Source organism: Manis pentadactyla, chromosome 4 (assembly GCF_030020395.1).
Source record: "Manis pentadactyla isolate mManPen7 chromosome 4, mManPen7.hap1, whole genome shotgun sequence".
NCBI classification, from domain to species: domain Eukaryota; kingdom Metazoa; phylum Chordata; class Mammalia; order Pholidota; family Manidae; genus Manis; species Manis pentadactyla.
Window position 1 is genome coordinate 151923871 of NC_080022.1, and position 72089 is coordinate 151995959.

General features: G+C 40.3%; 1 protein-coding gene and 2 pseudogenes across 1 annotated transcript; 1 reads left to right on the forward strand and 2 right to left on the reverse strand.

Annotated features, from left to right (window-relative positions):
* Positions 1-408: 408 nt before the first annotated feature.
* Positions 409-33350, reverse strand: LOC130683526 (leucine-rich repeat-containing protein 37A2-like). The gene is made up of 15 exons (XM_057501238.1): positions 32962-33350; positions 32078-32520; positions 29661-29732; positions 22766-22837; positions 19796-19867; positions 18914-18994; positions 16040-16111; positions 15398-15472; positions 13345-13463; positions 9683-11262; positions 9219-9320; positions 5244-5290; positions 3866-3914; positions 3678-3784; positions 409-3568 (listed from the first exon to the last, which is right to left on the reverse strand). Exons 1-15 carry the CDS (start codon positions 33337-33339, stop codon positions 3445-3447), a joined length of 3393 nt encoding a protein of 1130 aa, XP_057357221.1. The 5' UTR covers positions 33340-33350; the 3' UTR covers positions 409-3444.
* Positions 33351-35123: 1773 nt separating this feature from the next.
* Positions 35124-38608, reverse strand: LOC130683523 (RAD52 motif-containing protein 1-like; annotated as a pseudogene).
* Positions 38609-39251: 643 nt separating this feature from the next.
* LOC130683255 (potassium channel subfamily K member 13-like) lies at positions 39252-47590 on the forward strand (annotated as a pseudogene).
* Positions 47591-72089: the final 24499 nt, after the last annotated feature.

Genomic DNA, 72089 nt, shown 5'->3' on the forward strand with positions numbered 1-72089 from the left:
ATAAGGGAAGTCCATGAGCTTTGGGAACTGTTGTGGGGCCACAGCAGTGTGCTCACCAAGGCCAGGTGGACTCTGGAGCCCTGCTCTTAACTCCTCACTACACAGCCTCCTGGAGTCCACGAGGAGCCGGGACCTCACAGGGGACATTTGTCAAAAATCTGCCTCCCTCGTTCATTACAGTAGGCGACCCCATTGTGTCTCACTGGTTTGGGCACATACCATTGGTGGCACATGTCTCTCCCTTCTCTGCCTGCGGAAGCTCCCTCTTTGTTGTCAGAGCTCACTGTCGCTGATTCCATGTATGCTGCACTCCTGGACTTCCATCCACCTTTTTGTGGAGGGAGTGAGGCCTGAGAGTAAGAACCAGCACCCACTTGCCACCCCCATTGCGATTCCACAAACACACACTTTTCTCTGATAGGTCATCTTTGTTTATTGAGATATGCTTCAAATGCCATAAAAGTCACCATTTTAAAGTATACATTTCAGTGGTTTTTAGTATATTTACAAGGTTGTGCAACATCACTACTACATGATTCAAGCACACTTTCATCACCCTGTAAGGAAGTCCCTTATCCATTAGCTATGGATTTTCTTATTCCGGACATTTAGTATAAATGGAATCATGCAATACGTGACCTTTTGTGACCAACTTCTTTCATTTAGTGTGTTTTCAAGGTTCATCCATGTGATGGCATATGTCATGGCCAATAATGTTCCATTGCATAGATAATACCACAATTTATCTATTCATCTGTTAACAGGCATTTGTTTTTCTCTCGTTCTTTGGCTATTATGAATAATGTGGCTATGAACATTCAGGTACAGGCTTTTGTGTGGACATGTTTTCAATTCTCTTGGGTACACACATACATACACGAGTCACATGGTAACTGTGTTTAACTTTTTGAGGAACTACCAAACTGTTTTCCACAGGGGCTGCACCATTTTACATTTCCACCAGCCATGTATAAGCATTCCAGTTTCTCCACATATTTGTCAACACTTGCTAGTCTTTTTTTTTTTAATTACAGTCATCCTACTCAGTGTAAAGTAGTATCTCCCTATGGTTTTCTATTTCACTACTATCTAATGACATTGAGCATCTTTTCATGTACTAATTGGCCATTTGTATATCTTTGGAGAAATGTCTCCAAATCCTTTGCCCATTTTTAGACTGGGTTATTTGCCTTTTTTAGTTACTGAGTTGTAAGAGCTCTATGTATCCTGGATACTAGACCCTTATCAGGTATATGCTACGGTCTGCAAATATTTTTCCTATTAGAATAGGAAATGGATTTGTCTGTTCACTTTCTTGATAGTAACCCTTTGAACCATAAAAGATTTTATTTTAATGAAGTCCACCTTGTCTATTTTTTATTGGTTGCTTAGGCATTAGATGTCATATCTAAGAAACCATTGTCTGAGCCAAAGACATGAGGATTTGCACCTGTTCCCAAGAGTTTTAGCTTTAACTCTTTCCTGTAGGTCTTTGACACATTTTGAGTTAACTTTTTTTATATGGTGTGAGGTTGGGGTTCAACTTCATTGTTTTGCGTGGGACTGTTCACTTATTCCGGCACCATTTGTTGAAAAGACTAATTTTTCCCCATTGAAATGTCTTGGTGCCCATATTGAAAATCAGTTGCCCATAAACATAGGGATTGGTAATCTAATTCTTGACTAGCATGTCTGGAAATATTGTTCCCAATTATGATGGTGTATGTAGGAGCAGAGCTCAGCCAGAAGATAATCAGGGAAAAACATGAGTCTTGAAACCTTCATTTCTATAGGCCCACATTAAGAGGAGTTTGATGTGTCTTATGGACCAAGACTAAGCCATCAGGCTCCAGACAGCTTTATTGCCACCCGAACCTGCATTTGTCTGTGACGTACTTCACTGGGTTCATAAGCAGGGGTGAGAGAGCAAATAGGCTCACTTCAGAAGCAGAACTTGGATTCTCAGAAGGCTCAGGAGAGGGAGGAGCAGCCACTAGCCAGTATACATACAAGAAGGGCCAGAAGTATGTTTTCAGCCATGTGTGTATGTACCACCGGCCTTCTCTGGCCAGGAGGTACCACTGAGGGGCCGGAAGAAACAGTCGCATCAGGAGGAGTGAGGAGGTACACACCCCGTAAATGCTTGTATACACACTCATACACCTTGTAAACCGTGCCACAGGGCTCTTCTCTTCCCAGGAACCCAGAAAATCATTTTTCAAAAAGTATATACCTCTGAAGTGAATTATCTGTGGGCAGTAGGAACCTTTGAGGTACAGAAAAAGATGTGTTAGGCTGTAGTGGGTCTGTGGGTTTGGAAGGTGACACACGCTCCTTGAACAGAGTCTAGCCTGGCTGCTCTGTGCCCTCTTCTCAGTTCAACCTTGCCCTGTGCTCTCAGTCCCTTTTAAAATACCACCTCTGTGCAAATCCCACTTGAGTTCAGTTCATGATGGACTCTTTCCCCCATACCATTGCAATAGTATAACACTGATTGAAATTTGTCATCACAGCATAAAATAGTCTCTGATTTGTTTGTTTTTGACAAGGGAAGGTGTCTTTTATTAGCCTTTTACTTATTTTAGTTATTATCTTTCAGGATAACTCCTGAAAAAAGTTTATTTTTCACAAACTTAAAGTGTTTCTCCAGTCATCTCGGGGATAAGTGCATGTCACCAGCATCCAGCACCTCATCTCTTTTCCAGCTAGAATGACACCTTTCAGGTTTCTGACTTTTACCAAGACTGGAACACCCATTAAGCCTACAAAAAAAAAGGATGCTATGATCCCTGCGAGTACAGGCGGGGCTTCTCACCATGTCTGTAATATGGAGGATGCTGAGTGGCACTGGTTGGCTCTTGACACCAATCTCTACCGCCTTCTCTGCAGGTGCTGGAAGCCCAGGAACATTTCACAGATTCCCTTGACAGCAGGGTTCCACCAATAAAATTTACTTGTGTGAAATCCGAAGGGTACAAAGGAGGTGGAAGCCATTCTTTCCTCCTCTGTGGCGGCAGATGTACAGGCTGCATGTTGGCCTCCAAAGGACCCTGTGAGAGGGGCCAGAAGTGGGCGATACTCTGTGGGCCAGAGGTCAGGAGGTTGTAAAGAACTGGTACTTGATGAACCAGGGGAGAGAGAGCCCCAGAAGAAACTTCCTTGACTTAATAATCTACACTCCTCGAGGATGATATGTTTCCCAGTTTCCAGGAACTGATGATATTGGTGAAATGAGGGAGGGACACGTCATTTGTCCTTCTTTGCCCGCATTACCTCTGCAGAAGGAGTGGCTGCAGTGAGGGATTCTGGCCGCAGCCCTACTGTTCATGCCTATGGCACCTGTTATTTGCACGTAAGTATTTAAGAATTTATACTTTAATTCCTTATCAGACGGCCAGGATTGGTTATGAGCTTACACATTTCAAGGAGAGAGAATTACACATTTTATTGTAGGTGGCCCGGGGCAAGCTGGGGCTTCCTCTGTGCCGGTATCTTGCGCTTCGCTCCCTTCCCTTTGTCACCCGACCCTGAAGTCACATTCCTCTCTATTACGACTTCCCTGAGCTCCCTGGGACAAGAAGAATAATGCCAAATCTTTTACTCTTAAAAGGAATAGTAAAACTTTTTGTTATTACCTCATTTTAGGTAAGAATTTTAAATTGTCCCTAATCTTTTACCTTCCATCCCTCTCAAGTAGCTTCTGCGTCAGGTTTTTCTCACGTGAGGGACTGACGGTTCTGTACATATTCCTGAGCCAAAGCCGCCTTCTCCAGGAAAAGGCCTTCTAAAAAAAATAGAAAGGAGGCATTAATTCCATTCATCCCCTGCTTTCTCCAGCACAGTACTTGATCCTCCTCAAATTTACCTGATTCTTACGCTCTTCTGAGGGTTTATCCGGAAGTGGAAAGAAGCCCCTTAGAGGAAAACACACACACAGATAATAATTAGTGATTCATGCTATTTTTCATGTCTCTCACAATGTGTATCTCTGACTTATTAGGACCAAATGGGTACCTCAGTCCATCATCACAAGCAAAATCACTACAGACCTGGGATCATGAAAATCATTCCATGCATGCTGACCTTCAGAACTTCTCCGTATCTGTCCCTTATAGCCCCACAGTGTCCCTGGGGAGACCTTTGTATGTGGCTTGGCATGGAGCGTAGGCAGGATTTCAGCCCCACTCACCTTCTTGGCCACTGGCCAAGTGCCCTTGTGCAGTAAGCGAACGGCTCAAGCACACCAGGCAGAAGCGTTTCACTCTCTCCAGAGGCATTTTACACCAGTATCCTTTGGACTCAGTCTCACATGTGTCACTTGCTGGTGGGTGGGGGAGAAGGTGCTTCCGTTTCCCTACTGCTTTCTCCTACAGGTTGAATCACACCAACTTATTGCTGAGTCCAACTAACTCACTAACTTTCACGTGTCAGACTCTCACTGCCAAGTGAATGGGTTGTGAAATCAGCTTAAAGGTCATGACCAGCACTGAAACACAAAATATTCTTTTGAATACAAATGGAATAGAAAAAAATCAGAGTGCATAATAAGTTTGTTTTAGAAACTACTCATGCCTATATGGTACGTGTAGTGGGTCATGACATAAAATGGAGCTCACAGCCCAAGCACAATGATCAGTGGAGAAGTCCCCAGTGGGAAGGAACCGTCTTCTTCCTGCTACTCGCTCTCAGTATGACCATGGGGCAAGATCATTTCCTTTTCCCCTTCTCCATTTGTTTATTGGAAGAAGTAGAGATAAACTCCTGAACAAGGTTTCTCCCAGTTAAAATTCTGTGAGGTTTGGTTAAAGGCAACAGACACTGGGGACCCGAAAGCCAGTAGGATGCGAAGGGATGATTGACAGGAAGGGCTCATATATTCGACCTTCCATCAGCTTTGAAGGAGACTAGCATCCAGGACCACGTGGCCTTCTCTGCCCTTTCCCCAGAGCCTCTGAGCAGTCCACTGGCCAGGCCTCATGTCCACCCCCAGCAGGAAGGGTAGAACCAAAACCTTTCCCCCTCCAGTCATTTTCCTTCCAGGCCTCGTGACAGCAGATGCGGCGGTGCCAGTCGCATTCTAACTCAGCTTTGGCTGGGGAGCTGCTTCTGAGAGGCATTAGGGTAAGTACTCTTCCTGCCTTTGATGGTTTCCTCACCGTGAAATGACGTGATTGAAACAGATGAGTTCTAAGCTTTCCTCTAGTTCTAAAATTCTACTTTGACACAGCCAGATCAATATTTACCCTGAGCGTTCTTCTTCATCCAGCGCTGCTCTTCTACGGGAGCACATCTGTTTTGAAAGAAAACATGATATGATTATCTAACATGATGACCACTATTTCCAAATCTTTATTCATCTTTTTATTTTAAATCTCATCTACCAGTGGGATGATAACGGTTTTGGGGACAGGAATTCTGTTCTATTTAACTGTCCTTGGAGTCCTCCACAGTACCTAACTTGAGATCGTGCAGGTAGCTTGCAATATATTTCACTGATTGTTTTAGATAACATTCAACAGATAATCCCTAATAAAAACTCTTGGAACTAGGAACAGAAATTATCCGCAAGGATCCTAAACAGCATCACTGTTTTAAATTCAAGAACAAGAGTGGAAAAAAGAAAAGAACAAGAGTAGGGTGCCTATTACTACTGCGACTATTCATTATTGTTGAGGAGGTCCTAATCAATGTGATAGGAAAAGTGAAGTATTGTAAAGGAAGAGACAAACATATTTGCATTTGAAGCGATGAATTACCTAAAAAGCCCAAGAGGATCAACTAAAATTTTACTGGAAATAATATGAGAATTCACTAAGATACAAAATCAAGAGATCAATATACAAACCTCAAAAGCATCCCTATATACCATGGATAACTAATTTTAAAATGGAAGAAAACCCCATTTACATCAGCAAAAATGCATAAAGTACCTCAGGGTAAACTTAACAAAAAACGTCTAAGACCTATGTGATGAAAACATTAAAACTCTTCTGGAGGACTTTAAGAAGACATGAATACATGACCCGAGATACCACATTCCTAAATTGTTGTAAAGATATAAGTTCTCCTCAAATTTACCTACTAATATAAAGCAATCTTATTCAAATCCCATGATAATTTTTAAATTAAAATCTAGCCAGCTAGTATTTTTCTGGAAAATATTAGAAAATATGAAGGAAAAGCTATGAAATGTATGAAGAAGATCAAAGGGCAGGAGCTCACTCTATCAGATGTCAAAATAAGTTATTAAGCACCTGGAATTAAATAGTGTGTTACTAGTACAAGAAAAGTAACTGGATCAACAGAACAGAGTCCAGATACAGACAGTATTTTTGATCAGTGAAGAAGAAATGAAGCATTCAATACAGGATTTTAAAACAATTGGATCTTCATGTGGGAGAAAAAGTTAAATTCTCTGCCTCAACCTCACTGAACAGCAAATAAAACAAATTCTAGATGGAGTAAAAAATGCAACAACACATGTTAACCAGAAGAAAATATCAGACACTGTTTTTATACCGTCAGGTGGCAGAGGCCTTCCTGCAAACCTGCGCCAACCGGGCCCTGCGGAGGGACTGGCGGTGGGGCCGGCATGCCTCCTGCTCTTGCCATTGTCCTTCTCTCCCCTGGATCATTTGTCTTTTCCCCTAGATTTAGAAAACTTTTACATTAAATATACTAATCGTTTCAGTGGCTTTCACTGAACTTCAATGTTTCAAATATTTCTCAGGGTTTTTATCTTCAAGGAGGAAAAACAACAGTGGGCGAAGGAGCACAGACGTTGCAGTTCAGCACCACTGGGTTCTACCTTTGTTTGGAGCCTTAAGTTGATCTCCTTTGTGAAAGAGAGACGGTGATACCATCCTCCCAGGAGTGTGGAAATTAAATCAGAAAATGTATGGCAGACGTAGTCTGAAGTTTGGCATAAATCAGTACTGTTTACGAATGGTGTCGCAGGCAAGGTGATCAAATCTATCAAAGACATCTGCTTGTCATCTCAGGCTTAGAAGGCTCTTCCCCACCACAAGATATAAAAATATTGCTATGGCTTCTATTTTTTTTCTAATACTTTCATGGATCATGGATTCTTCTTTTCTTTTTGTTGAAATATGTTTATTTAAGGTGATAAATAGAGATCTGCTGTTATTTCTCCCTCCTCCCCATATAGTTAGGGAGCTGTTCTATTACCATTTATTTAAATTCTTCCACCGATGAGAATATGAAAAGGTGACATTTCAAAAGTCCTAGGAACACATGGGTCAGTCTATTGCTGGACTCCGTAGGCTACTTCAGATCATTGTTAGGTGGCATTGTTCCTTACTGTGGAACTGACATTGCCTGCTCTTTCCCCCTTGAACACCATTACTGTCTACCACAGGAAAAACATTGCATGGTCTCTGTCCTCAAAAAGCTTATCATCTAAGTGAGGAGAAGAAACAATGAAACCATATATATACTGACATATATATAAATGCAAGGTTAAACTACATGGACATTAAAAGCACTATGGAAGCTTATATGAATTCCAAAACAGCAAAAGGACTTCTGCCAACTGGGGTACAGTGGTCACTGCCTGGGCAACGGCAAATGACTCCCTTCCCAGAGGCCTTGGCAAGCTGACCCCATGCTAGTTACCACTCTCCTAGGCTCAGAGACTCTCCAAGAGAGAACTCACTCAGTGCAATCTCAACTGATTAGTATCACAGGATTGATAAAGAGTCAGAATGCCAGAGTATGACTTGACAGTGAGAAATATATCTGTTCCACACACAGACTAGCTGTGTCTACACAACCAGGGAGAGGCCTCTGTGGCACACTAAAGCAACCTGACCAAGCGACCTGCAGATACAAGTTTCTCTTTAGCAGTTCATCCATCCAGTCAGGTTTTACTCAAGACAGATAGGCCAGGACGCCATTTGGTCCTTAAATATCTCTACTCTGAAGTTTTGACCTCAAGGCTGTGGTCTTGTTTGCTTTCTATTGCCCTAGACTGAATGATTATATTATTGTACAAAAGGCAGAAGTGCACTTTCAAATATTTAGTTCACATAATGTTTCCATGTTTATGAAAAAATATTTCAACATTTGTGTTCTGATCAGTAAAGAAAATAAATTGTTATAACCCTATAAAAATAACTATCTCTGCTCTGCTCCACCGTGTGTTGACCTTGGTGTTTCTCTCTTGAGGAGCTGCCGTTTAAAAAATTGCTTATCATATTAACATTGCAGGGGAGAGGAATGCCTCACCATGGCCTCTAAGAAATGTTAACAAGTCTCACAGAAGGACTAGGACCAGGAGGACTGGAGTATTTAGGCAAGGGTTCATGAAGAAACATGAACTTGAGTTGGCTTTCAGAGACTCAAGGGACTTCTACAAGGCGAAACAAGGGAATTTTAAATGGGCAAAGGAACAGACAAAAGTAGGAACGGGCATGTGACTGGGCATCCTGGGGAGCTTCTCTGGCTGAAAAGAAGGCTGCCGCGACAGTAGAAAAGGTACATATAGGAAATGAGGTTGGGTTCGTCAGGTACAGTCAGGATTACCGGCTAATTAAGTCACTCTGTTGTTGTCAGCCCTGCCTGTTGGGAAAAGTAACAAACCATTCCGTTATTGCACAAAAGGCAGGCAGGCAAGCCAGCTCCAGAAGGACCGTCAATACCAAGTGCTTTAGAAACCCAGACACGGGCTTTTGGCTGCAGTAATCAGACTTTACCTATCTCCACAATGCCTTACGTGATGGGGAAGAAAGTTGCTAAGTAAATCTAATGAATCAACAAGATCACACTTTTATCTTTTAGCCGTGTCCTTTCTTCCAGGGTGACTGATCGCTCATGAGGGTGGAGATTACACATCCCTCATTATTCCAGTCAACAAGGAAAGAAATCAGTGGTAGAAAGGGAATGACTGGTGTCAAATCGACTTAGTTTTGAGTTGAAGATATTTTACCATCATGTCAACTCTGGCCTTCTTAAACCTCTCAAAACAGTCTAATGGCTCATTATCTGGTGTCAGTTCCACAGAGATCGACGGTGAGGGGGGTTCCTTTAAAAGTATCTGGCATATACTTTGCAGGAAGAGAATAAAGTATATGTCGGTCCTGGTTACTAAAAAGGAATATCAAGTAGTAAGAGGTGAGAGAGAGGCTTTGATTTTCAGTTTGTGGACTCTGAATCTAAAGACAGACTATCCTCTGGAAGCCTGAATTAATTGTCCTTACCTTAGTGAGACAGAAAGCTATAATCAACACCAGCACTGCTCCTGTCACTGACAATGCCAAGATGACTTCGATTCGATACCCATGCACCAGAACTTTCGGGACCTGAATAAATAATGGAAAAAGACTTTACAAAAACAAAGAGGTGGAAAGGATAAAAGCTCTTATAACATCTCATTATTTCATTCAAGCAGCGTAAATGTTTTTCAAGAACATACCAAATCTAATGCTAATGATAAATCAGCATTTTCTTGGTTTCCCTTGGGTGTTAGGTCCCGTGCTCGCCTACCCCAGCAGTTGTGGCATCATTCTCTACATGAGCACAGTGGGAGATCCCTGTCTTCCCCAAAGGCCCAGGCCAAGACAAGACACCGACTAGGGGCCGCGGACTTCCTGCCGGGGTGCTTCAATGCCATGTCCCAAACTGACCAACAGGCTGGGGGCCATGTTTTGGGAGTTATCCTCACCTCATGGATCTCCTGCTCTTCCTGTTCACTCTGGGCTTCTGGACTCCCGTGGATGTAGTTTTCTGTTTCCCTCTGGTCTGTATCCCAGTCTGCCCTGGGCTCCTTTGCTTCTTGCTGCTCGCTGAGAAGCTTCATCAGGAGGCCGGTTTGGAAGATGAGCTTGGCACAGGCTGGTTTCAGGTGGGTCTCCGAGCAGCCCATTTTCAAAGTCCAGCAAACACGAGAAATGAGCCTTCTCACATCACTGTCGGTGATGAGGGACCGCAGCTGCTCGTTTAGCTGAGCTTCGGGGTGGTCACCTGGAGATGAGCTCCCTGGGAAAGGGAAGGCTGTGGATGTGGAGGGTAAGTCAGCGCCCACATTGTCGTGTTCCTGTTGTGCTTCCGCGGTCAGTTTGAGAGTTGGATCCAAAAGAGAAAATAAATCTGGAAAATGATTTTTCTGAAAAGTCAGTTCTGACGATGAAAAAGCCTCTTGTGAAGGGGAGTTTATAAGGCTCATTGCAGTGAGTGGAGGCTTGTTCACAACCATCGGGCTATTCTGTGAGCCTTTACTGCTGAACTGTCTACTCATTTTGGCCTTGAGGATTTTGTGGCCCGCCTGCCGCAAAGATTCAGGAAAGAGGTACTTTTCTCTTAAGTGTGAGGTTGGTTCAGAAGCCTTCATATTTCTCATTCCAGCACTTGCAGCTTCTAAAACAAAAATACTGTCAGCTAGGTCTTTCGATTTTGGTTTAATCTCAGGTAGAGATTTTGGAGTATTGGAAGCAGGAGGCCTGCCCATCAAGTACTGGACAGAAGGGACGGCTGCCTCCTGTTCCCCTCGGAATGAAGACTCTGGGTTGAAGGAGCTTCCTGCGGTTTCCCTGGGGGGCTGCTCCACGTGAGGCTGCTCCGGCGCCCTTGGGGATGCCGTCGTGAGCCCTTTTTTCTCGGCCGTGCTCTCCGCAAGGAGCTGGGCCCTCTGCTTCCCGTTGATGCCTGCCTTCCTCATTTGTCTGCGTCGCCTCTCCCGAATGCCCTTTGGGCCCTTGATGACCACCTTCAAAGGCCCCGGCCTCCTCCCTACTCTCTGAATCTCTGGTGGGCTGTTTTCTTGTAATAGGGCAGTTTCCAATGTTTTGGTGGAGATTTGGGGGTTAAATCTGGGACTCAGAAGTTTGGAACATAGAGGCATGGCATCTATGATATCTTCCAGAACAGAGATTATTTTCTGTTTATTTTTGTCAGCTGAAATGCTGGATCCAGGTGGAAGAGAAGTGTTCTCTGCGTTGTTTCGCAAATGCCCCACAGGCTCATCTCCTCCTTGTAAGTTTGAAAGAAGTTTGTAAGTTTTAATGAATTGTAATAATGCTGATTCTGCACCTTCCATCTGTCCAGAGAAATAAGATGATATGTAGCTAAGTGCACTTTCCTTGCTAAAGTCTTCTTGCTCACTTTTGAAGGCTGACAAACTGATGGCATTTTTGTCTGCGGCGGCCTTCTCTGGCTCGATAGTCAGCTCAGGGCTGCTACTCTTCTTCCGGGATTGTAATGCCTTCATGAACGACCCTTCTGGGTCCCCTATAGATGTTCCGTCATCTGTCAGAAAGAAGAGATTGCTGTTCATCTTACTACGCTGATGGACAGTGACTGCAATGGGGTTGGGGGTGGGCAGAGGGAACTTGATAGTATGGGTGAATGTCAGAACCACAATGTTGCTCATGTGAAACCTTCATAAGATTGTATATCAATGATACCTCAGTTTAAAAAAAAGGAGAGACTGCTTTTGATAATGAAAGACTGATGAGACAGCTTTTTGTCGGTCCACAGCCATATATCTCACTCAAACAGATCAGGAATCACAAACATTTGAGGTTCGATTTGGAGAAAAATAAATACAAACTTAAACCTATGGTCGGCAACAACAAAACGAGAGGAATATGTCTTTTGAAAGAGCCATTTCCTGCTAGGAACACTCCATAGTGCAAAATACAGTACTACGTGCAGGATTATTCCATTGGTCCCCAACGGCCAATTGTCCTGTGCTCAAGAAAAGCCAACGCTGGAAGACAAATACTCGCCCTCAGCTAGATTCTCTGCAGATCTAACAGTGACTCCTCACATTCACATACCCCATCCTGTAACGCTTCAGATGGAAGGGGAGTGTGCAGCTTTCTCTCTCCACCTCTGCAGTGTGTTCCTGTTCTTGCTACCATCACAGATGAGCACACCACCACCCACTGCAAACAAGTTCTCTTCTACATATGCCCTTCTCCACCTATGCACCTATTCCTTTGCTTGGTCCCTGCTTCCATATATCCCAGCCCCCATAAGAGAAGGCTCTATACAGGGGGAAAAAACAAAAACTAAAAAACACCATGTCTACCCTGGCTCTTTGCTTAAATTTGAGCAGGGATCTGGGGTGTGGGTTAAGAGAGCTGTCAGGTTGTTATGTCAATGTGGAACATTCAATTAATCAATGGAACAATACTTGAGGTCCTAAAATGCAAAAGGGAGAAAACAAAATTTTTTCAGATGCCTGCTTTGCTTTCATTTAATTTCATTTCTAGTATTTCCAGCTTTACTTGGGGAACCATCCAAAGCTTCTGACTACGTGAAGGCCAAGGGCACCTGCACAAGTTCACTGGCCAGCTGGGTTTATTTTCCAGAATTACAAGTATTTTTGGTGGTGGTGGTGAGGGTCAGAGGAGGAGGTAAGGGTCGTGAGGAAGGAGGAGCATGGGCTTGCAGAGAGCCCCAAACCGAGGCTAGCAGACCTGAGCACTAGGCTACAATATATAACACTTGGACCTCATTTTTCCTCACCTATAGAAGTAGAATGAAAATGCCTGTTTTGCCCACCTTTAGTGGGAGAAGGGAATGATATAACTGGCAAAAAATGTTTTTATTTTAAATAAGCAACATTGTATTTATAGAAGAAGCAAAATATTATTTGTGATGTGCCCCAGATCACTTTATGATGTGCCCCAGAGACCTGTATTCAAGCTATCTGAGCATGAAAGCATATTTTGGAAGTCATCACATTAGTGCCAATAAAACCTTCTACATAGAAAAATACTTAAAAGCACCTGAGTGTTTTTGGGGATAGAAAGGCTTGAGTTCAGAGCAAATTTAGAGTTGGACAGTCTAAGAACAGAAGAGCCTTCCCATCCATTAAGTGGGCTGAGCAGCAGCTTCTGGTTATAGAACCAGAAACTCTCAGGTTCCAAAGAAAACTTTCATAAAATAGCACTACTTGTACTCCTCTATAAAAATTGCAAAAACAAAATAAACAAAAATATATCTATACTTGTCCTACAAGACAAAGGGCACGTGAGACCTAATGCATATAAAATCAGATTGTGAACTGTAATACTTGTGTGAGTAAGTTCTCATTCAGGGCTTAAGCACCAGGCAGAGAGCACAGTACACAGGATGTGGCCACTAATGTTTATTCTTTCCCCTTCCATTCCTTTCTCTTGTTCCTTTGAGTATGTGGATCACTGTCACTGTTAGCTTAATAAGTTAACTGAGAATCTGACTTTTAGCAAAGGAGTAGTTCTTAGAAATGTAGGGAGTTGAACTCTTAATGAATTGATAAAAATAATGCAATTAACACCGTTAGTTTAAAAATTAATAGTTAAAACATTAATAAAACATCATAGGGTAATGGTAACTCACCACAATATGCGATGTTTGTCAGACATTCACTGTCACAATGCAGCTTGACTGTATTATAGAAAACCTCAATATTACTTTTAAATTGGCAGAGGCAGCAGGCCATACGGCTAGGTAAAATCCTATAAATTGAAACACGGAGAATTAAATCAGTGGGAAAGGAGTTACTTGACTAGGTAGAAGAGGCAGGCCCAGGCCTCCCACAGGGCTGTGCAAAAGGAGTTCTTGGAACATATGGCCTGTGAAGTTGGGTAGGGATGAGCTGGCCAACCGCTGTTCTTGAATACTGTAAACAAACAGGAGGACAGAGATGCCTAACAGTAGGGTAAGAATGGAAGTGGGTATCGTAGGCCTAGAATGAAGCTGATAGGGATTAGAACTGGGTGACACTGATCTGTTACAAATAAATGATATAATGGAGACAACTGAGGAAATTTGAATATCAACTCTTCATTAGATAACATTATGCATAGGAATTTCTTCAGTGTGCTATTAGTATTTTAAGTATATAGGGAAATTATTTGGATACCCAGAGAGGAAGGCATGTAGCTGACAAGAGACAGACTGACTGGCAGACGCTGTGGGACATTGATGAAGACGAGGCTAGAGCAGTGGCCAGTAGATCTGACGGTGAGGGGAAGACAGTCATTTCTCAGCTGACCTGACAAAAATGGCGAGAGCAGACTGCTAAATGCAGCGGCCTTTCCCGTACTAATCTTGTGCAAGGCCATCAGTTAGCATAATACCAAATTTCTGTTAGCTTACCATATTGGAGGGGTATGGCACAATTTACAGTGCAGTAAGGTTTCTAATAAATTGTCAGAAAGCCCTACAGAAACATTTTTTAAACTGCAAAGATAAAAAATGAAATTTGACCCTTACCTCACATTATATGTGAAAAGGAACTAATAAAAATGGATCATAGATAGACCTAAATGAATTAACCAACAAGTATTCAACTGATTGAAAGAAAAAAAAAAGAGAAAAAATTCTTTGCGACTTTGGACTGGCAATGGGTTCCCAGACAAAGATTTCTTAGATAAGACACAAAAAAGGCACAAACCTGTAAGAAAAACCAGAGCTAATCAAAATTCAAAGATTAAAGACGTCTGGTCTTCAGAGATACTTTTAATAGACTGAAGACAAGCTATAACCTGAGAGAGGATATTTGCTAAACACATATCTGAGAGAAAGGCCTTTTTCCAGCATATATAAAGCACTCTTAAAACTCAACAGTAAGATAAATATCCAATTAAAAAATAGATTTGAACAGACATGACATTAAAGAAGATGTGTGCACATGTATAGACAACATCATCAGAGATTAGAGATCTATTAGAGAAATGCAAATTAAAACCACAATGAGACACAACCACACACCTCCAAGAAAGGCTAACATTTGTAAAACACTGAATATAAGGATCAGGTGAAGATGTGGAGCAACAGCCAACTCTCATACACTGCCTTCTGGAATGTAAAATGGTGCAGCTACTTTAGAAAACAGCTTAGCAGTTTCTTCAGAAGTTAAATACATACCCAGCACAAAGACCTGCATGTGAACGTTTATCATAGCTTTTTATAGCCAAAACTAGAAACAACTCAAATGTTCGTTAATTGATGACTGTTATGGAACTCTGCTCAGCAGTAAAAAGGAGGGACAGCTGTGACAATACGGATGACTCTCAAAAAGATTATGCTAAGTCAAAAGAGCCAAACACAAAAGGTTACATGCGATATGAGTTCACTGATAAGACCTTCTGGAAAAGGCAAACACTGCAGGGATGAAAATCAGACTGGTGGTGGCCAGGGGCTGGTGGTGGGAGGAGGGGTTTGCCTGCAAACGGCCATGAGGGGCCTTTTTGGAGACAACACGAGTTCTGCATTTCAAATGGTGGTGGTTACATAATTATACATTTGTTAAAATTCATCAAACTGTACACTTAGAAAGCCAATTTTGTTACATGAAAATCATACTTCAATAAGCCTGACTTAATAAAATAATGAAACTTTAAAAAAATCAACTAAGTGAAAATAAATATAAGAAAAATCAACTTACAGTTTTTCTAACTTGGGGCTCATCATGACGATGCTCTCAACTGTTTTAAGTGTCACTTGGGTTTTTCCCATGTCTCTGAAGGAAAAAGCACAAACGTTTATGATACGAACCCAAAGACAAAAGCCCTATACTTAAAAAAATACTTAATGACACATTATTACTTCAGTTTTGGCTTCTCTGTGTAGCCAGCTCGAGTTTACCTGCCACACATGATAATTCCAGAGAGAAATTACTGAAGAAATTTAAATTTATTTGCATCATCAAATTAACGACCTTGGCCCTGAACACTACGATCTTTTTTGTCATCACCCTGCTTCTCATTCTCACCTGTACCTACCACTCTAGATTATTATTATTTTTTTAAATACACCTTATTCCTCTTTGCTTTCTCGGATAAATTATATTTCTACATGCATCTACACATTCCATATCTATGTGCGTTCTTCAGCACCACTCTCTTTGACTGATAGCTTGTCTTGCACATGTACATTCTTTCTTAATCTTTTCTTTGCCCAAAACTCATTTCAATAACCCAGGTAAAATTAAAATTCTTTTTTAGCCAAAATGCAAAATACTTAATCTTCGATTAAAGTAAAAGAGCAGAAATCATCTCATAAACCATGAGATTGTTGCAATACTTACAAATATTTTAATGCTCTCAATTTGAAAAAATAAGAATCTTCAACCGTTGTCAGAGGATTATGACTGAGGTTTCTGAAAAAATGCAATGAAATTAAAATTATCTGCATTTCACGAAACTTGCACATTCATTTTCTTTTTTTTGGTATAGGACTTAAAGGTTAAAAGAAAAAATTCGTTATCTGTCTTTACCTATAAATCACACTTAGAATCTGTAAAGCACTCTTACTTTGGGAACTACCTACATAGGTCTCTAGATGATAAAGGGGAGAAGAGAAAGAGAAAAACACAGAAAAAAGTGGAAAGCAAAAACTTTTCAGATTGAGAATCCCACAAAGTGACTATGCTGGGAGGAAATCCCCTTGCTCTGTAGGAAATGGTATTCCTAGGTCCTCCGTAATTCAAGGTGCTTTTCTTTCAGTTCTGGAAATTAAAACAGTTCCACAGTTTAAACCACGCATTGACAGCAGGACCAGTTCCTTGCTTTTGGATCCAAAGAGAAAGGGGTAAACCTGAGAGGAGATGGTAAAACCCTTGCTCCCGTCACAGCCTTGTCTACACTGCACGCAATCACCTGTTGTTCACTTGTCAGTCTCCTGGATTGTCAGCTCCTTGAGGGCAGGGACCACACTTTACTGTCAGTGTCACTCCTGTGCCTGACATGGTGCCTGATGTTTACTAGGTATTTAATAAAAGTTTTTTGAATAAATAAATAACATTTTGCTTACACATCAATAAAATGAACAAATTCATTTTTGATGCAAATTTTTATTCCAAAATGCTGAGATTTTCTTCTCAATTCTTTAAAACGAACAACAGACCAAAGGGAAAAAAAAAAACAGGAAGGAAAAATCTTCTTGAAAAATAACTTCTACTCAAGAATCATTAGTACATTTTGCAGAATATTATTATCACAACTAATACCTATTGGGCTGTCAGGCACCTGTGATCAGCTTTTCACATTGAATCCTCACAATAACCTTGTGATAGATATTATTATTATTATTACCCCATTTTACAAGTGAGGAAACTGAGGTAAAGAGAGGTTATATAACTTGTCCTAAATCATCAAGCTAGTACTAAGAAGCAGAACTGAAGTCTGAACTCAGTTCTGGTTCCAAAGCCTGGGTTTAACTTGTATGGAAGAAAGGGATTTAAGACAGCTTTTACTTTAACCTCAATTTTGAGAGCACTAAATACAGAAATAGCTTTTCAAACTTGATCTACCCATCTGGGAAACCTCTATGAGAATTACATTTTCTCTTCTTATTCCTTTTCCCTAATCATCTCCCATGCTTAAATATCCAATTAGCCTGTGGTCATTGAGACTTTAGAGATTTAAAACCATGTTGCAGGAGAATCAGTGAAAATGATGGAGTAAGGACATCTGAAAATTTATCCTATAAAAGCAACAACAACAACAAAAAGCTAGCAGAAATGGCCAAACCAGCTTTTTCCAAACTCTGGATATTTAATCAGTGGGCTTACAGCAATGTGGGGAGCATTTATTCAAGAAAAACATTAATTTCTCTACAAACAGTGAGACCTGTGTTGCCTTAACTTCTCCTAGACCTTTGCTCTCTGTCCGGGGGTAGCTTTGAGAAACAGCCCGAGGTCCTTCAGAGCCTCCTTCCCAAAGACTTGTCTCCGTGTTACTGTCTGTGGTGCCCTGGAGGACCTTACCTGAAAGGCTTGCCTTTGACCTGACTGGGAGCTGCCTAGTGCTAAAATCCTCTCCTCAGGGGGGCATTTTTTAAAACAATTACAGGTAAATGGTTTAATGTGGTAGGTGTGTGAGGCAGTGGACAAAAAATAGTCCAACCAGAAAGCTTAAAAGGACAAGCTGAGGGAGGAGATGTTCACAGAGACTTTGAAAGGCTCCAACACATTCCTGGGAAACCGGAGGCTCATGAGACATATTCCTGAGAATCTAGAAGAAAACCATCAGCACTAATCAATGAGGTCAGCAGGGATGTGGAAGACAAAATGAGTAAGCAAAAATTAGCTGTATTTCTGTACACTAGCAGTGAACAATCCAAAAATGAAATTGAGAAAACAATTCCAAGTCTAACAGCATCACAAAGAATAAGTCTTAGGGAAAAATTTAGCCAAAGAAACACAAGATTCATTCACTGAAAACTATGAAACCCAGTGATTTGCCTGTGTCACAGAGAACTCGGCTGTGCCACAGAGCACTCAAGCAAAAGGGAGGAAAAGCCCCATTCCTTATTGGATAGTCAGGAAAGAAAGTATATGGAATGAGGCTACAGCAATGTATTTTCTTTATGACTATTTTGCACACAACAGCTTAACACAAACATCTTTTTCCATTCCTCAAAGGTTCCTACTGCTCACAGATAATTCACATCAGAGGTGAACACAGTTTGAAAGGTATTTTTCTGGGTGATTGGGAGAGAAGATCCCTGTGGCAAGTTTTCAGAACTCCTTTCATTTAAAAGAAGCTGATGGCTGAGGAAGCACCGACACCATTTGCTTCCTGGAGAACTTTGTGCTAAACCTAGTTCTTTCAGCGCTGTGTTCCCAGAGCAGGAAACAGGTTCAGAAGTGGAACTGTGAGGCCCACCCACCATGGACAGCGTCACGTTCGTGGATCCCCGTGACAATGCTGGCGTGGGTGTTACATGCTGGAGTGCGGTTGTTGCCTGTGCGAAAGATCAGGAAAGCGGAGCCTGCCATGTATGACTCAGACACGTCTCCTGGCCCCTCTCTCTGTACCTTCGTTTCCTCATCGCAAAAAAATGGATCTTAGCACAATTTTTCAGAGCTCATACTGAGCTTACCCGCTGCTAACCAGTAACTGTATCATGTTTTTACACATCGTTTTTTTTATACCTATTCATCTTCTAGTTCACTTACAATGTGTGTAAGAACTGCATTCCATGCCAGGCCTGAAATGTTCCAAAGCTCAGTTCTGTAATGAGATTGCAACCAAGATTTCTACAGAAAAAAAAAGATACAAGAAAAAGAAGAAAAAAATTATTTCAGAACATTTATCCCCTGGCAGGGATTCTAATCTGTATATGATGAAGCATAACCTCAATACTTCCTCGTACACTAAAGAAATCTCACTATGGAAGATATTTGTTTTATTTTTAACATTTGTATGAAAAAAAGATTGTCTATCAAGTATACTTGTTTTATAAAAAAGAGAAAGATGGATTAGTAATTGACATCGAGGTTTTTTCCTGGTATCAGTGGTATTATTACAGAAAATATGAATAAAATACATAAAATATATGTGTATAAAGATTTATACTTCCATGTTTACACATGTATTGCTAGATACAAAGGAATAAGTACTCAGAACACACTCGTCTAAGTGATCCTTAATTCTCTAGAAAAGGGTTCCATGACTGCACTGTTGACATCTTGGGCTGGATAATCCTTGCTGTGGGCGCTGTTCTGGGCACCGTAGGCTGTTAAGCAGCATCTCCGGCCTCTGCCCCCCAGAAGCCAGCAGCATAGCTACAGTTCTAACAACCAAAATGTGTCCAGACATGGCCTAGTGTCGCCTGGGCACAAAATTACCCTACATGAGGACCGCTGCTCTAGAATGAGTCACTCTGATCCATATGATAATTCTTACACCAGGGTTTCCTAGACACAAAAAGGATGTGGCCACATAATTTTAGTAGCTCTCCATTTTAAATATTTCAATATTTCAAAATGAATAACAAAGAGGTTTACAATTAAGTTTATAAAAATTCCAAACACAATTAAATTGTATTTGTAACTCACATAAACTGCAGAAAAGGTAGTGATTCGAATGTACGTCTTTCAATAGCCTGTATTTTATTGCAGGATAAATCTCTAGGAAAAGGAAAAAGGAAAAGGAAAAATATTGTCTCAGCTATCAGATATCTAATTAGCAGAGATAACTAGTAGAGGTTAGAATAATCACATTGAATAAGTAGCTCTTATCTAAACTCTACACCTTAGAAATTATTATGTGAACCTTCCAGAGCCCCTATCCCTGCCCTCACCTAAGTCTCACTTTCATTATCTTCATAAATAAAATATACAACCATAGATCTTGAGAGATTGTTGAGATAATCCTTCCTGAGAGCAGAAGGACTGATTAGATCAAGTTTTGTGGTCCCATCAAGTTCCATAGTAGGAGCTCAAAAGTTTTTATCTCCATATATAATTTCCAATATTGAAAGGAATATTCTCACAATTACAAACCTTTCTGGTTTTATTCTGTCTAGGCCATTTCAACACCAGAAAAAATAAAAGATGTCTTTCACATAATTTGAAAGGAAGTTACTCCTCTAATTAATAATTACTTTAAACTAATTCAGAATTATACTTTCTATTATTTTAACAGAAGCTCCCTTTTGGTTTCCATTGCTTTAATATTCCATGAATTTAACTGCTTCAGTTTGGGACAACAAAAAACAACAACATGGTGTTGGATTTTTATTTTAAATCACTCACTCTTGACTATTACAGGTGACTCTCTTATTTCCATTGATTCAGGCTTAATCCCTCACTTTTCACCTAGATGCGTATTAACTCTTCTGAAGGGTATGCCTGTCTCTGGTTCATTCCTTTCTAATCTGTCCTGCACAAAGTCACCACATTAACTCTCCATGAGTGGTTCTCAAATACCAGCATCACTTCGGAATTTATCAAAGATGTAAATTCTCAGCCCTACTCGGGACCAACTGAATCAGTAACTGTGGGGTGGGTGCTTGGGCTGTGAGAAGCCCTCCAAGTGATCTTCCAGCAGGCTGAAGTTTGTCCTAGAGTGCTGCCGAGATAACATGACAGCTTGTTACCCTTGGCTTGGCCTTCGAAGCCCCAGAAGGTCTGGCCCTAACACCCGATGTACTCTATAGGACAAGGTATTTTTCCTGTGTGCTGCCCTTCTGCCACTCTTCTTTTGCAAACTTATTCTTCCCAAGATGTCTGTCTGACGATACCCAAAAGCCCCTCAAGCTGCTGCCCTAACAGTGTTGCTCTTGTAACATCTTTTTTTCCAACTTGAAGTCTTTTTCCCCACTTTTGTGCTCCCTGAACAATTCATACTTCTCACCGCCCACATCCATTTCCTCTTTTTAATATAGTTACTTTTACACCCATTTCCTTTGAGCATAAACTTCCTTCTTACTTACCTGCACTGTCTACCATGTTTAAAACTGATGCATGGACGTAAACTCAAATATTTATAAAATGAATGAAGAGCTGGGGAGTAGAAGAAAAGTGGTCATTTAAAAATAAATGGCTTTTCAAATAGCTCCCTCTTCTGTGCCTCTGCAGCACTTTGTCATTCATTCAGTGCTTATGCATGGTGGTCATAAGACGGTAGGAACCCTGTCTTACCCATCTTTGTGATTGTAATAGGAGGCACAGTGGTTGTCATATTCTTTTTTCGCTTTTTTATCGATTGGCATTTTTTTAAAGTAATGAGAATACTTATGATAATGAAATACTTAGCTTACAAAACATTTTATAACAGAAGTAATGAAGGGCCTAATCCACTGAACAGTTATTTCATTTGTGTTTGGAAGGTTTGGAGCCCACATGGCAGAGGTACCTAAGATCAATACAAAAGTGTCCCTTATGGCTTGGAAGGTTTGAAAACTCAAGGGACTATTTTTATTGTCATGTAAGGCCCTTTACATCCGATTCCCTAAAGCTTCTATTTTGCAAGAAGAATCTGTTTGCAAAAGAGCATCACTAATTAGCGTAATAAGGATGACATATACAGTTCTGAATGCTAAAGACAAAGAATAAACATTGAGCTTTTATAGCAACATAGTATCTGTTTACTTCTAAACAGAAAGAAGTACTATGCAGGCATTACTTACTTGACAATGAGACTGGTGCCAATTAGTTGGCAATTAGAGAAGTTAGGGCCATTTCTGATATGCTTATTTAGTGTCAGTGTAAACATTTCCAACTCTACCAGTTAATCACCAATTCAAACATCTGTTTTTAATATTGCTACAACAATCCCTGCATTGAAATCCTAAACACCAGTCTCTTCTCTTGGTAGCTATGTTCTTGATAATGTTGTTTACGTAATTCATCTGCCTAAGTACTTAATGTTTCAACGTTAATTTAGATTAAATTATAAAAATATTCTGGGTTAATGGCATTCAAGTTAATGTAAGTATTCTATATTTTCTTGTCTTTGAAATGACAATATGAGGTTCACTTTAATTCCTCTCATCTCACTAAACCAACGCTTCCAAATCTTTTCTGTGAAGGCCTTAAAGTAAATATTGTAGGCTTTTCAGGCTACATAGAGTCTCTGTTGCATATTTTTCTTTCTTTCTTTTCTTTTTTCCTTTTACACCCCTTGAAAAATGTAGAAATCACTCTTAAGGGCTGTATAAAAACGGACCATGGGTGGATTTGATCCATAGGCCATAAACTAAATGTTAATATAAGCAGACGGCATAGGAACACTTACATAACAAGGCTCCTATGGGTGTCTATAACCGCTCAGACCTCATTACCACTTTTCCTCTGTAACTCAAGGGTTTTTCTATCTGTATCTTGTCCACACGATCAAAAAATTGAAAACACCTAGGAGGTTTTTAATGCTAGAGAGTGGCTAGCGCCCTCCCTGCACAGACTTACAGAATTATAAATTTTTATTGTTGGGAGAAATTATAGAACTTGTCCAATTTAAACTCTTATTTATGTTATAGATAATATAAATAAAAGCTCATAAATAAATGTGAGTAACTAACTTACAAATACTGGAGGGATAGCAGGCCTTCAAATGAGTCCTTATGTAATTCACTCAACTGATTGTCACCGAGAATTCTGAAAAATGGAAAGGTTACTTCTGAATCAAAATGCAAAATAATGAAAATGATATACTGTACAGGACTAATTTCTACATGTGGGGGAGACCTGGGTAATGATAATGGTACCACCTAAACAACCTAATTCTTATTTAATTTAGGGATAGTGATCTCTGCTCTGTTTTCATTCACATCTTTCCTGTCATGTCCTCCTCTGTGTCCCTCTCTCTCCCTCACACACACACACAACTATCCACTCCTCACACCAAAATGTGTATTTAGTACCTACTCTCTCGATCCCCAAGTCTCGTTCAGAACCCAACTGTGGGTGGCACCATCGTCAGCAGAACTGCCATTTCCTCCCACTCTCTTTGCCTGAACCTTATTACGGGAGCCCCACACAGAACTATGTCAAGGCTGCAAGTGAAGGTGTTCAATCCCCCCCACCACTAAAAATATTGTTTCAGGGAACTAAAAAGTGCATTAAGATACACATAAGAAAAATGTCCCATTTAATACAGCAGCAGACTCACAGACTCTGAGAAGGGACTAGCGGTTACTAAAGGGGAGGGGTGGGGAAGGCTGGGTGCAGAGGGATGGAGAAGGGGATTGAGGGGTACTATACACATGGTGTGTGTGGGGTCACAGGGAAGACAGTGTAGCACACAGAAGACAAGTAATAAACAATGTTTTTCATGTGAAACCTTCATCAGAGTGTATACCAATGATACCTTAATAAAAAAGAGTTAAAATGTCCATGTTAATAATTATGAAACAAATACCCATGTAACTCCATTCATGTCAAGAACACTGCCAGCATCCCAGAAGCCCTCAGTGTGCCCCGTTGCCGTCAAAAACTGATCTCTGACCCACTAGAGGTAACCACTGTCCTGACTTTTTAACTCGTCTCCTTGCTTTTGGAATGTGGTCTTACCTTTGAGGTGTCAGCCATAAACAACATAGTGCAGTCTTGCCTCTTCTTGAACTTAGTATATAAATGGAATCATATTATATATGTATTCTTTTCTACATTGCTTCTTTCATTCAGCCTTACCTTGTAAATTCATTCTATTGTCACATGCAGCTGAGGCCGGTTCGCTTTAATGCCTACTGTTACATGCTCAGCTGCACGTGCCTACTGAGTACTTGACAGTGGCTAGTGTGACTGAGAAGCTGAATTTTAATTTAATTAATTTTAACTATTAAAAAAATTAAATTAGAAACTGATACTTGATGCAGTTATTGGTAAACATTTCAGTATTCTGCAATAACTCGGGCATATGATACTATTTCTCCAACTGTAAATTTTATGAAATCTAAAGAGAGATCAAGTAACTTCTGATAAAAATCTTGCAACTAAACTGAGATTTTACAGAGTTAGTATGGAAAAAAGAATATAAATGTGTAAGTTTCATACCAATTGCAGGTAGAAATTATAATACTTTGGATATTTTAAAGACAGAAAAAATGCAGACTATCTTAACAATGTATATAATGATTACATGTTGAAATAATAATATTTTGGGCATAAGGTTTAAATAAAATGCCTTCACATTACATCTGTTTCCTTTTACTTTTATTTTTTAAGTGGCTACCAGAAAATTTAAGATTACTTATGTGCCTTGCATTACATTTCTAAAGCATAATATTCCATTGTATAACTATGCTAGACTTTATTTATTCACTCTACTGTTGGTGGATATCAAGAGTTTTCTAGCTTTTGTTACTACAAACAGTGCTGCTTTAAACTTTCTTATACTTCTATTTTGATATGCATTTGCCTGAGTTTCTCTAGGGTCCAGGAGGGGTACAAAACTGTTCTAAGAAGTTGTGCTATTTCAAGTTGGCAAATGGGAAAATGCCAAGTCTCTAGTCCTCCAACCACCAGCAAAATCCCTAAGAATGATGGAAAAGACATGATTTAAAAATCCACAACCTTACCTCAAAGTGTGGGAGCAGCTCCACACATGCTTCCCTACCAGAAATGGCCTGGAATTACCCACAGGGTGACGAGCTGAAATGCTGCTGCAGGAGCAGGGGCAGCCCGTGGCCCCAAATCCTTCCTCCTCAGGCCAGAGAGAAAAGGGCATCTTCCTCCAGGTGGGAGCATCGGTGCTCAACGGGCCAGGGGCCCAGAACCTGGGGGAAGGGTGTGTGCCCTGTCTAGCCACCAGAAGCCACCTCCCACCTCCTCTGACTTTCAGGGACTCCTTTAGGAATAACAAGCCCCAGCAGCTCAAGTCACCTCTGTCCGAGAGACAGGAAACACAAGCAGGAGAATCTCAACTCAAAGATGAACTGCACTCAGGAATGACCAAATGACAAAGAAAGCCAGCTCCGTTAGAGGCAGAAAACAAAACCAGATGAGCTGATAGCCAATGAACCAGAGCGAAGAGAGGAAGCACGAGAGGACTTTAGAATGGCATAACTGATATCCTGAGTCAGATAGTGCATCCGTGAAAAAGAATCAACTCAGGATTACATGAATGAAAACTGTCATTATAAATAATAATAAAACCCCTCAATATATGCACCTTTGAAGAATAAATTAGAAAACAGAGATTCTGAAAATGATTTCTCCAGAATGCAGAATGAAGGGAACGGGAATAATCCACAGACAAGCCTGACACCTCAGTTTGCCCAAGAATGTTCACGCCTTTGCTTCACCTAGTCCCACAGGAAAGACAACTTGCTGGGCAGGATGGTTCGCACCCATTTCTTCACACCTGATGAGCAGGAGAGTATACAGCCAGTGCCTCCCAGAGTGGAGTAAGGGAGTGATAAGAGATCCACTACAGAAGAAAGTCTTTAAGATTTCAAAAGCAAATTTCCCTTCCCTGGGAATCACCTTCCTGGGAGGTAATATTAACAGTTTTACATCCTTCAAGCACCTTGGGGATCTGAGAACATGCTATGTGGCCTTGTGAACTATTTCCACCAAGTTCTGCATATAAACATTCTGCTTTCCCTCACAGGGTCTGTTAGTCACATATTGATATTAATTCCACCTCATAGATTAATTCCTTTCTTATAGCTTACAACAATTCAATGACTACCACCTGGAAACTCTGCATCTGAAAGCAAGGGCAATGTCTGTTATACGGTGGTTTACGTTACACAGAATATAGGCACATACATTTAAAAAGATCCTAAGACAAAAAACTTTAATTCCCACAAAGAACTCCTGGAGCCCTGAGAATGCCTCAAAGACCCTGACCTCGCCTGGAAATTCACCACATTACGAGGAACAGCAGCGATGGCCAGAATGTGTGAAGGGGGAATGGTCACCAGGTGATGCTATGACTGTTCTCCCATCTCTGTCAGGTAATGGTTTCCTACTTCCATGGAAATGACCCAAAGAGGGAAAAAACAAATCAATATGTCCAACACTGTTTATCGTAACCCTTTTCATAACAATAGACAGTTGGAAAAAACTCTACCTCCCCCCATATCACATAACAAAACTGTGTGTGTACACCGTTGATGACATGCAAAAAGGTCATAGGAAATGATGGTATATGAAAAAAATCAGGACAAATATGAAACTTGTATACTAATTCTCACTTTAAAAATTATAAATACTGACAAGGTTTCAATAGGGACAGAAAAGAGATGGAGGCGGAAACTCAGCTGTTGATGGCAGTGTCTTCTCTGATTGGCTGATGCCCTTGTCAGACTGTTTGGTTCAAGAGAGAATATCATGGTAAGACGGGGAGTAACTAAAGAGTATGTATTTTAAATTAACGGGATTTGTTTTGGTGAAGTTTTTGGATGACATGATAGTAAATTTTTAAAAATAACCCTAATAAATCCAACCTTAAAGGAAAGTTTAGACTGAGAATGAGTGCCATCAAAAAATTACCCCAAAAAGGAGCTTCACATAGTAACAACCTGGAATAAAACATATTGATCTGGAGAACTCCAAATATTTTTTGACTAAAGCAAAAATATGTAGAACTATGGGGAGTCAGAGTTAAAGGGGGATCTAAATTTTCTTACACAATGAAAACATCAAAACCAGGTATGAACTAACATTAGAGAAACATTCATGTTTAACTTCTGATCACACTTCCTTTCACTAAAGCAATCTTCTGAATTTTGCAATATTCATTCTTGACTCTACATTACTGGTAATTATCCTTCTCCCCAACTCTGTAACTTCTAGGAAATTGACAGGGCACAGAGTGGTTTTTTTTTCCGGCTTAACTATACATACATGCCAACAGTAAGCCATTCTGGAATTGATTTACTCGCCTTCCCCTGCTTGCTTTCTCTCCAAAGCACTTATCATTACTTGAAATTATACCTATCTATTATAGTCAATATATTTATTTTTATATTACATATTTGTAAATCCCTTCAGAACTGGGATATTTGGTCTTTTTGTTCTTGGGCTTGTATCCCTGGTCATAAAACAGTTCCTGGCACATAGTAGATGCTCTGTAAATATTTGTTAAATGAATTCAAAGTGACAGGTATTGATTTTCAGATATACTACCTTTATTTAAAACAAATCATCCCTTTATCATCATGTGCATAAATACAACTTTACAGGAAAAAGAAATGTCTTTCTTTTCATCTGCATTTGTGACTCAATCTTTTGAGACAAGAACCTCCTGAGAATTTCATAAGAGCTGTGAACGCTTTTCCTAGAAAACTTCACTTTCTTGAAAATATGCAAAAGCGTGCATGCAATTTCCATTTGTTTATCATCCCTTTAGGGCACAGGTCTGTGAACAGAATGGCTTGGATGCAGGGTATGAACCTGAGTGGGAAATCATGTCTGTCTCTATTTTCAAAAACCTCTAAATTGGCATTTCCTTCCATCATGAATGTAGGCAGCAAACCACAACAGAGTAGCAGTATAGCTCATCTGACCCCCAGTAGAAATCAGATATGTTCATATCATGTCTTTGCTGCAGATTTCTCAAAATTCCTTTATTCTCATCACTACCTTCACCTTACAATAAATGACACTACATATAAGAATTACCATTATAATAAATACCACTACATATTGTTATTTAATGTAAGAAAAGCAGATTTATTACTATATCACTAGTAACTATTCTATAACAGTATTTCAATGTAATTGATTTTCTTTGTTTTCAAATGTATTTTAATCTATTATACATTTAAAAACATCTCTTCTTAGGTAGGCTTCTGTCGATCACCAAATAGATTCACGGAAAATAAAAGGTTAAGAAATCCTGACCTGGGGACCATTAACTCCAAGTTAGGAACCTCCGCCTTACCAAGTATAAATCTCAAACTGACTTGAAATTCTTCTAACCTTACCAGACTCATGTTATATTGTATAAACTCTACAACACGTGCGATTTAAAAATTAATGCTTAAATTTCAGTTTATTCTTTGAAAATATATAATACATATTTATATGGCTCAAACTTCCAAAAGTATAATGTACACAATCCAAAACATTTTTCCTACCCCTACCCCTCGGCCTACCCTCACGCTCGACTCTACTCCCCAGTGGGAACTGCTGTTATTTATCTCTTGTGTCAAGTTACTTTCATTTTTCTTAGAAGTCTGGGAAATAAAATCTCCATGTCATATTCTATCATGGGAAATGTATACATTTAAAAAAACAACTGTCTGGTTCTAGCATTTTTTTCCTTACAAATAAGATATCCAACTAAGGGGGGTCTATTTTAGGGTGGTCATAATCCCTATTTTTAGATTACTATGACTGTTATGTCTTTTAATATTAATTCACAGGTTATTTGACTTGTCCAAGTTGAATGAATGATTAATGATACAATAGTCTTGAAAAATGCCAGTTAATTACTTTGAATATAAATATTTTTTCCAAAATCGCTTGTGTCTAAACTGACTTTTCTACAAATCAATAAAAAAATTACAGACAACAAAAAAAATGGGCAAAGAACAGACAATCCTGAGAATAAAAATGTTGGGTAGGCATATAATGATATTTTAATTCCCAAGTAATCAGAAAAATTCAAATTTCAGATGGGGAGCCTCTTATTCACCCATCACACACCAGCCAAAAAATACCCAGTGGCAGAGGGTGTAGGAAAATGAAGCTGTCATGGCCTGTTGATTAGAGTATAAACTGCACAACCGTTTTGAGGACAATTCAGATTTTCTACCTACACAGTGTTAATCCCAACAATTCCACTTCTAGATATCTCTTTTACAGAAATACTTGCTCATGTTGACAAAGATGCGAGTACAAGGATATTCATTGGAGCGATGCATGTGACAAGAAAACAACAGAATCTAAGCATCCAGCAACACAGGAAGTATTAACTGTGATAAATCTATACCATAAAATATTATGCAAGAGTTTAAATAAATGGGGTAGCTTTCTATGTAGTGGGAAGAAATCTAAATTGTATCAAAAGTGAAAGCATTCAGTCATGGGTTGTTACCCTTCATGTAGAAAAGGTAAGAAAATCATACAACAAACCTATTTTGCTATCTGTAAATACTTATGTAGACAAATGCATGGAAAAAGACCTGGAAGGATGTATGCTAAATTCAGAGTAGTGGTCACCTCAGGGGTGGGGGATTAGGGCACATGGAAGGTTTTCACTCTTTGCGTAATTTCATTTTTATATATCAAGAACATAATCATGTGTTCCTTGCATACTGGAAAGTAAGTTTAAGCTGACTCTTAAAGAGAACCCACCAAATTTAATATCTGAAACAAACATAGAATTGCAATCAGTAGAGGTCGATTTGAGATACGGAGAGGGAAATACCTTTTCTCAGAACTTCTGACCTCAAAACTCTTGACCAAGAAACATGTTACAATACAGTTAGTTTTTTGTGTTCATATTTGGAGAGAATATACTCACAGTTTCTCAACCCAAGTGTATGACTTCCATGTATTTTCTTCAACGTAAGAAATAGAGTTTCCTTGGAAATTTCTGTGAAGAAACACAGTGCATATTCTTCAATAGGTAGGAAAAGAAGGAACAGAATAAGCAAAAGAATCATGGCAACCAGGGGAATATTCAAATGCAGAAAATACCAGCTTTCTCGTGTCCACAGCTATCAGCTTCCCAGTTTGCACAGCTAATAAAGATATAACACGGGGCACAAACAATAGGGCATCTCCTCAGAAACTGAACTTCCTATCCGTCCAACTTCTTGGGCAGATAATGCCAGTTAATTACCTTGAAAGTAAGTGTTTTTTCCTAAAATCACCTAGGTATCTCAAATGACTCCTTCCAAAGAGAAAATGATAAACAACTAAACAGAAAAAATGGCAAAAAGTTATCATCAACAATAAATATAAAGAAACATTATGATTTCTTTATATACCAAATACTTGGCTCAGGGCCCACTGTTGAGATCTCTCCAGTTGTTAGAAGGAGAAGGGCAATTAGAATTTAAAGGGACTAATATGGAAAGATCTCTCAGAGACAGTGCATAGGGAAACGCACAAATCACCGAGCAAGGAATAATGTACTATCTCACTGGGGGGAAATGCAAAGCGAAGAGACTGGAAGGGAGGACACACACCAAAATGGTAACAGGAGTTATCTTATGGGTGGTAGGCAGGGTGGAGTGGGATTTCCACATTTTATCCTATATACTTCTGTGCCTTTTCTCTTTTTTTAAACACAGAGAATGTATCCATAAAATACCTGTGTTTAAAAGAAGCTGTTAAATGCTTGACGTTCCGTTTCAACCACTAACTCTCTGGATGACTTTGAATCTTTCCCTTCAGCTTCTCTTCCCTCAGCAACAAGTTCCCTATTTTTCAGGGCAGTCAGAAATAGCTCAGATACCTGTCTGCTCCTCTGCCTAGTGGAAATTTTGCACTCAACCACAAGCCTTCTGCGTGCCTTACGCTCACCAAGAAAAGGCACCTACAACTGAACTCGTCTCCCGCAAACGGGCTCTCCTTCCCAGCTGCTCTATTTCCCGCCGTTCTACCACCATCACTCTCCTCATCACCCAGGACAGAAACTTTAGAGTCAAATTTGATTTTCCTCTTTTCCTGCACATCCCACCCTCCAGCTCTAGTCGGTCACTTAGGAAGTCCTACTGACTCTTCCTTTGTCGCGCTCTCAGGATTTTCTTTCTACTCCCAGCGCTACCCTTCTGATTCAGCCCCTTTTCACTTCACTCCTAGGCTTTGCTAGTAGTACATCCTATTTGGTCTCCCTGAATCAAGCTCTCCTCTCTAGATCATGCTACATATGGAATCTAAAACAATCCCCTTGCTTTAATCATTTGTCTCTCTTGCTTGAAAACTTTCAATGGCTCTCCATCTCTCATACTGCAACTTTCAAACCCCTATAGCTGATAGTCAAGGTTTTTCAAAATCTTTCATTGCTTCCTAACCGGTTCATAACAGCCAGACTGGTCTATGAAATCCTGATCATTCCTGCAGCCATGCCTTGCCTACACTGAACATTTTTTCCCCCTATTTAACAAATTATAGCTACTCTTCAAGTCCCAGCTAAAATTGTCACTTATCCAAAGCGGCTTTCCCTGACCTCCATATCCCAGTGATTACAGGGTCTGGTGAATTACAGTACCTAGAGTCTCTATCTCTTTTAGTACTTAATTATCACCTCCCTTTTAATGAATATTCTTTCTTTCTACCTATCACTGTCATGTTCTAGAGACAATGTTTTTACATCTGTGGCTCCCACAGTACTTAGCCCTGGGTTGTGCAAAAAATGGGTGCTATATATAAAAAGCCAGAGGAAAAAGTTTTGGACATAACTGAGGGACCAAATAATAACAGTTAACACTCATATATACACGAGGCACATATAGAAGGGCTTTACATGTATTAACTCATCTAAATCTCACAATCTTATGGGATGGTAACTACCCTAATCCCCACTTTACAGATTAGGAAATTGAGTCACAAAGCTAATAAACGACAAACCTGGGTTCAAAACCAGGCAGTCTAGTTCCAGAATCTTTACTCTTAACCAGAGGATAGGGACAGGTTACTATAAAGAAGATGGAGTAAAAATGATAGGAAAATGGTAGAATAGAGGTTAAAGACTTAAATGACAGAACTAAAAAAAGCAGGTAAGGAAAGAGAATAAGGGCAATTACAAGTAAAAGACCGGAGAAAGGAGAACAATATTAAGAAGGAAAAGGAAGACAAGGAATAGTTAACAAAAGTTAAAAACAGAAAGTCAGTCAACACAGGGTATGGAAATGAGGGGCCAGGCAGTACTTGAGGAAAATGCTACCAGTTCAGGCAGGATGCAGAGAACAAATGAAAAGAGGCGGTTCTTACAAGATCGTGAAGGTGCCATTGTGAGCGTTGGGCTCTGGCACGGGCACACTCTGGAGCTTCTGCTCTGGGCTGAGACCAACGCACGCCAGCGTCTCGTCTGTGCAGCTACAGAGCTCACATATGTTGTTTGTGGTGGTGTTCACCACTGAATTCTGAGTCAGTGATGGAAAACCTGTCTCAGACGGCTCTGGCTGCCGAGGTACGGAAACGTCCAGGTCCCCAGGTGCAGCTGCGACCTGAGTCAGGTTTGGACGCTGACTGTGAACCTGCCCGGGATGTGGAAGTGTCCCCTGAGGGTGCGCTGAAGATGGAGCTAGGGCTTCCTCCTGGACTGGGGGCTCAGCCTCTTCAGGAGTGAAGGAAGGCACAGCCAGGGCCGCCTGCAGGTCTTTGTAGTTCTCATCCATCTCCGGGGGCTCTAGAGGCTGATCCTGGGAATCCACCTGGGGAGAAAAAGATTCAGCCTCCTCAACTTTCTGTCCGTGATGAGTGGGAACACTTTTCTGGGAGAAAGCTTCAACTTCCACAGGGGCCTCTGGAGGCTGATGTGGGCCGCCCAGAGACTCTACAGGTAGCTTCTCCTTAGCATAGACAACATCCCTATTGGGATCTAAGTAATCATCCTGCAATTGTTGTTTTAGATGTTTCTCTGCAAATCAGCCTGGAGTTCCAATAAGAACTTTGGTAAGCCATTGATACTGAGCTAGATCTTTCTTTGAGTTTGGAAGTGAAACAATAAACCTTGTTGGTTTTGAACTATCACTACCTAGCGGTGGAACAAGTATTTCAAATGACTGGTGTTCAGCCTGATCTACATTTACAGTTTTAGTCTCAGTTTTGAGTCAAGGGGGCAGATCTAGGACCTGATTCTGGTCCCAACTTACCACCGGAACCACCTCTGGTGAACTTTCATGCTGGCCAGGCTTGTCCCAAAGTTCTTGTCCTGGGGGCAGCTCTCCAGCTGAACCTGTGTACCAGAAAGGAACCACAGGATGCATCAGTTGTTGACGTGGATGGGGAAATTCAAGAGGGAGATTGGAGGGATCCGAAGACCAGGACTCGGTTGGCCCTGGGGGTCTGGGGGTCAGCTGCACAGGGTCCAGGGCCCAACCCGGAGGCTGAGCTGCTTGGACCAGCAGCCACAATGGTAGCAACACAAGAAGCCACAGGGCCCAGAAACGCAGCCAGGACATGGCAGCAAAGGCTCCAGGGCACAATGAGCCAGAGGACCAGAGCAGCTCCCTTAAGCAGAGCAGAACCATTATGACAGCTCTCTGATGCTCACATATCCCTAGCAACTGCGTGCCCCTCCCCTGCCTAGTCCCACCCTTCATTTATGACACATTAGGCTCAGGCTGAGATCGGCTCCACACCACCTGAGCAAGTCCTTTCTCAAAATCATGGAGTCCAAGCGTCCCCTCCCCAAGCAAAGGCTACAGACACCTCCCTCCAGATCCCCCTTCCCAGTGAGAGAGACAGGATTTGGGCTGCACATCTGGGTGGCCCTGGCTTCTGGTAGCCCAGGGATAGTGGGGGTTGGTTAAGAGAAGGGTAAGGGTGGAGGTGGTGCAGAGTTTACCCAGGAAGCCACTGGGTCTGGCATCATGGGAAATTCAAAAGTGCTCGTCCAGTCCTGGCAACTCTTCCTCTTCAAAGCTAAAGTCTGAGACATTCTGCTTTCAAGAAAAGTAGCTTACCTGCAAAAGAAACACCTGTTAAGGTGGTGGAGAGGGAAATACACTTTACAGTCATTCTAAAATGTTGCCATTTCCTTTAAACTCTCAGTATATCCATGTCTGATTATTAATTCACCACTCTATTACATGAGGACTACCACTGAATCAGTGATGACTCCAAAACTGCTATAGGAAGGGCCCCTGGGGGGTGACCAATCCATTCTGGGAAAGAGGGTCTGAATCCTCTTTCAGTGACTAGTAAATAGCCCTCTACATTGGTGTGGGAAACCCTTCCCATCCCACAATGGCTCATCGCAGCCACTAACCTACAAGAACACCACTGCTTCTCCGAGGTCTACCCTGTGTGCACACATGGAGAAGATACATAGGATGTTTAACTTGCAATGGTTAAATGATTTTTTTGAAATAATGTAACCAGCACCCAGTTGCTTCCTTCACCGCCCTTTTTATAATCTATTGTATTTCAGTTTTTGTTTTGTCTGATACAACCTCTAGCATGTAAACGCCAAGACAGAAGGGGCTTCATCTTATTCCTAGTGTCTAGTACATAGTAATGGTTTTTACGTGGGGTTGATTCCCAACTGGCCTCACGTAGAAATGAATCTACAATCAGGTTTCTGAAATCTTTAGCGTCAATACTGAATCCGTTTCTCACAAGAAGCTAGACTTCTTAGAGCCCAAACTTGGATAAGTTTGAAATATCCTTGACTGGTTTTTTTCAAAAATTGAATTTAGAATATTATTTTGCACAGAAACACTTCAAAGACTTTTCTCAGATCATAACCACCTTTTCTTTCTCTACTTTCTAACTTTCAAAACAAACAAACTTCTCAAACTTTGGCATGAGTTAAATACAGCTAACCCTTGAACAATGCAGGGGTTAGAGGTGGCTTCTTTCAGGCACATTTCTGAGCTTTTTACATTCATCATCTCATTTACTGTTACAGTATCTCCTATGAGGTAAGCTGAATGACTAACCCTATTTTTTCAGATAAAGAAATTTCAGCTTAGAGATATTAAATACCTTCAAATCTCTCTGGCTATAAAACCTAAAATTGCATAAGAAACCTAAGAGACCGAGGTAGCACTCAAACACATGATCCAAAGCTTATAAACACTATACTATTGGTGTCAACCAATTGAGAAAGAAGAACTGGGTCAAATACTTACTTGCTGTGTGACATGTATACAATAGAGACAATAATGTTTGCTGTCATTTTTCTCACAAATGCCCCAAAGAAGAAACTTGGGACTGTCACTCTCAAAGTATTTGGTGACTGAAAGAATGTGGAGTGTTTTAGACATCCATTATTTTCATCCAATAAAGTTTCCAAAATGAGTTTATTTGCTCATTGAAACTCAAGTACTTCAAGGACAATAACAGCAACAAAAAATCTTCCCTAAAACCACAATCAGCAGTTTCTGGAATGCATCTGAAATAGCCTTCTGAATAGCAAGCTTCTGGATTGTCTTCCTTTTCATAAGCAATGATAAAGACCCTAAATCCAACCCAAACAAATGGATTTAAATGTCTAGCTGAACAAAAATTGGTTTTTATTCCATTATGTCTAAAAATAAAAACGCATCCATGATTCTTAGATCATTATCTTAGTGATTTTGGGAAAGCTCAGCACAACAGTATGGTTGAATGCCTCTGCTGCAGGTATATCCTGCCAGGGCACATTGTTACTGCCCCAACCCATTCTGGGAGTTCCTGACGTACCAGAAGGGAGATGCAAGTCAGGAATGTGGCTCAAACCTCACATCACTCATAGACTTCAAATGGACAAGCTGAAAAGACACTCCTACAGACCTTACTGTCCTGTGTGTCAAGGGCTGGAATCACACAGTGAGAAAGGTTTAGTGGTAGTGCAAGATGATTTGGCCTCTCTCTAGGCATCACCCCCAAGAGCCTATGCCCACTCCACTTGCTAACAGCCCTACCCCTGCCTTAAAACTCTAAGCCTGAGGGCCATGGATTCTAGGAAAAAAACAGTATCAACTGCAATATGCTTTCTAGGTCCTTTCTATATTTGAATAGATAGCGAATATACAACATCCTTTCTGTATCTGACTTTATTTTGTTAAGGCCCTTTCACAGGAGGCAAAGGACTAAACATTTACACAGCTTATTTAACTTTTTAGATAATGATTTTGCTGGGATAATTGAAGGGTACAAGAGATCTCTGTTGGAAGGTCTACTTTAGCACAGAGCAAATTCTTAACCAAAAATTATGTCCCTCCTCCTAATCTTCTCGGCAGGAAGTGAGCTCTAAAACTGTAAAGTTAAAGGTTCTGTCAGATATTGTCTAAGACAAAAACCTGTATTGTAATACAGAAAAACTCTGCCCAGGCCTTTAAGCTTAGCAAGGGGAAGGCTTGACGATGTACTGAAAAGAAGAGTTTTAGAAAGGAGAGAGATCCTCCCCCTGCCCGCCCCGCAACCCCACACTCTGGAAACAGACCTGCCTCCAGCTTATCCAAAGGCTCCTCAGCCACACCAACTCCAGGACTCCTGAACTCACGGCCTGGCGATACCATGCCTAAAGCACAGAACTTCAGGCTTTGCTTCTGCAGTGGTGCCACAGTATCTTCATTATCTGTTTCTTCAAAATCAGAAAGATGCTGAAGCCGTTAGGATTTTGAATTAAAGTCCTCCCCTGGGATCTCAGTGCAGACTTCAAAATGTTTTATTAGAAATAAAGACTCAGTTCCAGCAATTCCAGCTGACAACTGAGGTGTCTTATAGCTCCAAAAGCAAGTAAGACTTGCAGATGAATTACTAGACAGATAACCATTTGTTATTACATATCATACAAATACTGGAGAAAATTATGGACACTTCCACCCAAGCCATTGGGATTATTATTAATTCTAGGTGGCAGGCCAATGCTCAGATACTTCTACTTAAGAGGCCTCTCACATCCCCTCCCCACAATCCCGTTTTATTCTTCTCTCTACAGTGTAGGATTTTAATGCTGAAAGAGGAGTCTGGCTAGTCAAAGAAAATCTACAAAGTTAACCTTGATGATCCTTTTTGACCATTCATTGAAACCGAAGTAGTAATGTGCCAATTCTTGGCATCGGGAGCTGTTTAGGGCAGGGGACTGATGTTGAATTGCCTTGTGTGTGGTGCCCAGATGAACCTAAAGATGTAAGAGATAGACCTAAAGTCATCATAATGTGACAGTTCTTGCTGACAACCATTTTCCTTCATGCTACTGAAAACAAACCACCGCCCTCAGGTGCCTTAGGTCTTTTCCTTTATTTCTCTTTTCTGTATTTATAAAAGGCAAAAAAGACAGGAACTATGTATACTTGTCAAAGTGTAGAAGAACACATAATTAAACTAAGTAACAAGTTCCAGGGGGTGGGGTAGGGGGAATAGTAACCCAAGGCTCGGTGTTAAGAAATTTAATATGAATGCCCTCTCCTCTCAACTACATATTGACTTGTAGAAGATTCCTTCATCATTCTATCAGTGATGGGCTTTAGGCTGTGAAAATCTCAGAACCTAAACCTCATGAAATGATCTTAAGGTCCAATGAAAGAAAGAAAGCTCATTACTCATAACTGATACCGAATAATTGTTTTGTAATCTTTCCAATACCATCTGTAATACCTGAGTGGCTATGTGAAACTGTCACAGGATAGAAGCAAGCAGATCATAGTCTTCAAATTAAAGACTGTCTAACAGGTAATCATTGCAGTCACAGGGAACAGAGCCAGGATTGAAGGGGTGTTCAACAGGGTACAGAAGTGGAGTCACATCTGAGGAGAGTCACCAAATTTAATCAAGGTTAAATCAAGGAGGAAAGGAATATGGGTAGTATAGGCAGTCAGGTCAGTAGTGAATAGCCAAATCAAGACCAATCAGAGTAGGTTTATGGAATCATACAATTATAAAGTGAAAGGTTTGTGAAATCTAAGCCTCACTCATTTATTTAAAGGAATTGAAATGGTCCTTGATAAAGAAATTGGTGGTCGAATTGAGGTGCATAATGAAATGTAATTCTGGAGCTCTGGGAAAGTGAAATTGGATGGCACAATATGGAATAAGGTTTCTACAATGTATTAAAGAACTTTTTAACTGTTTTCTGGGAACTGAAGGTAGTTCTGAATAGACACTTTGAGAGTGATGATTATGACTATGAAGCCTCCTTTATGTCACAACTGATGAAAGAGTTTGTCAAGCTCACACATTTTAAATCCACATAATAGTAAACTAAACATAAGACATCTCTTGTGAAGATTTCTTAAGGGGTAGCATAAAATGACATGGGGTGTATCACCAGTATATTTGGGTTTGACTTCTAGTTTCCAGTTTTTGTCATGAACCTTAAGTAAGTTACTTAACCACCCCAAGTTCGAGTTTCTTCATCTAAAAAAAAAAAAGGGTGGAGGGAGAACCAGAGGATCAGTGTAGCAATGGAGCTAAAAGCATTCTGTAAAGCAGAGAGCTGTGCAAATGCTAGCCTATGAATTATTGAACTCAGCACTTCATCCCAGTGGAGCTAGGAATTGGACCCACCAACACTGGAGATTTCTCAAAAAGCTGCTTCTGATCACATGCCTTTTGGGCTCGTGGGCAGCCCTTGCTGGATAAAACTTGATGATGGCATAGAAACCAGGACAGGCCACTGTAGCATTTAGGAAGACTTGGACTGAATACAGAAGGCCGAACTGGGAGAATACTATGAACAGAAAATGCTGTGGGGTGGTCCCACGCCAAGTACAGCACATGAAATTTCCCGTCCTGAAAGACTGCCCATCCCCTCATATTCCCCAGGTAACTGTGGAGAGCATACAACTCAAAACACTTATTTCATGAACAATTGTGTTTTCCTCTGAAATCCTATGACTTTAGAAGCACTAGACGGCAACACGTGCTGTTGATAGCTTCCTCTCAAAAATCTGCCAGGGCCAGTGAATTGCCGAGGTTCGCTCTAGAAAAAGACTCCGCACAGCGGACACTACAAGGCGGGTGAGGGCTAAGGCGGGACTCCTGGTGTCCTGGTCACCAGAGGAGCCGCTTTCCCTATCCTCCTCTCTATCCTGGCCCAGCTCACACGCAAGACCTGAGTCGTGGTTCCAGAGCTCACTCCCACACCCGTAAAGTGGTCATTTCCAGTGACAACCGCAAAAGGTACCGACACCATCCTTCAGTCACCGCGCATGCGCGGCCAAGGCTCAGGCAGTACTGCGGCCGTGCTTCGTAAAAAGAGGATCGTGGTGGAGCTGGCGTTGCAGGGCCGGTCTACGAGGCGGCCGCGTGAGAGTGCCCAGCGGCCCTGGGTAAGACAGCCATCGGGCGTCCCGGGGCTGGGCTTAGTGCCCTGCCGGGCCCCGACCTCCCAGGGGGGGCTGGGCCAGTCAGCCCGCGGCCACCGCTGTCCGGCGCGAGGTTGTCCCTAGCGGCCTGGCCACGGCCAGCGGGGATTGCGGCTGCAGCCGCAGCCCTGGCCATCTTAAGGAGTATGGCACACACTCCTGCTGGGCGGCGCTGCCTCTTCTCAGCCCTGGAGCAGGCACACGCGCGCCAAGCCGAGCAGCGCTGGGAGGAGCGCCTGGCCAACCTCAGCCACGCTGCAACCGGAGTCGCTACGAGCTGCCCGGCTTCCTCCGCCGCTGCGCAGGAGCGCATGAAGAACCCAGGCAAGTGCGAGGTGGATCGCTTGGCTGGCTGGAAACCCTCCGTGTACTACGTCATGCTGATCCTGTGCGTGACTTTCCTCCGCGTCTGCTGCGCCTTAGCCATGTACGCCTCAATCGGGGTAGAGCTACTTTGCCTTGCTCTACTGCTTTGTGGCATTCAGTATCATTGGCTTTGGGGACCTCTGTCAGCAGCCAGAATGCCCACTATAAAAGCCAAGACCTCTACTGCCTCGCCAAATTTGTCTTCATCCTCATTGGCGTCTGCTGCACCTACTCCTTGTTCAGTGTCCTCTCTGTCCTCATCACTATGTGAACTGGGTCCTGAGGAAAATGGATTGTGGGTGCCACCAGCAATGCCAAAGACGACCCTGGCGGTCATGGAGGAACATGGTGATGCCGGGCAACGTCAGAACCAGCGCAACATCTCCGTAGAAACAGATGGAGTGATGGAGAGTGACACAGGCTGGCAGCGTCCCTTGGGGGAGAGGATCTCCGTGAAGGGCTTTTTGGCAGCAACAAGGTGTCAGTAGCCATCCTCCAGAAGCAGCTGTCTGAAACAGCCAACGGTTGCGCCCACCAGGTCAGCATGCTGTCCAGGTGTTGTTGGGGCAGCATTATGTGTTTTCCTCGGTTCTTGTCCCCACCGCAACAAAGAATTGAAGGGCAGAGTCACAGTAGTGAAGCGGGGTAAAAGTTTCATTTGAAGTAACGTAAAGAGAGAAAATATGCAGGAGACCTTAGGGAGGAGACGCACCCTGAAAGGCTGGTGAAAGTTTAAGGCTTCACACATAGAAAGTACAGGCGACCGCAGAGGGAGGTGCGCTGAAAAAGTTAGTTATGCACTTAGTGTGGGTGACCCCAGAGAGAGGAGCGCTGTTGTAAGTCCGGGAAAAGGAAATCCCAGGGCAAAATACCTCTAAAAACCAAAATCAGTCAAAGGGAGAAATAAAGTTTAAAACCCATTTATTGCTTGCAAACTGCAGTTAAGGGCCATCTTTCTCTGCTCCGAAAGAAGCCAGCAAGCCAGCCAGCCACCTCTCCTTAACCTCTCAGGTTCAGACATGCCCTCGGTTGCCCAGGTAATTATCAATTGATATTCTCTCCACCCCGGAGGATATGCAAATGCCCTAAAGCCATATTTCTTTCCTCCGCTCATCGCCTATTGATATGCAGATGTACTAAAGCCAGGAGAGATTCTGGAAATACTACAATTTTTTTTTTTTTAGATAATTATTTTTTATTGAAGGGTAGTTGACACACAGTATTACATTACATTAGTTTCAGGTGTACAACACAGTGATTCAACATTTATATACATGATAATTCTAGGTACCAGCTATCACCATACCAAGTTGTTACAATATTTTGACTATATTCCTTGTGCTATACATTACATCCCGGTTACTTATTTATTTTACAATTGGAAGTGTGTACTTTTTTGTTGTTGTTGTTGTGAGGGCATCTCTCATATTTATTGATCAAATGGTTGTTAACAACACTAAAATTCTGTATAGGGTAGTCAATGCTCAATGCACAATCATTAGTCCACCCCAAGCCTAATTTTCATCAGTCTCCAATCTTCTGAAGCATAACGAACAAGTTCTTACATGGAGAACAAATTCTTACATAGTGAATAAGTTACATGGTGAACAGTACAAGGGCAGTCATCACAGAAACTTTTGGTTTTGCTCATGCATTATGAACTATAAACAGTTCAAATATGAATACTCATTTGATTTTTATACTTGATTTATATGTGGATAACACATTTCTCTCTTTATTATTATTATTTTTAATAAAATGCTGAAGTGGTAGGTAGATACAAGATAAAGGTAGAAAACATAGTTTAGTGTTGTTAAGAGAGCAAATGTAGATAATCAGGTGTGTGCCTGTAGACTATGTGTTAATCCAAGCTAGACAAGGGCAATAAAACATCCACGTATGCAGAAGATTTCTCTCAGAACAGGGGGGGGGTGAGGTTCTAAGCCTCACCTCTGTTGATCCCCAATTTCTCACCTGATGGCCCCCCTGCGACTGTGCCTATCTTAGGTTGTTCCTCCCTTGAGGAATCTTACCCGTCTCTGGCTAACCAGTCATCTTCCGGGGCCATACAGGGATATGTAAAGTTGGTAAGTGAGAGAGAAGCCTTATTGTTTGAAATGGTTAGCTTTTTACTTCTTTGCATATTTATGCCCTGTAGCTTCTATGCCCAGCATTTGTCTTGAGGTATCTTTACCACTTGGAAGAATTATGATACTCGGTAAATTTGATATGAGGCACAAATTCTATTTAAGGGTTGTAATTAGGAAGGAAGAAGAAAAGCTATAGAAGTAGCAGGCGGAAGAAAACATGGTAAGATTCATTATTTCTTTGACATATCTTCTTGTAGAGTAACTTCAGCATGTATAGGTTTTAAGCTACTACTTAAATTGCGCACACACATTAACATAATAGGAGTATAGTTACATAACCAAAGCATTTCTGTAATTACCAGCCATCTCCAGTGAAACCAAGAAAACCAGTTAGGCACCTTAGGCATTTGTGAAAACTTATCTATGATATGGTGGATATTGTCCAACTGAACTTGAACAGTCTGAGAGAAATCAGACAAATTAAAACAACCCATTCCTGGGGAATGTTCACATCCCTTATGTTCTTTTAACAGTAAATAGTCTGTAGTTGTAAGATTTTGGAGCACTAAGATTTGCACTTCTCCTAATTCTTGGTTGAGTTCCAACAGTATAGATCCAGTCACATTTGTTATTTTACTGTATGCACAGGCCAGCTTAGATATCTCCTTCATTCCCATGGCAAGTCCAGGAGCTGGTGGGATGAGTGCATCTACAGCTGTAGCAGTGCGTGGATCTGTGTTGGGGTTTTTTGATGATCATCTTCTGGCATGAGTCTTCCAGAGAGTGCTGATGTTGGAAGTTCTCTTTCATATCGTATCTTAGTTCATTTTCGGGGTAGCCCAATTAGGCTTTGATTTTCTGTATAAACGCAAACAGACCCTTTGCCTACACTTTTATATGCCCTTTATACTCTTGTGTAGAACTCATTGGAGGTTACCACACAGGAAGTGCCCTTTTTTTTTTGTTTCTTTTGTTTTTGGTATCACTAATCTACACTTACATGATGAATATTATGTTTACTAGGCTCTCCCCTATACCAGGTCTCCCCTATAAACCCCTTTACAGTCACTGTCCATTAGCATAGCAAAATGTTGTAGAATCACTACTTGTCTTCTCTGTGTTGTACAGCCCTCCCTTTTCTCCTACCCCCCCATGCATGTTAATCTTAATACCCCCCTACTTCTCCCCTCCCCTTATCCCTCCCTACCCACCCATCCTCCCCAGTCCCTTTCCCTTTGGTACCTGTTAGTCCATTCTTGAGTTCTGTGATTCTGCTGCTGTTTTGTTCCTTCAGTTTTTCCTTTGTTCTTATATTCCACAGATAAGTGAAATCATTTGGTATTTCTCTTTCTCCGCTTGGCTTGTTTCACTGAGCATAATACCCTCCAGCTCCATCCATGTTGCTGCAAATGATTGGATTTGCCCTTTTCTTATGGCTGAGTAGTATTCCATTGTGTATATGTACCACATCTTCTTTATCCATTCATCTATCGATGGACATTTAGGTTGCTTCCAATTCTTGGCTATTGTAAATAGTGCTGCGATAAACATAGGGGTGCATTGGTCTTTCTCAAACTTGATTGCTGCATTCTTAGGGTAAATTCCTAGGAGTGCAATTCCTGGGTCAAATGGTAAGTCGGTTTTGAGCATTTTGATGTACCTCCATACTGCTTTCCACAATGGTTGAACTAATTTACATTCCCACCAGCAGTGTAGGAGGGTTCCCCTTTCTCCACAGCCTCACCAACATTTGTTGTTGTTTGTCTTTTGGATGGCAGCCATCCTTACTGGTGTGAGGTGATACCTCATTGTAGTTTTAATTTGCATTTCTCTGATAATTAGCGATGTGGAGCATCTTTTCATGTGTCTGTTGGCCATCTGTATTTCTGTTTTGGAGAACTGTCTGTTCAGTTCCTCTGCCCATTTTTTAATTGGGTTATTTGTTTTTTGTTTGTTGAGGCGTGTGAGCTCTTTATATATTCTGGACGTCAAGCCTTTATCGGATGTGTCATTTTCAAAGATATTCTCCCATACTGTAGGGTTCCTTTTTGTTCTATTGATGGTGTCTTTTGCTGTACAGAAGCTTTTCAGCTTAATATAGTCCCACTTGTTCATTTTTGCTGTTGTTTTCCTTGCCCGGGGAGATATGTTCAAGAAGAGGTCACTCATGTTTATGTCTAAGAGGTTTGTGCCTATGTTTTCTTCCAAGAGTTTAATGGTTTCATGACTTACATTCAGGTCTTTGATCCATTTTGAGTTTACTTTTGTATATGGGGTTAGACAATGGTCCAGTTTCATTCCCCTACATGTAGCTGTCCAGTTTTGCCAGCACCATCTGTTGAAGAGACTGTCATTTCGCCACTGTATGTCCATGGCTCCTTTATCAAATATTAATTGACCATATATGTCTGGGTTAATGTCTGGATTCTCTAGTCTGTTCCATTGGTCTGTGGCTCTGTTCTTGTGCCAGTACCAAATTGTCTTGATTACTATGGCTTTATAGTAGAGCTTGAAGTTGGGGAGTGAGATCCCCCCTACTTTATTCTTCTTTCTCAGGATTGCTTTGGCTATTCGGGGTCTTTGGTGGTTCCATATGAATTTTTGAATTATTTGATCCAGTTCATTGAAGAATGTTGCTGGTAGTTTCATAGGGATTGCATCAAATCTGTATATTGCTTTGGGCAGGATGGCCATTTTGACAATATTAATTCTTCCTAGCCACGAGCATGGGATGAGTTTCCATCTGTTAGTGTCCCCTTTAATTTCTCTTAAGAGTGACTTGTAGTTTTCAGAGTATAAGTCTTTCACTTCTTTGGTTAGCTTTATTCCTAGGTATTTTATTTTTTTTGATGCAATTGTGAATGGAGTTGTTTTCCTGATTTCTCTTTCTGTTGGTTCATTGTTAGTGTATAGGAAAGCCACAGATTTCTGTGTGTTGATTTTGTATCCTGCAACTTTGCTGTATTCCGATATCAGTTCTAGTAGTTTTGGGGTGGAGTCTTTAGGGTTTTTTATGTACAGTATCATGTCATCTGCAAATAGTGACAGTTTAACTTCTTCTTTACCAATCTGGATTCCTTGTATTTCTTTGTTTTGTCTGATTGCCGTGGCTAGGACCTCCAGTACTATGTTAAATAACAGTGGGGAGAGTGGGCATCCCTGTCTAGTTCCCGATCTCAGAGGAAATGCTTTCAGCTTCTCACTGTTCGGTAAAATGTTGGCTGTGGGTTTATCATAGATGGCCTTTACTATGTTGAGGTACTTGCCCTCTATTCCCATTTTGCTGAGAGTTTTTATCATGAATGGATGTTGAACTTTGTCAAATGCTTTTTCAGCATCTATGGAGATGATCATGTGGTTTTTGTCTTTCCTTTTGTTGATGTGGTGGATGATGTTGATGGACTTTCGAATGTTGTACCATCCTTGCATCCCTGGGATGAATCCCACTTGGTCATGGTGTACGATCCTTTTGATGTATTTTTGAATTCGGTTTGCTAATATTTTGTTGAGTATTTTTGCATCTACGTTCATCAGGGATATTGGTCTGTAGTTTTCTTTTTTGGTGGGGTCTTTGCCTGGTTTTGGTATTAGGGTGATGTTAGCTTCATAGAATGAGTTTGGGAGTATCCCCTCCTCCTCTATTTTTTGGAAAACTTTAAGAATGGGTATTATGTCTTCCCTGTATGTCTGATAAAATTCCGAGGTAAATCCATCTGGCCCGGGGGTTTTGTTCTTTGGTAGTTTTTTGATTACCTCTTCAATTTCGTTGCTGGTAGTTGGTCTGTTTAGATTTTCTGTTTCTTCCTGGGTCAGTCTTGGAAGGTTGTGTTTTTCTAGGAAGTTGTCCATTTCTCCTAGGTTTCCCAGCTTGTTAGCATATAGGTTTTCATAGTATTCTCTAATAATTCTTTGTATTTCTGTGTGGTCTGTAGTGATTTTTCCTTTCTCGTTTCTGATACTGTTGATTTGTGTTGACTCTCTTTTCTTCTTAATAAGTCTGGCTAGAGGCTTATCTATTTTGTTTATTTTCTCACAAGAACCAGCTCTTGGTTTCATTGATTTTTGCTATTGTTTTATTCTTCTCAATTTTATTTATTTCTTCTCTGATCTTTATTATGTCCCTCCTTCTGCTGACCTTAAGGCCTCATTTGTTCTTCTTTTTCCAATTTCGATAATTGTGACATTAGACCATTCATTTGGGATTGTTCTTCCTTTTTAAAATATGCTTGGATTGCTATATACTTTCCTCTTAAGACTGCTTTTGCTGTGTCCCACAGAAGTTGGGGCTTAGTGTTGTTGTTATTTGTTTCCATATATTGCTGGATCTCCATTTTGATGTGGTCATTGATCCACTGATTGCTTAGGAGCGTGTTGTTAAGCCTCCATGTGTTTGTGAGCCTTTTTGCTTTCTTTGTACAGTTTATTTCTAGTTTTATGCCTTTGTGGTCTGAAAAGTTGGTTGGTAGGATTTCAATCTTTTGGAATTTACTAAGGCTCTTTTTGTGGCCTAGTATGTGGTCTATTCTGGAGAATGTTCCATGTGCACTTGAGAAGAATGTATATTCTGTTGCTTTGGGATGTAGAGTTCTATAGATGTCTATTAGGTCCATCTGCTCTACTGTGTTGTTCAGTGCTTCCGTGTCCTTACTTATTTTCTGCCCGGTGGATCTATCCTTTGGGGTGAGTGGTGTGTTGAAGTCTCCTAGAATGAATGCATTGCAGTCTATTTCCCCCTTTAGTTCTGTTAGTATTTGTTTCACATATGCTGGTGCTCCTGTGTTGGGTGCATATATATTTAGAATGGTTATATCCTCTTGTTGGACTGAGCCCTTTATCATTATGTAGTGTCCTTCTTTATCTCTTCTTACTTTCTTTGTTTTGAAGTCTACTTTGTCTGATATTAGTACTGCAATCCCTGCTTTCTTCTCACTGTTGTTTGCCTGAAATATGTTTGGAAATACTACAATTTTACCCACAAGCACCCTGAAAGGTTGGGAGTTCCCCCTTTTAAGGATTTTTCAGGAATGTGACCACAGGTTGGGGGTGCAGTCTTGTTAAGTGGTTCCTGAATATTTAAAATTAACTTAAGGAATTTACTACTCTGATTTTTCCCTGAGATGCCGGAGTCTTGGTCTGGGAGCATATCAAACAAGACTCCTGCCCAGCCCCTAAGGTGGGTTGAGCCACTATCTGTTCGCTAAAGAGTTAAGAATATTACTTCTTAACTTCTGGGTTTTAAAATGCAATCTTATCTTTTAAGATGTAATCCTTCCTGCCCTCTAGTATGTTGTTTATGGCTGGGCCTGCATGCTAAATTAGTTGCCCAGGTTGCAACCAATACCCGATTAGGGCCTGTGGGTAAAATTGTAATATTTCTAGAATATCGCATCTGGCTTTCGGACATCTGCATATCAACAGACGCTCAAGGGTGGGTTTCCCTATGCATGGCACTATGGACAACTCTGCTCTGAAGGAAGCCCCAAGCCAGACACATACTCAGAATCCCCTTGTCCCCTTTTCTTAAAGGGACTGGGAGAGGCTGTGAGTTCAGCCATTCAGAGTTTCAGGGAAAAATTAGAATCTCCAAGATTTTTATTTCCAAATGACCAACAGATCAGCAGGAAATCAAGCCTTACCTAAACCTTTCCTCCTTTAGGCAGTTAAATCCCTGGAGCAAGACGAGTAAAGAAACAATGCAATGTATAGGCCACTTTTGTGAGTCACTTTTAAGACTGTAAAGATAAGGAGGAAGGCCTGAGGCTTCAGGTTCCCACATCCCTGGAAGATGGCTGTTTGTTGGAGCTGAGCTGAGATTTCTAAAGCTGGGCTTTAAGAGGCTGAAAACAGCTCCCAAATGAGCCCAGCCCCAGCAGAGCTGAGCCGGATGTGTCTCCTTGGCCTCCAGACCCCCAGGACACTCCTTGCTCTTACCTGTCCCCACTGGTTTCTGCCAGCCTGTTGTTCATGATGGCCAAGGCTTCCTGGTTGTCCAGAACGGCACCATTGTGATTCACTGTGCAGGCATTTAAAAATTAGTGTTCATGTCTCCTTCCCAGCAGGCAGCTTCTTTAGTGGTAGAAAGTAACTTCATTTCCTTATTTTTTCATTCATTCACTCAGTCAACAGATTATCAGTCTCCTCCTGTTGTATGCCAAGAACTATGCTTGATTCTGGAAATGAGAAAAGACACGGTACCTTCAAACACTTAAAGATCTTCTAAACTAGTGATATAAGAAGATTCACAAACAAATCAAGGCTTCCACGCACCCTGAGAATTCACTGTCCCTGTGTTAGGCAGGAAAATAGATATGAGCAGGGTGGGAAGAGAATAAGGCCAGGAGAGCCCACTAAAAAGACCCAGAGTTAATCAATTAAAGCTCAAAAAGCAAGAGTAACTTGGCCTGGAATGTTTGAATATCCCCCAGATAAAGGAGGGTACCTCAGCATAGCCCATGTCTTATTGTGCTAATGACGCAGGCCCAGCTTAATTTTTAACTTCACATATATGCTGTTTTTTTCCTTCGGCCCTAATCAAGTAGTTTGCAAACTGGGCAACTTATTTAGCACGCAGCCCAGCTGTAAACAACAGTAAAAGGCAGGAAGTTAAGAAGTAAGATTCTTGATGTACTCTTTAGCAAAGACACAAAAACTCAGCCCACCTTGCAGGCAGGGCAGGCAGTCTTGTTTGATATACTCCCAGACCCAGACCCCAGTTATCACAGGGAGAAATCAGAGCAGTAAATTTCTTTAGTTAAGTTAATTTTAAATATTCAGGGACCACTTAACAACTCTGCACGCCCAGCCCGTGGTCACATTCCTGAAAAATCCTTAGAAGGAGGAACCCCAACCGTTCAGGGGGCTCCTCTCTTTGAGGTCGTCCGCACTTTCTGAGTGTGTAACTTTTTTCCCAACCTTTCAGTGCACTCCTCTCTGAGTCACCTGCTGCATTTTTTCTCTCTTTAAGTAACTTTAAATAGAACTTCCACTCTGCTTCACTACTGTGTCTTTGTTGCGGTGGGGACAAGGACCAAGGAAAATACACAATGCTTCCCCAACACTAGCAATTAGTCTTTTCCTTTTGAACTTTAGACATTTAAATATCCTGACACTGTGTGAGAAAAGCCCACCAGAGATGCAATCCTTTGACTTAAGACTGTTTTCTTGAGTTTTAAATATGCAGCAAATCAAAGTATGACTCATTAAGCCATTAACAGTCTAGCATTAAATCCTTAAAAAAAATTCCCTGATTTTCCCATGTGACTCTGTTGAAGTGTGTGTGTGTGTTGTACACGTGGGGGTGGGATGATGTGGGAAGTTGGGAGGCAGGGTGAGAAGGAGAGAGATTTGAAAAAATCAAGAGCAGGTACAAGTAGGGCACCAACACTGGGGTTCCGGGTGTCCTAATAGCTACTTTGCAGAGGATGCACAAAAGGGAAAATAAATTCTCAAGATCTTAATTTTAATACTAGAATGTTAAGAAAAGAAAAACAATTTCATAAAATCTATTCCATCTTATCATACAACTATGCCCTTCCTTCAATTTTGATACTAAAAATTGTTTTATGAAGAGATGCTGATAGAGAATAGCTGTTTTAATACTTGGGCATTAAACTACAAAGTTGAAATTCTTATCATGGTCTTAATATTTTTGACATTTTACTGGTCTGTGAAATCCAAAAGTCTGGGAATGTGAATAATCAAATCTCTCATTTTATAGGAGCTTCCCATGGGGAGTCATGTCCTCATGGCGCAAGGACCTATGTAGATGAATAAGGGAAAGGGGTTACTCCAGCCCCTCGTACTCTGAACATAGTGGATGGAATAGGGTCTAGGTCACTGCTTACATCTTTGACTAATTTCTTCCAAAGAACCAGTTTTCCCTTCCTGCCTTGGTAGTCTAACATGGATAGTTTCAGACTTTGTCCTATTTTAAATTTATTTTCACTGCCTGCTTTGGACATTTTCTTACCTAAGCTGTTAGGATTTCGTACATTCAGGATGAAATGATACAGTGATGACATGCTTCAGTCCTCAATTCTTCTCTGTTTCAGTAAATAGAAAGGAAAAATAGTCCATCTGTCTGGACCTGTATAGAAAAATTTGGAGAAAAACAAAACAGGAAAGAAATGTTCCATTATTTTGTGAAATAATCTACCTTTAATCTGTCCCACAGCTCCCAAGGCAGACTTGGAGGCTAATCAAAACAGTCGCCACATTTCACTTCCATAAAGATAAGCCTCTGAGCATCAAAAGGGCAATGGACTAGGAGTCAGCACACCTTTTATCTGTAAAATGAGGGAACTGAGCCAAAATGTAAATAATCTCTAGTGCAAAACATTCACTGTGAATCAAAAACCATTTTTATTGCGGTCTGTGGAAAAGCCAGTTGCTGTAGAGTCCCCCAGGTCTGAGATGTTGAGTCAGTTCTCACACATTTTCCCGACACAATCTTAATGAAGCAAAGACTGCACTAAAGACAGGAGGAGGGAGGAGAACACAGAGTGGCCCCATATTTTTATTTCACTAGCAATAAACACACTGATACAAAGGCTTCATAATTGAGAGGAAACACTGAGGTGATAGGTACAAGGCCATGGATGAGCTACGAGGAAGGAGTGGTTAGAGAACTAAGATAATTCCAGAGGAAGTATAACCAACGTGGCTGAAGTGTTTTGGCTGCATATTGCCTGAGAGTCATTCTTCCTTCTCCATGACGTTCAGGCCCACGTGAAAGTGGGCAGGGGAAGATGGGGAAGTGAAGGAGCTTGCTTGCACCAGAGCCCACCAGTGATCTCAGAGGTTTTAATACCACCAATTTATTTTCAAAGCAGATATTCAAATCCTCAAAGTTTGAGGTACTGTACTTAACCAGACATGTGACAGTCACATTCTTTGTCTTCATAACATTATCTTACTGAATATTAACTAGTGTTGCAAATGAAACAAGTAAATGGTACTAAACATACCAGAAGAGCAGGCTAGAAAAGGAATAGGGGACTTCCCAGAGTAGAACAAACAGCAGGGCTCCCAGCCTCACCACTGACTCCCTCTCAACTTTGTCCTAGAAGTGTCTGGGTCTTCACTTTCCTATTCTCCATCTACCAACATGTTTGGCCCTCTGGCGACCAGTGCGTTATATATTACAGCATGGTTCTTTTTTTAAAAATTGAGATACAAACCACACAACATAAAATGCATTATTATAAAGTATACAAGCCCAGTGATTTTTAGTATAATCACGAGGTTGTACAGTAACCACCACTACCTAAATCCAGAATATTTTCATCACCCCTAAAAAGAAATACCATACCCATTAGCTGTTATTCCCCTTTTCCCCTCCTGCTAGGACTTGGCAACTATTAATTTACTTTCTGTCTGTATGGATTTGCCTGTTCTGGACATTTCATATAAAGGAAACATACAGACCCATAGATCAATGGAACAGACTAGAGAGCCCAGATGTAAACCCACACATATATGGTCAATTAATATACTATAAAGGAGCCAATGAATATACAGTGGGGAAGAGATAGCCTCTTCAATAACTGGTGTTAGGAGAACTGAAATGCTACATGTAAAAGAATGAAATTGAATCATTAACTCCATACAAAGAAGTAAACTCAAAATTGGATTAAAGACCCAAATATGTAACATGAAACCATAATAAAACTCTTAGAAGAAAACATAGCCAAAACTCTCTTGAACATAAGCATAAGCAATTTTTTTCCTGGACACATCTCCTCAGGCAAGGGAAACAAAAAATGAACAAGTGGGATTACATCAAACTAAAAAGCTTCTGTAGGCAAAGGTCACCATTAGCAGAACAAAAAAGCAACCTACAATATGGAAGAATATTAATAAACGATCTATCCAGTAAGAGGTTAACATCTACAATATATCAACTCATATGAATCAACACCAAAAACACAAATAACCTGATTAAAAAATGGGCAGAGGAGCTGAACAGACACTTCTCCAAAGAAGAAATAAGGATGGCCAACAGGCACATGAAAATCTGCTCCACATCACCAACCATCAGGGAAATACAATTCAAAACCACACTGAGATAATCACCTCCTGCCACTATTCAACGGCCACTATCCAAGACAAAAAATAACAAGTGCTGGCAAGGATGTGGAGAAATGGGAACCCCACTACACTGTTGCTGGGAATGTAAACTGGTGCAGCCACTATGGAAAGCAGCATGGAGTTTCCTCAAAAAAATAAAAATAGAAATATCATTCCACCCAGTGATTCCACTTCTAAGAATTTATCCAAAGAAAACAAAATCACTGATTCAAAATATAAGCACTCCTATGTTTATCACCACATTATGTACAATAGCTAAAATTACAATAGTAATTTTGAAAGATTTTAAGCAACTTATCGGGGTATTAACATGGTGTACAATTTGCTCATTTTTGACATATGTATATATATATCCATGAAGCCATCATGACAATCAGATAGTGAACATCTCCAGCACCCCAAAAGTTTCCTTGTGCCCCCTGGGATTCCCTCCCTCCACCCCTTCCTACTCCCCAATCCCCAAGCAACTAGTGACTTGCTTTCTGACAGTATAGATTAGTTAACATTGTCTAGAGTTCTCTGTAAATGGAATCATACAGTGTATACTCTTTCATTTGGCTTCTTTTACTCAACATAATTGTTTTGAGATTTATACATGTTGTGTATACCAATAGTTCCTTCCTTTTTATTGCTGAGCAGTATTCCATATTATGAATACACCACCATTTGTTTATCCATGCAGAGTGAAGGTAATTTAAAAAAAAGTATAATTCCCTAACTGTAATATGTAACAGAAATTGGTGGAAAGTAATAAAATAATAGGGAAATTCCATGCTCAGGCACAATCATACTGAAACATATAATGATGCAGTCAGACGTTTCACCTATACATACAATTACATGAACCCAGTTGTTCTTTGCCAGAAACTATGGTTTGGTTCCCAAGTGCAGCAGTTGGCCACTCCATACAGAAAGGTACAATGCCACGTGGCCCGAAGCACAGGGACAGAGATTAAGCAGAGGATGCAGACAGATTTTTAGTTTGGTGGAAAGATTTATTTCTCAGCAGGCTGACCACCAGGGTGGCATATTTCTTTTTAAGTTGTGTAAATGGTGTGTTTGGACTGGACCACGTTAGGATTTTCCAGTCTATCAATTACCCAGCCTCATTCACTAAGGTCCATATTTGCTTTTCCAAAGGCAAGCTTATCTTGCATTTCACAACACAATCCAGGGGCTTTTCATTGGCACTTCCCTGAACAGAAATAAGACTTCTTTCTTGCCCCATGCTTGAAGACCAGCAGCAGGCACTGGCACTTCTCAAGCCTGCTGGGGGCCTCTCAGGGCAGAATATAATTTTATGGAAGAAAGTGTTTAGCAATGCTATTGAGATAACAAGGCTTTGGAAGCCTCTACTACAAATGTAACTTTCAGTTATATTTACCCTCTTGGATAACCTACCCACCTTGTCATTATTAAAGGAGCCCATTGGTGCTAACCTTTGGCTTCAGAATGGCTTGTCCTTGCAAGGACCTCATTCCAGAAACTTTGAAGAATTGTTTTACCCAACATGAGTGCTACAGAGAAGGATCCAAGTCCATCGCGAGTGTGGTGGGCCAGGTAATAGGCGGGTCCTCTCGTCTTTGTTTCTTAACTGCGTTTTTAACATACCACCGCATTTCCCTCCAGAATCCAAATGAATATGTTATGCATTCATTCATATGCTTTGCTGCTTCCTGTTTCCCTGGAAATGTTTTCCTTCTACTTTATCTAATTTCTTGAGTTGAATGCTCAGCTTATTTTGTTTTAGTGGAATTGATGCCGGGGTTCTTGTTCATGAAGCCGAAGAATGAGCTTCACCAACAGTCAAGGTAGGAGAGCAAGATACAGGCTTTTATTTAGAAATAAAGTGAGAGAATAGAGCTCCTGGCACATGCCAGGAGGGGACAAGAGAGCCCGTAGTGATGTGTTGTCTAGGGGGTTTTATAGGCAGTTGAGGATTTTTCGAGAACATGAAAAAAAACTTAGGGATGTGGACTTGCATCACCTGCCCTGTCCTCAAGGTGGGCTGGGTCATAGTCTGATTGCTAGGGCTGACAGCGGAGTCACGGGTTATGCTGATACCCTTGCAGAACACTCAAACATTCGGGGACAAGTTGCTTCCGGCCTTTTGACCTTTAACTGATATCACTGAAGAGGTCTATATTCTTAAGTATCTTCCCCTAGAGAATTAGTGTGACCTTGACTTTGCATAATGCTTAACAGAGTTTCAATGGGGACTTCTTTGCCCATTGCTACATTGCTCTGACTGTAAATATTCTGCCCTGCTTTTCCCCGGAGGCCCTCACCCTACTCTGACTACACCCATGGTCCCTGTCTCAGAATGAAGACAGTTAAGACTACGAATTTACTTCTAAATACAGTTCTGGTTAAATTTCAGAAACTTGGCATGTTAATGTCATTTCCATTGTTTTAGAAACCTTTTATTCCAGATCTTAATTTGTCTTTGACCCAGTAATTGTTCAGGGGATAAAAACTGTGTGTTCTTCTTTTAAAGTTATAAGAAATTGGGGTTTTAAAATTATAGCCAGACTATAGAGCCTATATAACTCCCGTTCAGGGGAACTAGAGGTATTATTTGTAGGCTGGTGTGTAATCAATTCTTTGTAATCTAGGTTATAATTAATTTGTGTCACTATTCCTGAAGTATTTGAAAAGATACAGATTCTGTGGAGGTAAAGTACAAGCCTGATAATAAAGCCAAAAACTTGGTCTTGTTAATCTATGGCTTGAGTTTATCTGTGGTGACTGTCTTCTCCTGTATTTTTTTCTGGGACACAGGATGCCTGTCAGACCAGCAAGCTTGTCTTTTTCGGCTCTGGTGTCTTTGTCCCCACTTACGTCTCTAGACGTCTTTGTCATCCATATCCACCTTTTTTTTTGGTCTCACTGCTTTCCACACGGCTTTCTGTCTGTGTTTGAAGAACTTCTCAAATGTGCAAGTCCAGCTTTGAGTGGCTTTTCTGCAGCACGGATTCTGCTTTCTGCCTTCAATGTAGACTTCATTTCTGTCGCTGGATTTCATTCCTTGTATTCTGCCTTTCGGCAGACTGTATCTTTTGGAGGTTTTCTCATATTTTATTACAAATTCAAAGCAGACATTTCCTTAAATTTTCCTGTTTTTTATAGCAGTTTATTTCCAGAAGCATGCTTTTGCTGTTTTGCCCTTAGAACTGACAAAAGGAGTCCCTAATTGAGCCCTGTGCTTTAGGGAACCCCAAATACAAAATAATTAAGTTTATTAAGGACCACAGGATGCCTCCATTACTCAGAATCTGGCACTCCCCACTGGCACAGCACAGCCTAACCCTAAACGTGGTCTACTGACTAACAATGTGCAGGCTGCAGAGAGATGCTGCTTTACCTCTTATCCTATGCCCATGGGGGAAAAAAGGTTTCACAAAAGCTTAATGGGGCCCCTGCTAGATACTATTTCAGAGCACAGAGAGGCTTTGAGCAGAAAAGAACTTGAGAGAAAAGACTAATTAACCTGTCAGAGCTTTCCTCTCAGATAGCTTGAATGCAATAAACTGAGCACAATAAAATATTTTCTAGTAGTGCTAAGTGTACAATTTCTTCTTGTTTTTGTGTTTCTATTCATGGTCCTGGAGGTGCACGTGAATTAGTACAGTATTTGCCTCGGTTGTAAATGGAAGCTGAGGAAATCTGCAATATTACATAAATCACATGAAGTACTACTCTTAAATCTGTGCATATGTCTAGACTTTAGACATAATATGATACTGGTTCTTTCCATTGGCAAGAAAATGGACACCGAATGGTAGAATTACAAATTTTAACATTTGATTTAAAAAGTTATTTAAGTTTATAACTTTTAAGATAACTGTATTAGATAACTTATTTATTAAAATTTAAATGCTATATTTAAGTTAAATTTTAAAATTAAAAGTTACTTATTAAAGCTTAATAAAGCTTTGAAATAGTAAAATAATATGTTTGGATTATGTGAATAATTTTGATAGAGAAATTCAACATTCATTAATTCTATTTGTACTTTTCCCAAAAAAAGCTAATTAAAACAAACTTAATAAGAAATCTTTACATAAATTTATATTTTTAAAGAAAATATACTTAAAAGTTTATACTTTGAATGTTTTTAATCCTTAATTTTAAAATCTTGAGAACAACACGTAATTAATAATTTTGCTGAGAGGAAGAAAAATAAATTCCATGTTACATTTATAATCAGTTATGAACTACATATATGTTCATTACTCATCCTAACATCATCAGCCCATTGGCAGAGCACCCAGCATGTCCTGGTGCATTAAATTCAATCATCTTTGGTACTTTGCCAACTTTCAGTCATATACAAAACACAGCTTCATACACATTTAAAAGCGTTATCTTTAAAAAGAATATCTTTCATAATATGAGGATAGAATGTATTTTATTTAACAGCTTATTAGTTTGATTGATAACCTGTAAATATTTAGACAGATGATCTGTGGCCTCCTTTTCCCCAGGCTGTGACATCCAGAATTTATTCCTGGTTCCCAGGTTGGATTTTCCAGTTCCTTGAATGGTGGAATCCATCAGGGGGGTTCCTGTCTGGCACAGTTGGCCATGGGAGCACAGGGTCCTTCTGGTGCTACCATCCTCCCCTGTAAGATTTTAAGCTGCAGAGAGCCCTTGCCCTGGCCAAATTCCCAGCATGTAGGGCTGGACTATGGAAGCGTCTCCTCCCACCCAGGGTGCTAATTCTGTACAGATAATTTTATTGGATCACCTGAGGAAACCTGCAAAATTTTGGGCCACAAAGGGTACCTCATAAAGTGCACTTGGAAAATGCCCCTCTCCCAGGGTTCTGCCTCCTCCCAGCTCCTGCTCGCTTTACATTCCAAGATGCAACATGCTGCTGCCCTGCTGGGAAGAGAGTCCACAGGCAGAGGGCTTGGGGCAGCACTGACCACTAAGAAAGGTCTTCCTGCATTCTTTCTGCCGGACCCTGCCATCCTGTTTCAGAGGGTAGACTAACCATCAGTAACAAAACTTCCTCATGCCTCCGTTTGCTACAGTTGGTGGAAATGTCTGCCGGACTTCCTTGGTGACTAGTGATACTGAGATGTGTGGCCTTCATGGGGAGGTGACAGGTTGTCAGGTCACCATTTCACAGCTGGTTAACCCCATGCTGACTCTACTGGGCAAATCTCTTTTGATTCCGAGTGACAGAGAGCCACGTAAAACTTGTTTACACAGGGAAGGACATTTATTGAATTGCAAGATCGCACTTAGGGCAGGAGTGTGTTTTGGTTTCAGAAAGGGTGGACTTGGGGGCCGGAATCCTGTGTGGACTCTGCTCCCTCTTCTAGGAGGCTTATCTTCTCAGATGGGCTGTAGCTGCATGATTCCAAACTGTTGGCCTCTGGCCCCCGGCCCAGAGGCTTCCTCTGAGGAGCTGAGCTGCTCCACATAGTTTCCATTCAAAATATACTGGTTGGGCTGTAGGCATACTACCCTGTCACCTGAAGGGCAGGGCTCTGTGACTGGCAGCCCCTACTAACACCCCATAGGGGAAGGAGTCCTTTAAAGGCGGTACCGTTCCCAGAAAGCAAGGGAGGTGGGCAGAAAGAACAGCCAGCACTCTACCCTGTCCCACCCTGTGGTCTCTCTCAAAGTTGCCACCAATCGGGGTGCTCAAGACTCTGCATCGGGAGCACAGACACACATTGCAAGGTGTACTGGATATTAGAGAAATGGAAGAGTAAAATCTGAGACGGAGACTGTGAGCAGGTCCTCACAGCTGGCTCCGGGGGACAAAAGAAAAACGGGCACTTTTAAAGTCTTTAAGGGACAAGGGTTTAACAGGTGGACAAAATCATCCTGGCACACTCAGCCCACCTGGCTGGAATCTTAAGGACCTTCAGGTGCCCTAACCCCATGGGTGGCAACGCAGCTCTGAAGTCCCTCATGGCGATAAGCAGCCTGCCATTCATTAACTCCACCGGCACCGCAGGCAAACCGGCTGACCCGCCACTGCTGCAGAACAGCCAGGGAGCACCCCTGCCCACAGCAACCACACAGTCTTCCCCAGCGCACAGCTACCCGAGCCAGACCCAGAGGCTGCTGCCTATACGCAGCTGCCCGGCATAGGCAGAAGTAGCTGTCGCAATGTCCAAAAGGCATGAAGGGGCACCATTCTCACAGGAGAACACACCAGGGGTGGCTGAAACCACTGGCAGTGCACTAGGCTATCCCAAGGGCTGCCCAGTCCAGGGCAGCACAGGGGATTAACTCAGAGACTGCTCCCGGTGTGCGGGTAACTGTCACAGGCAGTGAAGAAGGGCAAGGGGACCAAAAAGCAGGAAGGGACTTTGTTCTCCCAGCTGACACATGCACCAGTTGCCGGTGATCACTTCTATCACCATGAAAAGGCAGAAGAATCTGGTCTAGTCCAATTCACTCAAACACAACCAGAGAGAGGGCCTAGGGAGACAGATATAAGCCATCTTCCTGAAAAAGAATTCAAAATAAAAGTCATAACCATACTGATGGAGCTGCAGAGAAATACGCAAGAGCTAAGGGATGAAGTCCGGAGGGAGATTACAGAAATGAAACAATCTCTGGAAGGACTTAAGAGCAGACTGGATGAGGTAGAAGAGACTGTTAATGGAATAGAAATCAGAGAACAGGAATACAGAGAAGCTGAGGCAGAGAGAGATAAAAGGATTTCGAGGAATGAAAGAATATTGAGAGAACTGTGTGATCAATCCAAACAGAACAATATTTGCATTATAGGGGTACCAGAAGAGAAAGAGAGAGAAAAAGGGATAGAAAGTGTCTCTGAAGAAATAATTGCTGGAAACCTCCCAAAGCTGGGGAATGAAATAGTCTCTCAGACCATGGAAGCCCACAGATCTCCCTACACATGGAACCCAAGGAGGCCAACTTAAGACATGTAATAATTAAAAGGGCAAGGATCAAAGACAAGGACAGGGTATTAAAGGCAGCCAGAGAGAGAAAAAAGGTCACCTACAAAGGAAAACCAATCAAGCTTTCATCAGACTTCTCAACACAAACCATACAGGCCAGAAGAGAATGGCATGATATATTTAATGCAATGAAGCAGAAGGGCCTTGAACCAAGAATAGTGTATCCAGAAAGATTATCATTTAAATTTGAAGGAGGGATTAAACAATTCACAGACAAGCAAAAGTTGAGGGAATTTACCTCCCACAAACAACCTCTACAGGTTATTATAAAGGGACTGCTCTAGATGGAAGCACTGCTGAGGCTAAATAGATGTCACCAGAGAAAATAAAATCACAGCAAAGAAAGCAGACCAACCAAATACTAACTAAAGGCAAAAAATAAAATCAACTATCCATTTAATGATTGTGCATTGAGCATTGACTCTCCTATACAAAATTTTATTGTTGTTAACAACCATTTGATCAATAAATATGAGAGATGCCCTCTCAACAAAAACAAAAAACAAAAAAAAAGTACACACTTCCAATTGTAAAATAAATAAGTAACTGGGATGTAATGTATAGCATAAGGAATATAGTCAAAATATTGTAACAGCTTTGTATGGTGATAGCTGGTACCTAGAATTATCATGTATATAAATGTTGAATCACTGTGTTGTACACCTGAAACTAATGTAATACTGTGTGTCAACTACCCTTCAATAAAAAATAATTATCTACAAAAAATAAAAAAATAAAATAAATAAAATCAACTATCCACAAAAGCAGTCAAAGGAAACACAAAAGAGTACAGAATAAAACACCTAACATAAAGAATGGAGGAGGAAGAATAAGAAGGGAGAGAAACAAACAATCATCAGACTGTGTTTATAATAGCTTAATCAGAGAGTTAAGTTAGACAGCTAGATAGTAAAGAAGATACCCCTGAACCTTTGGTAACCACGAATCCAAGGCCTGGAATAGCAATAAGTACATGTCATTGATAATCACCCTAAATGTAAATGGAGAGAATGCACCAATCAAAAGACACAGAACAATACAATGGATAAAAAAGCAACAACCATCTATATGCTGCTTACAAGAGACTCACCTCAAGCCCAAAGATATACACAAACTAAAAGTGAAGGGATGGAAAAAGATATTTCATGCAAATAATAGGGGGAAAAAAGCAGGTGTTGCAGTAATTCTTTCAGACAAAATAGACTTCAAAACCAAGAAAGTAATAAGAGATAAAGAAGGACATTACATATGATAAAGTGGGCAGTCCAACAAGAGGATATAACCATTATAAATATATATGCACCCAACACAGAAGCACCAACATATCTGAAACAAATACTAACAGAATTAAAGGAAGAAATAGAATGCAATGCATTCATTTTAGAGACTTCAACACACCACTCACTCCAAAGAACAGATCCACCAGACAGAAAATGACAGACACAGAGACACTGGAAAACACACTAGAACAGATGGACCTAACAGACATCTACAGAACTCTACACCCAAAAGCAGCAGGATACACATTCTTCTCAAGTGCACATGGAACATTTTCCAGAATAGACCACATACTAGGCCACAAAAATACCCTCAATAAATTAAAAAAGACTGAAATTGTACCAACCAACTTCTCAGATCACAAAGGTATAAAACTAGAAATAAATTGCACAAAGAAAACAAATAGGCTCACAAACACATGGAGGCTTCACAACATGCTCCTAAATAATCAAGAGATCAATGACCAAATTAAAACAGAGATCAAGCAATATATGGACAAAAACGACAACAGCACAAAGCCCCAACTTCTGTGGGATGCAGCGAAGGCAGTTCTAAGAGGGAGGTATATAGCAATCCAGGCCTATTTAAAGAAGGAAGAACAATCCCAAATGAATAGTCTATAGTCACAATTATTGAAACTGGAAAAAGAAAAACAACGAGGCCCAAAGTCAGCAGAAGGAGGGATGTAATAAAGATCAGAGAATAAATAAATAAAATTGAGAAGAATAAAACAATAGAAAAAAATCAATGAAACTAAGAGCTGGTTCTTTGAGAAAATAAATATAGATAAGCCTCTAGCCAGACTTATTAAGAGAAAAAGAGAATCTACACACATCAACAGAATCAGAAATGAGAAAGGAAAAATCATGATGGACACCACAGAAATACAAAGAATTATTAGAGAACGCTATGAAAATCTGTATGTTAACAAACTGGATAACCAAGAAGAAATGCACAAATTCCTAGAAAAATACAATCTTCCGAGACTGACCCAGGAAGAAACAGAAAATCTAAACAGACCAATTACCAGCAATGAAATTGAATCACTAATCAAAAAACTACCCAAACACAAAACCCCCAGGCCAGACGGATTCACTGCTGAAATTTATCAGACATATAGAGAAGACATAATACCCATTCTCCTTAACATTTTCCAAAAAATAGAAGAGGGAATACTCCCAAACTCATTCTATGCAGCCAGCATCACTCTAATAGCAAAACTAGGCAAAGACCCCACAAAAAAAGAAAATTACAGACCAATATCCCTGATGAACATAAATGCAAAAATACTCAACAAAATATTAGCAAACCGAATTCAAAAATACATCAAGAGGATCATACACCATGATCAAGTGGGATTCATCTCAGGGATTCAAGGACGGTACAACATTGGGAAATCCATCAACATTATCCACCACATCAACAAAGAGAAGGACAAAAACCACATGATCGTCTCCATAGATGCTGAAAAAGAATTCGACAAAATTCAACATCCATTCATGACAAAAACTCTCAAAAAAATGGGTATAGAGGGCAAGTACCTCAACATAATAAAGGCCATATATGACAAACCCACAGTCAACATCACACTTAACAGTGAGAAGCTGAAAGCTTTTCCTCTAATATCGGAACAAGACAGGGATGCCCACTCTCCCCACTGTTATTCAACATAGTACTGGAGGTCTTAGCCATGGCAAATAGACAAAACAAAGAAAACAAGGCATCCAGATTGGTAAAGAAAAAGTCAAACTGTCACTATTTGCAGAAGACATGATATTGTACATAAAAAACCCTAAAGACTCCACTCCAAAACTACTAGAACTAATATCTGAATTCAGCAAAGTTGCAGGATACAAAATTAATACACAGAAATCTGCTGCTTTCCTATACACTAACAATGAACCAGCAGAAAGAGAAATTAGGAAAACAATTCCATTCACAATTGCATCAAAAAGAATAAAATACCTAGGAATAAACCTAACCAAGGAAGTGAAAGACCTATACCCTGAAAACTACAAGACACTCTTAAGAGAAATTAAAGAGGACACTAACAAATGGAAACTCATCCCATGCTCCTGGCTAGGAAGAATTAATATTGTCAAAATGGCCATCCTGCCTAAAGCAATCTACAGATTCAGTGCAATCCCTATTAAAATACCAACAGCATTCTTCAACAAACTGGAACAAATAATTCTAAAATTCGTATGTAACCACAAAAGACCCCGAATAGCCAAAGCAATCCTAAGAAGGAAGAATAAAGCAGGGGGAATCTTGCTTCCCAACTTTAAGCTCTACTACAAAGCCACAGTAATCAAGACAATTTGGTATTGGCACAAGAACAGACCCACAGACAAGTGGAACAGAACAGAGTGTCCAGATATTAACCCAAACATATATGGTCAATTAATATATGATAAAGGAGCCATGGACATAAAATGGGGAAATGACAGCCTCTTCAGCAGCTGGTGCTGGCAAAACTGGACAGCTTTATGTAAGAGAATGAAACTGGATCACTGTCTTAACCCCATACACAAAAGTAAATTCAAAATGGATCAAAGACCTGAATGTAAGTTATGAAACCATAAAACTCTTAGAAAAAAACATAGGAAAAAATCTCTTGGACATAAACATGAGCAACTTCTTCATGAACATATCTCCCCACACAAGGGAAACAAAAGCAAAAATGAACAAGTGGGACTATACCAAGCTGAAAAGCTTCTGTACAGCAAAGGACACCATCAATACAACAAAAAGGCATCCTACAGTATGGGGGAATATATTCCTAAGTGACATATTCAACAAAAGGCTGACATCCAAAATATATGAAGAGCTCACACACCTCAACAAACAAAAAGCAAATAATCCAATTAAAAAATGAGCAGAGAAGCTGAACAGACAGCTCTCCAAAGAAGAAATTCAGATGGCCAACAGACACATGAAAAGATGCTCCACATCACTTGTCATCAGAGAAATGCAAATTAAAACCACAATGAGATATCACCTCACACCAGTAAGGATCGCCACCAACCAAAAGATGGACAACAACAAATGTTGGCAAGGATGTGGAGAAAGGGGAACCCTCCTACATTGCTGGTGGGAATGGAAACTCGTTCAACCATTGTGGAAAGCAGTATGGCGGTTTCTCAAAAAACTCAAAATAGAAATACTATTTGACCCAGGAATTCCATTCCTAGAAATTTACCCTAAGAATGCAGCAGCCCAGTTTGAAAAGACAGATGCACGCCTATGTTTATCGCAGCACTATTTACAACAGCCAAGAATTGGAAGCAACCTAAGTGTCCATCAGTGGATGAATGGATAAAGAAGATGTGGTACATATACATAATGGAATATTATTCAGCCATAAGATGAAAACAAATCCTACCATTTGCAACATCATGGATGGAGCTAGAGGGTATTATGCTCAGTGAAATAAGCCAGGTGGAAAAAGACAAGTATCAAACGATTTCACTCATCTGTGGAGTATAAGAACAAAGAAAAAAACTAAAGGAACAGAACAGCAGCAGACTCATAGAACGCAAGAATGGACTAACAGTTACCAAGGGGAAAGGGACTGGGGAGGATGGGCAGGAAGGAACTGATAAGGGGTATTAGTATTAGCCAATATAATGTAGTGGGGGCACGGGGAGGGCTGTACAACACAGAGAAGACAAGTAGTGATTCTATAGCAGGCCTGGGGCTGTATTGAATACCATAAATGGAACTGATTCCCTTGCAGCCTTTTGGGATAGAAATGGAGAGTCTCTATTAGTTCAGCAGGGAAGATGGATGCACGTTTAAGGTATCTCTCATGTGTAAAAGATGTGAAGAAGTTGTGTCTAAAGAACACCATGCTGTAGTACTATGCAGTAAGCATAGCATGGCAAGAATACACATCTCCCTCTGATTTTTTGCATAATTATGCCATATTAAGACTATTATTATTTTAAATGTAAATGTGTTTACCTGGCTTCATTGTTGCTCATCTACCAGAAGTGAAGACTTCTCATTTTTTCTTTTTAGGGGACCCCTCAGGGTCATATTTAAAAGCTTTCTTCTTGGAATCCAGGTCAGGGCTTGTTTGAATGAATGACTAGATCCCCAGATCTCTTAGAGAGGCAGCTTCCTTCTGGCTCAGCTCTGAGTTTTTGAGCAACCCTGAGGAAATGGTGCTGCACTGTAGTAGACCTGGAAAAATAGCCTCCTTGCCCCAAAAGGTACAGGGCAGATAGAGCCCTGTAACCCTCCCCAATATAAAGTAGCTAGAGAAAGATCTCATATAATTTTTTAGGAAACTATTTGACAATACATATCAAGATATTTAAATATTTCATCATGTGACCAGGTAATTCAACTTTTAGAAACCTCTCTGTGTATATATATTTACATATGCTTTATATACTTAAATAATTTTGGCTTGCTTATGTACCTAAGATCAAGCATAACTTCATATTTTAGCCTCAACCTTAATTTCCACAGATCCAGGCTCTTTCTTCACTTCTATGACTTTTCCCGTATTGGATTCCATTCCTGGTTGTTCTGTCTGCTTTTTCTGGCCTCCCAGTCTCCATCCCAAAACGTCTTTACTTATATTTGAACCATACCTGTATACAGAGCTGAAGTACTTTGGCAGGGGGCCTCTTGGACTCTATGCCAATTAGGACATGTGATTAGCACATTCAAGTCTCAGTATAACTGAGCCAAGATCTTAGTATAGTTAATATTGCACAATTGAAAACAACTTCAGTTCCAAGCTGTAGGAGAATAGTTAAATAGTGACATGTTAATACCATATATTAAATTATACAGCAGTTAATAAGGTTTTTAAAAATAGCAAATCATTGTTTTCCAAAAGTGGTTATATATGACATTTTTACTTGTCCTTGCCTCAACTCCTCTCTGGCTTGGCAAGGTCTTGGTCTGGAGGGCATAACAGTCCAGTTCCCTCCCTGGAACTGCAGATGGCAGAACAGACTTTATTTGCAACGTTCTAACCAGAAGGATTGGTCTCTATCCCCTAACTCAAATCTCAGGTGGGGGGAAGTGGGAGCCACTACTCATGAAGGCTTCAGGGAGACTACAGACTTTTCAGTAGCTGGACACATGCAACAACCATCTAAAACCTGGAAGAGGAGCTGGGGTGAGATTCTCTGGGAAATGAATACATTCAAAAGCAGCTATGTATGTAGAGGAACTGAGTAATGCACATGCAGGATTCATATTCAGAGGAGACCTGAGAAGACCTTGGCTTTCATGTGAGGCTGATTTCCTTGTGCTCAGAGCATGCCTAGCTAATCAGTGAAGGACCGTCTAGTACGGAGCCTGTCTTCAAAGACTGGGAAAGGTGACTGTTTTTTCAGACTCCTGCTTTTCAACAGAAACTTGCATGGCATACAAAGAAACAGGAAAACATGGCCCGTACAAAAGAAAGTGAAATGGCAGAACCTCTCCCTGAGGGAGCCCAGACGTTAGACATATTAGACAAAGGCTTTAAAATAACTGTCTTAAGTATGCTCAAAGAGGTAAAGAAAAAATGGCCAAAGAACTAAAGAAATCAGGATAACAGTGTATGAACAAAACGAGATCATCAGCAAAAATAATAGAAATTACAAAAAGAAAAGTTCTGGAGCTGAAAAATACAATATCTGAAGTGAAAAAACTGTTAGAGGGGTTCAGCAGATTTGAGAAAGCATAAGAAAGAACCAGTGAATTTTAAGACAGACGATATTATTAAGGCTGAGGGGTAGAAAAAAAATAAGAAAAGCAAAGCCATGGGGATTTGTGGAATTCTAACAAATGGGCCAATATACACATTATAGGTGTCCAGAAAAAGAGAGAAAGGAGCAGAGATTATTTGAGGAAATAAGGGCTGAAAACTTCCTAAATTTGATGAAATATGTGGATCTACAGGTTAAGAGGCTCAATAAAGTCCCAGTAGGATAAACCCAAAGAGATGTGTATCAAGACACATTATAATCAAACGGTCAATGTCAAAGCAAATCTTAAAACCAACAAGAGAGAAACAACTCATCATACAAAATGATTAACAGCCAATTTCTCAGCAAAAAACACGGAGGCCAGGATGCAGTGGGATGATATATTTAAACTGCTAAAAAAAAAAAATCCCATCAACTGAGAATACTTTATCTGGCAAAACTCTTTTTCAAAAATAAAGGAGAAATCAAAATACTTCCAAACAAAAGCTGAGGGATCTCATTACCACTAATACAAGAAATGCTCTAGAAGAAATGTTAAAGGGGATTATTTCAATATGAAATGAAAAGACACTCAACAGTAACTTTAAATCATATGAAAATATAACAGTCTCTGGTAAAAGAAAATACATGGACAAATATTTTTTAAGCACTATTGTAATTTTGCTTTGTATCTCCATTTTTTACTTACTACAAAATTTAAAAGACAAATTGCACAAAAAAGTATAAATATATATTAATGGCACATAGTATATAAAGATACAATTTGTGATATTAATAGCAAAGTGAGGGAGGAACCAGTTGTAAAGAAATGGAGTATTTCTCATAGATGAATTTAAGACAGATTCATAAATTTAGGATGTTGTATGTAATCCCTATGGCAACAACACACACACAAATCTATAGAATACACAAAAGGAAAAGAGAACGCAACTGAAACATATCATATAAACATCAATTAAATTCACAAAGATAGACCACATTCTGGCCCATTAAGTGCACCTTAACAAATGTAAAAGAAGATAAAATATATAATATCTGCTCCCAGACCACAATGGAATTAAACTAGAAATAACAGAAGGATAACTGGGAATCCGAAATATGTAGAGAATAAACAATATACTTCAAAGTTACACATGAGTCAAAGAAAACTCAAGAGAAAAATTATTTTGATTTAAGTGAAAATGAAAACACAATTTGTTAAAATTTGTGGAATGCAGCATAAGCAGTGCTCAGAGGGAAATAAATATATAGCATTGAGTGTGTAAATCTGAAAAGAATAGTTAAAATTAATAATCTAAGTTTCCACATAGGAAAAAACTAGATAAAGGAGCAAATTATATTCAAAGGAAGCAGAAGAAAAGAAATACAGCTGAAATCAATGAAACTGAAAACAGGAAATCAATAGAGAAAAGCAACAAAACCAAAAGCTGATTCTTTGAAAAGATCAATATAATTGATTAGTCTCTAGGTAGGCTGAGGAAAAAGAGGAGACAAATTGCTAATATCAGAAATGAAAAAGGGGACATCAACTGTAGACCCCAGGGACATTAAAAAGATATTCAAGGAATATTATGAACATTTTTATGCCCACAGATTTGATAACCTAGATAAAATGGACCATTTCCTTGAAAGACACAATCTGTCAAAACTTACACAGGAAGAAATAGGCAATCTGAATAGGCCTATATATATATATTGTGTCAACAATAATTTTCCCAACTAGAGAGCACCATATCCAGAAAGGTTCACTGGTGACTTCTACCAAACATTTAAGGCTGCAATTATACCTATTTTCTACAATCTCAGTGGATAGTAGCAGAGGAAACACCTCCTAATTCATTCCGTTAGGCCAGAATTACCCTAATGCCAAAACCAGAAAATGGCATTACAAAAAGAGAAAACTACAAAGCATTATCTTTCATAAACCCAAATGCAAAAATCCTAAACAAAATATTAGAACACTGAATGTAACAATGTATAAAAAGAATTATATACCATGTACGAGTGGGATTTATATCAAGTAAGCAAGATTAGTTCAACTTTTGAAAATTTATCAGTATAATCAATTACATCATCAGGCTAAAGAAGAAAAATCACATACTCATCAATAGATGCAGGAAAAGCATGTGACAAAATCCAAAACCTGAATTATTCATGACAGAAACTGTCAGTAAACTAGGAATAAAGAGGAACTCCCTCAAAGATAAAGATTATCAACAGAAAAAGTACAGCTAACATCATAATTCATGGTAAGAAACCTGAAGCTTTCCCAATAAGATTAGATATGAGGCAAAAACCTCTCACCACATCTGCTCAGCATTGTATTGGAAATCACTGCTGATGCAGTAAGACAAGAAAAGAAAAAGATATGCAGATTGGGAAGGAAGAAATAAAATTGTTTTTGTTCACAGATGACACAATCATCTGTGTAGAAAACTGAAAAGAATCAACAGTAAAACAAAACCAAGATTCCTGGAGCTAATAAGTGATTACTGCAAGGTTGCAAGATATACAAAGCTAATATAAAGAGTCAGGCACTTTCCTTTATACCAGCAATGAACAAGTAGAATTTGAAATAAAAAATATAACATCATTTACATTATCATGCCCCAAAATGAAATATTTAGGTGTAAACATACAAAACATGTAAAAGATTATATGAAGAACACAAAACTCTGATGAAAGAAACCAAAGAGCCAAATAAATGAAGAGATAGTCCACGTTCATGGATAGAAAAACTCAGTATTTTCAAGATGTCAGTTATTCCCAACTTGATCTATAGATTTAATGCTATCCCAGGAAAATCCCCAAAAGGTATTTTGTATATATCAGTAATGTTTACAGAGAGAGGCAAAAGACTCAGAATAGCCAATACAATATTGAAAGAGAAGACCAGAGTTGGAGGGTAATACTTCAGGATAGTACTCCAAGATAGTACTGTAGTTTGAATAAAACTACAGTGATCAAGGCAACATCATATTGATGTAAGAATAGATATAGATCGATGGGATGGAATGTAGCACCCAAAAAAAGATCCTCATAAATATGGTCAACCTATCTTTGACAAATGAGCAAAGGCAATAGAGTGGAGCAAAGAAAGTCTTTTCCCAATGGTTTTACATACAAAGAAAATGAATGTAGATACTGATCTCATACACCAGAAAAATTAACTCAAAATGGATCACAGACCTAAATGTAAAATTCAAAACTATAAAACCCCTAGAATGTAATGTAGGAGATAACTTATATGACCTTAGGTATGGCAATGATTTTTTAAGAAACAACACCAACAGCATGATCCATGAAATAAAGGGTTGGTAAGCTGGAGTTCATTAAATTAAAAACTTTGGCTCTGTGAAAGACAATGTCAAGACAATGAAAAGACAAGACAGACTTGCAGGAAATATTTGGAAAAGACACCTGATAAAATACCATTATCCAAAATACAAAACTTAAAACTCAACAGTAAGATACAGTAAGATAACAACCCAATTTTTAAAAAGAGCCAAAAACCTTCGTAACAAGCATTTCACTGAAGAAGATACACAGATGGAAAATAAGCATATGAAAAGATGTTCCACATCATAAAGCCATCAACAAAATGCAAAGTCAAACAGTGGGATACCACTGCCCGTCGATTAGAATAGCTAAAACCCAGAACACTGACAACACCAAATCTTGGCAAAGATATGGAGCATCATTGCTAGTGGGAATGTAGAATGGTACAATCACTTTGGAAGAAGCTTTGGCAGTTTTTTACAAAACTAAACATAATCTTACCATACTATCCAGCAATATTGATCTTTGGTACTTACCCAAAGGAGTTGGAATCTTATGTCCACACAAAAATCTGCACATGGATGCTTTAGCAGCTCTATTCTTAACTGCCAAAACTTAAAAGCAACCAAAATGTCCTTCAGTAGGTGAATGGATAAAACAACTGGTACATCCAGACAATGGAATATTATTTAATGCTAAAAATAAATGAGCTACAAGCTTTGAAAAGACATGAAAAAAATTTAAATGCATATTATGAAGTGAAAGAAGCCAATTTGGATTGTCTATATACTATATGATCCCAACTCTGACATTCTCAAAAGGCAAAACAATAAAGATAGTAAAAAGATTAGTAGTTGTCAGGGACTGGGGTTTGGGAAGGGATGAACAGACAGAGTACAGAGGATTTCTGGGGCAATGAAAACGCTTTGTGTGATAGTCTAATAATGGAAACTTGTTATTATACATTTGTCCAAACCCACAGAAAGGACATCAACAGTGAACCTTAAGGTAAATTATGGTAAAAGTTAAACACAAAGGAAAGCAGTAAGAGAGGGAAGGAAGGACAAAAAAGCCACAGCACATACAGAAAACATGTAACAAAATAGCAATAGTAAAATCCTTTCCCATCAGTAATTACCTTCAGTGTAAGCTGACTGCTCTACCCAATCAAAAGGCACAGATTAGCAGAACAGATTAAAAGAAAACACACTTTAGATCTAAGGACACACATAGGTTGAAAGTGAAAGATGGAAAAAGTTATTCCATGCAAATAGTAACCAAAAAAGAACAGAGGGGGCTACGCTAATATTGGGCAAAATAGTCTTTAAGTAGAAAACACAAGAGACAAAGAAGGACATTATATAATGATAAAAGGATCAACTTACAAGGAAGATGATGTAATAATTATAAACATGTATACACTAAATATCAGAGCTCTGAAATACATGAAGCAAACATTGAAAGAACTCTAGGAAGAAATAGCTCTACAAAAACAGTTGGAGTCTTAAGTATCCTACTTATAATATGGACAGAACAATCAGACAGAAAATCAATAAGGAAACAAAAACTTGAACTATACTACAAACTAGTTGGACCTAACAGACATTTATGGAACTCAATTCAGCAATAGTAGAACATATATTCTCAAGTGCACACGGAACATTCTCCAGGACAGACTCTACTGTTGACTGTCTCTAGGCCATCTATAACAAAGCCGAGATCCAAGTAAGGAGACAGAACTGATAGATTAGGGGTATGTATACTAAAGCAGATATTGTGCGTATAAGAATTTTGCCCCATTGAAAATACATGAGTATCTGATAGGAAGAGTACAGTGAGTTGGCCCACCTTTCTTAAGATCAATGGGCAAAATTTGTGAATCTAATTCATTCTTGCAAGAAGGAAAAATGGTTAATAAGGCACATTGATGGATGTCTTTAGACTTCAAATGAGAGTTTTCCCAAAGGATTCCCTATAAAATGAGATAGTTAAGGTGAAAGTTAAAATTATTAAAAGTAAAAGTAATATATAAAACTAAAACTTGATTCACTGAGATAAAAAACATAGGTTCCCCTCAGGGGCTTATTTAAGGACAGGAGAGATAAAACAAGTTATATAATCTTAGGGATTAGAAAGGATAAACACAGATGAAGACAAGAATAAAGCAGAAGATCATATATAAAAAACTATGGACAAGGACATTAAAGATGGCGGCATGAGAGGTGAGACAGAAAACTCCTCCCCAAACCACATATAATATGAAAATATAGTTAATACAACTAATCATAAAAGAGCAACAGGAAGAAGGCTGCACCAGACTGCATACACCTGGATAACAAAGCAGACCTCAGGAAATGGTAATGTACCAAAGCCTTGATCCAGTGGGACCCAAGCCCTTCCCCCACCCCAGTTCACCGGTGGGAAGAAGAAAAACAGAGCGGGGAAGGGGTGGAAACCTGGGACTGCTGAACACGCAGCCCTGGAGATCTGCTCTGCTCTGGGAGCACAAACCTACATTGCATCGTGCTCTGGAGATTCGTGGGGTTGGAAAGCTAAGACAGGCAGAATACTTGGAGAGAATGAGATTCCAGCCGTTTGTGGAGGACAGGGATCCACATCCTGCTGCTCTGGGACAAAGGAAAGGCAGCTGGTCTGAGAGGATTCCTAGCAGCTAGAGGGCTGCTGAAGGGGCAGGGTTTGCACAGAGCTTGCTGCTCAGGAGAAGGAATAGGTGGACAAGGTTGTCTGGGCACACTCTGCCCAGCAGTTTGGGAACTTTCAGGAGCTTCAGGTGCTCCAACCCCATGGCTGGTTATTCAGCTCTAAGGCCCCCCACTGTGATATGCAGCATGCTGCGCCTTCCTCCTGGCCTGCAGGCACTGGCTAGCAAACCGGCAGTCCCTACCCTGGTCTCAGGCAAGCCAGAGGGAGGCCCCACCTACAGCAGCTACAAACACAAAGCAGAGAGGCTTACACCTATGTGCTCCATCTACTGGTTCTGACAGTTGAGACAGGCACTGCAGTTGGGAAGCAGGAAACAGCTCTTTCCTCTCCCCAGGCACCAGCACCAGTACCCAGTGACCCCTGACATCACTCCAGGGGTTGAGCAGCTCCAGAAACTAGAGCTTGTGGGCAATAGAGGGCACGACATACAAATATGAAACATCAAAGGAACCTGGTTCATACCAAAATCTCACAAATACCAGAAAAAG

Excerpts from the sequence above, each read along its gene's own strand:
- LOC130683526 (XM_057501238.1), bottom strand. The coding sequence starts at position 33,339 with ATGGTTCTGCTCTGCTTAAGGGAGCTGCTCTGGTCCTCTGGCTCATTG. Across the intron at positions 16,112-18,913 it reads ATGCAGTTCTTACACACATT|AAACCTCAGTCATAATCCTC; the intron begins GTAAGTGAACTA and ends GCATTTTTTCAG. Across the intron at positions 3,569-3,677 it reads CTACTTGAGAGGGATGGAAG|GGAGCTCAGGGAAGTCGTAA; the intron begins GTAAAAGATTAG and ends TTCTTGTCCCAG.